We start from the raw sequence: 59,761 nt of genomic DNA on the forward strand, positions 1-59,761 counted from the left end.
CTTCTCAGTATGGTCAGGCCTGGGGAGAAAAAGAGCTTAACTCTGGGTTGCTGGGACTGCCTTAGATAAAATCCTCTTTCCCACTCACAGAAAAGCAGCTAAATTATGCCTGGCATTTGGGAAGGTACACTATGCGGAGCAAAGTGTTACCTGGTGACCTGGGGAAGAATGGAATCTAGACCGATTGTCCACTTTACTAGCTACAACTGCGTAGGCTGAAGGCAGCTCAACTTCAATCTTGGCGGATTAGGGAGATTAAATCGAGAGAAGAGAGATGTCCCAGAGACCAAGAGGTGAAAAAAAAAAACCAACCCGGGTCTTTGAGGGGGTGATCTGGATCTGGGATGGGGGCCCAGGGGCTCCTTCTCTTCCTGAATCTATCCATGGTGTCTGGAAAAAGAAGACAAAGGCTGGGAAACCTTAGATGACTAAGTGGGTAAGTGGCTTGGTCTCGATCCTTTGTCACTTGCTTTTTTACCAGCTCCCAGGTCAGCCCTCTGGCTACTGGCCCCCCCACTACTGCGGTGGGCACCTCCCCTCCTCACAGTGCTGCACAGTGATCTCTTCCAGGCCTTGCTGGGTGAGTAAGGCTGGTGTTCTGAGGGGCCACAGTGGACAGGGCTGGCCTGTGGTATGGGGTCAAGCATTACAGGTTCTAGGCTGGTTGGAAATACTCAGAGCATCTAGTCCAGGCTCTCGCTTGTATAGAGCCATCACACTGTACCTCCTAGCAGCATCCATCCTAGCCGGAGGAGCCTCTCTTGACACACAGAAGCCAGGGGTAGCAGGGGTGGCCAGAGGGCCCCGGGATTTGGGAGGGTGACTTAATTCTGTTCCTGTGACAGACATCCTGGACTATTATGAGGCTTGTATCTCAGAGAGTCAGGTAAGGTGATGACGGTGGGTGCCTGGCTTCCTGACTGCCTGAGCTGGCAGGACTGGAGGGACAAGAGTACATTCTTCTAATTCTAAACTGAGACTTAGGGGCCCAGGCAACATGATCCCTAGTACTGACTGAGGAGTTGGGGCACCAGCAGTGCTGTCTGTGGGCAGCCAGCCCTATGCCCTTTCTCCTTTCTTCTCCCCTTTCTTGCATTGCCCCAATTTCAATACCAGGAAGTCCAGGTCATACTTAATTACTTTTCAGACTTCTTCCTGTGACTCCTAGGGGAGAACTAGGTCCCCAAGATTCTCTACTGCCAGCCCCTCCCTCAACCCCTTACCCCACGCTATGGCCTCCCTCCTGCACTCAACCAAGGAGGGATGCTCCCCTCCCAGCTGTGGGCTTTTTTCCTCTAAGGAGGAATTCCATCCTCCTCATCTTTGCTGTCATCACCGAGGTTAGCCAGGTCTCCATGTTTGCCGTAGGGCCTCTCTGCTTGTGCTTCTAGCTCCTTTCCCATTATCCGGGTTCCTGCCAGCAGTGAAGGAGTTAACACTGCCAAGGCACCCCCCCCATTCTGGCTCCTAGCTCCCTCCCTCCCTCCCCCTGCTTCCTCTCTCCTCCTCTCTCCCCTTCCCTCCTCGGCTCCGCGGCTACATCGGCCGCTGCCATCTCCAACCCCCCCCACCCCACTCCCCCGCCACGGCCCCTAGCCCCTGGCCGTTTGGCAAGACCCCCGCATACCCCGGGGCTTCCCGAAATCCAGTTCCCCTCCCCCATCCCAGCTCATGCCCCAGCCCCAGAACTCCGGGGCTGCCAGCCCCCTGTGCCCCTACCCCTCCTGAGAATCGGGGTGTGCTCCTCAAGCCCCCTCCCCTCCACTGGGGAGCCCCTTTTAGGGTCCCCCCTCCCTTCCACGCTCCCCTACCCTTCTCTTCTCCAACCTTCTCCTTCCCCTCTCACCCCTCCCCCCATCCTGGCCCCCCCTGCAAAAGTGGGGTGCGGAGGGGGGAGGGGTGAGAACCCACCGAGGGGAGGAACAAAACTCCAATGAAGTCAGAGCCCCCTACTCGCCGCCGCGGCCAGGCCCCCCAACATGGACTGTCTCTGTATAGTGACAACCAAGGTAAGCATGATGGGGAAGCCGTGGGGAGGGGGAGTAGGTAATGAATTTGTGGAGAAGGGTTAGGTAGGCCTTATCTAGGGCTGCAGGCACTGGAGTGAGAGCCTCAGAAGTAAGATCTATTAGAGGGGGTCACAGTTTAGTTTTGGGGTTCACATCTGAGAAAAGGATGGATTTGGCCACAGGTGCCTCCTGGAGTGATCATTTTGTACCTATAAGGAAATGGAGAATCTGGTGTTTGGGGTGGCTTGGTGAGCTTTAGTGTTCACCAGCAGTGTTTTGAGGGCAATTTATTTAAGGAGAAGCCTGCCTGCCTCACATGGGAGTTCTGCTCATATATGTGGGAAGGTGGGCTATGTGAGTGTGCTGGGGGGGAGGGTTGTCTTCCTTTCTGGGCAAAAAAGCTCATTTTGAGATACTGACCAATTTTTGGGGGGTCTCTTGGCATGAGGGTAAAGGTTACTGGTTGTGAGTGTCTGGCTTGTATGGCGGTGTCAACTAGCAGGTAAGGGTGGGCCTTCAGGTGGTAGAACATCTTGTGCTAGACATGTTTGGGATGCTCCTGCTTTGAGGGAATTGTACATTGAGGGTTTAATTATGTGGAATAGAGTGACCTGGGAGTTGTCAGAGGCCTGAGGCCTGATACAGCCTTACCTGAGAGAATGGACCAGGTGGGATTAGGATGTGGGGTACTCCCCTGGGAGCTAGAAGCTTGCAACAGCTGAGGTTGCCATCTCCTAAGAAGGATGAGGTTTGGGGTAGCAGGAGAGAAAGAAGGTAGTTGAGGACCATGTGGGTGGTACAAAATTTGGGGGTAGCCCAGGCAGGTGCCCAGTATTCCCATCTCCCACATTTTATCTAGCCCTGGTCAAGAGAACAGAAGAACAGATGCGGGGGGGGGGGGGGGGCAGGGGATGTTACCCTTACTCTTGGGAGGACTCCTGGATCTCAGGAGGCTTGTGAGGTCAAGAGGCCACTGGGGTAAAAAGGTGTAGGAAGAGGGCAGGGCTGGGGGGGCTGGAACCCATACACGGGTACAAGGGTGTCCCTGTGATCAGAGCCTGGAAAGAGTGGGATGGAAGCCCAAGGAGCTGAGGCCGTTTGCTCCCAGACTCTGGGACTGGCAAGCTGGATGCCTGGTGTGTGGAGGGAGGCTTGGGCGGGTGGCAGGCAGCTGGGGGTTGGGGGGTGGGACAGGAAGTGGGGGCCGGGGGAGGCGGGGTCCGTGTGAGTCACAGGCTGGGGAGGGGGTTATATTTAGTGGGAACTGCAGCTTCTTATGGGAGGAAGCTGAGGACACACATGTTCCTTGCCACAAACTCACACATGTGTATACACATGCATTGTGCACGTGTGGACATGATTAGAGACTGGGGACTGAAGACTTTAGTTCTGTATCCCTCACCCCATCTACAGGGCTGCTTGTTTTTCTCCTGGTCTGTGGGTTTTGGGCGTTCTTCCAGGTTGCTGGCTCTCTCATCCCCTGTAGTTTTCAGTACATTTTTGTGCCTCAGTTCTTCTGGCCCTCTTTCAGTCAGTGTCTGCCTGTGCTCTTTGTGTCTCTTGTCCTTAGGCCTAATCCTTGGCCTTGGCAACCTAACTTGTCATCACCTTTGTGCAGATAGGAAACCCATTGGAATATGTGGGTTCTCCTAACGCATGAGCACATGAAATCCAGTAAGGGTGAGGGGCTCCGCAGCACTGGTTAACTATTCTGGGTGGATGCATTTATTCATTTTTCTGCCCCAAATTCCTGTGTGTTCGATGGAGCACATGATTGAGCAGCCCTGAAGGTAGGAGGCTTGTAGAGAGGATCATATGCATTCGGGTCTTACTGGTTTGGAGACCCAGGTTTGCCACATTCATTGGCCAGAAAACTTGTCAGCCTCAGGATGGAGGGACTCCAACTCCCATAAGGCCTTGAGGTACTAGATCCTTCAATGGTAGCGTGTGGTTGTCCACTGGACTGTTGGGAGTTGTGGTTCCTCTCTATCCAGGCCAGTGGAGGGTGGCCCAGGAGAAACCAGCAGGGGGCACATGGCTTCTGCCCTCCGCAAATGCTGGGGAGTGGGATTAGGAGTGCTCAGCCTTTGTAGTCACCGAGCTCTCCTGGTCTGTTTGATAGCCCTCCCATCTTTCGTTGCCTATATTTATAAATTGCTGCAGTAATTTAAGGAACATTTTTGAATACTTAATATATGCTCAGCTCTGTGCTCTGTGGAAACTCTGCTTTACAGCTATCACTGAGTCTTATTCGGTACCTAGATCTCTGCCAGTATCTCTATCTCTGAGCAGCTTTCTCCCACTCCGCCCCCGTCCCTCCCCCTTCTCCCCGCGCTGCTGCCGCAGTTGCCATAGTAACCAGCGACGACTGAAGTTGCGTGGCGGACTGGAGGGCAGGGCGAGGGTGGCGGAGGGCGGAGCAGAACAAATGGAGGCTGGGGGGAAAAGTAGGGGAAAAATAGGGGGCATTTGGCCAGGGCCCTGGAGGCGAAGTGGTTAAGCCCTCTGGGTGGTCCTCATTGGGCAAAACTGAGGTACTGGGGGCGGGGCAATGTATCCAATAGCTTCATTCATTGGTCGGCAGGGGCGTGGCAGAAGGATAGTGTGGGCGAGGCCGGGGGAGCAAATGGGCGGGAAGCGGAGGGAGGCGTGGTTTCATGGAGCAAGTGGGCGGAGTCGGCTTACTCTATCGGAGGAGGCGGGCAACAACCCTCAGAAAGGGGAGGGCCTAGGTTGACAGACCATGTCGAGGGCGGGGCTGACCCGGGAGGGGCGGGGTGTGGTTCCTGTATGGATAGGAGACCCGGTTCGTGTGGCCGTAGTCCCAGTAACTGCGGGGTGCGGGGGTCTTTGGAAAGGAGAATCCGTGGGTTGGAGATATGACGTCTCAATTTTCCTAAGATGGAGGGCTGTTCAGATTTCATCAGAGTTACCCTCCTACCTCAGCTCTCTGTTCCAGGGAGACAGTTGCTAGGCGACGGCAAAGTCCTTGATTGCTGCGTTGCCAGGCAACGGGGAAACGGAAAATGGAGGGAAAAAGGAAATGAGGGATGAAAGAGGGTCTTGATAGTCCATAGTGCCTACTGGTGGAGAAGCAGGGCCTATGTATTTTCTAGACTAAAAAAAAAAAAAAAAAAAAAAAAATGAGTTCAAGTCCGTTCTGCATTGGTTCTTTCTGAGGATCCATGCATTTTATTTAGGTAGGAAACTAGGACATTGACGGGGTTTTATCTTGGGGGCTTACCTAACAGAGGCCGATAAGTGCAGGGTTGATATGCTATAGAGGCCATTAACGCCTTTTGCCCTGGGTGGGAATTTTATGTTCTGTAGACAGCTGATTTGGGGAGAACCCTCATGAGAGGGGTGAACATTCTCTGGGAGAGAGGTTTGCAAGTTCAGGAGTTAGGGAAAGGATAGAAGACTGAAGTGATATGGAGCAATTTAGGGTATTCTGAAAGATTTGTGGGTTACTGTAAATTGCAGTCCAGATCATTGGTGAAATTATTATTTTGAGACAGGTTCTCACTCTGTAGGCCTGGCTTGCCTGGAACTCACAGAGACCAGCCTGTCTCTGCCTCCCTAGTGCTAATGACATGCAACACCACGGCTAGCCTGAAGCTTTGCTTTACACCTTTGGATGAAAGAAGATATATTGGGAGCAAATCTTCCAACAAAAATGTAGCTCAGAATCAGAGAAAGGATGTTAAAGGATGGGGTAGAGGGACTAGCCAGAAAATAAGTAATTTAAGAATTTGAGGGGTAAAGAATAGTAAATTCATGCCAGTAATCCCAGAACTTGGAGGGTGGAGGTTGGGAAGTGGAGGCAGGAGAATTAGGAGTTTCTCAAAGTCACCCTCAGCTACATAAAGAGTTTGGGACCAGTCTATGTTACATTGAGACTCCAGCCTCCGAGAGAGAGAGAGAGAGAGAGAGAGAGAGAGAGAGAGAGAGAGACACACACAGAGAGAGAGAGAGAGAGAGAGAGAGAGAGAGAGAGAGAGAGAGAGAGAGAGAGACTGGAGCTGTCAAGATGTGAGTAAAGGCATTTCCTGTCAAGTCCGAGAGCCTTAGTTTCATCCTTGTAACTCATGTGATAGAAGGAGAACCAGCCCCCTAAAATTGTTCTCTGACCTCCCCATGAGTACCATAGCACACACAATTGTGTGCTCACACGCACAAATAAAGGTGATAAAAATTTAAGCAAAAGAAAAAATATTTCTTAATATAGGGCAAGGGTTTGGAAAAATTTGAAGAAACTGCGATGGGATTTGGAAGGTTTGCTTTAAGGCAGATTAAATAATACTCAGAATTGGGTTCTGGTGAGGTTTTGGGGGTTGGTATCTTAGAAGGTCCAGTGTATCATTCAGTTTAGTGATTTGGATGAGGAAACTCCAGACAAATTTGAAGAGGCTTTGTTTGGACGTTCGTGTTAGCCAAGGGTAATACATTAATGATAAGGTCATTAGTGGTGGACTGGGGGGACAGATAAAACTTCTAAAGGAATGATTTAAAGGGCATATCGAAATCCGTGGTTCTTTAAACTTGAAGAAGCAGTGTCTAGTTATGGGATGGGCTGCAGGGACACTATCAGAGATGCTTCGGAACCTTATGGGATGTTTACAGTAAAAAGGCTTAGGGTGGGGGCTTGTGAGATCCCTAGTGATTCTCGGAAGTGATACAGAGAAATGCTGCTGCCTCCCCTGTACCCTAGGAGTACAGTACTAATGAGATACCCAGTGGGTTTTGTAATAGAAGGCCAGTGTTTCCGGGATGGTGGCGAATTAGGTGAAATAAGGGGTCCCTGAGAACCAGAGAGAAGATGCTAATTTTCCCAGTGTCATTATCTGTAGAGGGGTCGAAACAGGAGTATACCCTGGGAAGTAGAAGACGGTAGGGAAATAGAATCGAAAGAAGTTGGTAGCCAAGAGGGTCTCCCCTCACCCTTCTCTCCCATCATGACGCTCTCCCGTACTGCGCAGGCGCCGCCCCCCCTTTCCCTGGCCGCAGCCTCCTGTCGCCGCGGCCGCCGCAGCCCCCGCCCCCTCGGCCCCTCCCCCTCCCCAACCCAGCACCCTTGCTATCCCACCCATACCCTCCCCTTAGTCCCCCTCCCCTTCTTCATGTCGACTCGGAACAGATTCGCCTCCATGTGTCTCTGCGTGGTACGTGCCGCGGTACGGGATCTGGCCCGCTTCCCCATCCCAGACCGCCCCCCCACCCCAACCCCTCAATCTCAAGAGCTTCAAGTGCTGTTGCTCTTCCCTCAGCTTGGCGTGGGGTCTCTGGGTCGCAACTTCTTGAAAACAGACGCAGTGGGTTGTACCTCTTGTTATCCACTTTAACCCACACCCCTGTATTTTTGGGGTGCAAGCCCCGGTTCCAGGTCATTCTGTGCAGCTGGGGCTTTGAAGGTACGGGGAGGAACCACAGGGCCATCATCTGTGACCCACCCTCAGGTCTTGTCCTTGTTTCAAATCCTAATATATGGGGGGTTCAGACTTGCCCCAGTAGCATAGAGTGCCTGCTAGTCAGGGCCCTGCATACCAGTGGGTTAGAGATGTGTCCTCCTTCCTGTTTGGTTTCAGCTGCTTTGTAATCCAGGACTGAGAGGGGTCGACCTCCCAGCCCGGTGTTTGCAGCGTCAGAGTTGTTCTACCCTGCAGAGTCCTGAGGGCTGTAACGTTCCGAGGACTGACCATAGGCCTTAACTCTTCCATTACATTGTGAGAACTCTGGTTCTCCATTCTGTGGTCCTCAGTCCCCACACGTCATCCCCCAGTCTCCAAAGCCTTTTTCTTTAGTGTCAGATGTAAGTCCCTCCCCACCATAAGGATGGAACAGGGAGATATGGGGATCACCATAAGAAAAGATCTTCTTTGGTTCTTGTCTAGAATAAATGCTTGTCTCCCTTCGCGTCTCCATTTTCTTTAGTGCGCCTGGCCGTTCCTCGGATTTAGAAGTTTCCTGTTAAGTGGGGTGACCATGAAGGGACACTGGGCTCTGGTTCTCCCCAGTCTCCAAAACTTGGGAGGTGCAAGTTTTGCTCCTGTTTAATTTATCTTGCAGGGAATTCAGGGCAACTCCTATTGGCGTTTATCGTCTGGGGCATTTATCCCTCGGCTTGTGTGGTGGTCAGAATGGACCTGCTCATTCAGAACTGCTAGTCCTCCACAGCTCAGCCTTCGAGAAGGGCTATTATGCCTGTTCTCTCCTTACCTTCCTTCCTCTTTTTCTTTTGGGGCAGAAGAGGGTTAAAATAGGGTTCTGGCTGGTCCTGAACTCAATATGTAGCCGTGGGTGACCTTGAACTTCTCAGCCCTCTGCCTCTGCTTCCAGAGCACAGAGAAATTTATGCATATACTACCAAGCCGGATTCTCTCCTCTCTATTCTCCTTCCCCATGCTACTGACACTGAGTTTAGCGTTCTCTAAATCTGTGATCCATATTTGGTGAGTCCTGTTTCCCTTCTTTAAAGCTCTTCAAACACGAAGAGTGTTTTTATTTGCTTATTTTATTTATTGAGACAGCGTCTTGATATGTAACCCTACTTGGTCTGGAACTTTCTATACGATCAGGCTGGCCTGGAATTCTCAGAGATCTGCTTGCCTCTGCCTCCCAAGCACTGGGATTAAAGGCGTGCACCATCATGCTCAGGGTGCTGTTTAACTCTGGGCGTCTCTGGGTCTGAGTCTTTTGTTGACAGGACCATATGCCTCCCCTAATTCTCTTACTATATGCCTACCCTACAGTCAGCCTGATTCCTGATTCCCAGAGTTATCAGAATCATCAGACATCAGTGGTCCTCGATACACTTCCTTTTCGGTTTTGCTGTCACCCCCTAAATGCCGGTACCCTCACTTTCTCAGAGACTCTGGGAGGGAAATTCTGCCCGTGTGTACTAGCGGCTGGGAGACCTGCATCTGGTACTCTTTCCCTTCTTCTCTGGAGTCTGGAGTTGGGATAGTTCAGCTTCTGTCCAGGTCAACTCTGAAGGGGAGGGGCCTAGAAGGGCATAGTAGAGGCAGATGTGGAAGGGGCAAAGCTGCCGCCTCTCTCTGACCCCCAGTTAATCTTATTTACTGATGTTGCTATTAAGCCGGTGTGGGAGGTTCTTGTTCTGGGGGCTGGCTAATTGGGAGTCATGTTGAGCCCTTTACCTCCAGAAGTCAGGGGAGACCAGAAATTCAGTTTGAGCATTGTATTGTTGTCCTCCATCAGGGGGCCTGACGCTCATTTCTGCAACCCGCTTCCCACCTGAGCTTCCTGCCTCCGTTCCCGATTCCTCCCCCATTCCATCCCTGTCTAGTATATCCGGATTAGCTGGCTAGCTTCTGGGGCCCCTTTGCTGAGTAATTGGGAGTGAGCGAGGCCAAGGAAGAAAGAGTGGGATAGGTTTAGCCTTGTCCTGCTTAAGGGCTGCTGGGGGATGAGAACTTTCTAGCTGAAGTACCTGACTTTGGTTCCTGTTTCAGGCATGCAAGGTGCTGGAGAGCCAGTTGCTTATCCGGGAGAGGCTGCAGTGGGGAGGCTGGGTGCTAAGGGTAGGGTGGAGTGTGGGAGTAGGGGATGATGTTGGAACAAAGAACTTGGGGATACATGAGGGTACAAGGGTCAGCTGCTAGAACTCTTAAAAAAGGATGGAGTGGAAGATCAAAGCTTGCTTGGGAAAGGTATGAAGACAACGATGTGGGTGTGAGGTAGACAGCCAGAGCCATAGGATATGAGTCGGAAGTTGGAGGATGGAGCCTGGACTTGGGTAGAGATGAGAGGTGCTGAGGCCTTGGCTGGAGAGGGGGCTGTCGGGAGGGTGGAGAGAGGGGGAGCCAATGGGCTGGAGGAGAGGGAGGGGGAGGAGTTGGTCAGGCCCTAGGGCCTTCCGCACTGCACTGCTCTGGGAAAAAGAGGCGGTCCGGGCGGGCGCCTGGAGCTAGAGGCTCTCTGGGCTGGCCCAGTGACGCTGTCCCCATCCCCAGAAATACCGCTACCAAGATGAAGACACGCCCCCTCTGGAACACAGCCCGGCCCACCTCCCCAACCAGGTAAACGCCCCCGAGCTGGTGCACGTGGCGGAGAGGAACTTGTCCCACCTCGAGGCCGTCCACGGGGTCGTGGGCCACGCCCACCTCTCCTCCCTCAAGGTAGGAGACCCTGGCGGCCCCCTCCCCAGTGCGGCCCTCGGAGCCTCGGAGCTGCAGCAATCCCCCAAGGGCCGGTAGGGCAAGAGATATGGGGGAAAAGATGGGGTGGCCTGGCATCAGGGCCTTGGACTCCTGGGGTTGGGATGGGGGTGGGGGTGTATACTTCTGGATTGGGGATGGGGCTAGACTCTGGAAACACTTTGGTCTCGCAGAAGAGAAATAGGCCAGGCAAGTGGGAGTGGGCTCGGAACCTAAAGCCAGACAGAACGTATGCTTTTGCGTATGTTTGGTGTGTTAAAAGGATGGATGGATCCCCCAAGAAGTGCCCCCAATGCCAGGGCGCCGCTCGTCATTCCTCCACACCCCCAGCGCCCGCTTCAGTTTTCTGTGTCCAGAGCTCTGTTCCAAGCTTCTGGTGCCCTCATTTGCTCCTGTCCCTTTCCCCATCTCCTCCCCCAACCTCCGCCTCTGGGCCTGGCTCTGCCTGTTCCCGAGTCTCCAGCTCTTTCCATCTGGCTGGACTGAGACTTCAAGTCTTGGTCCTTTCTGCCTCTTCCTGTGCCCCAGTCTTTGCTCCCCTCCTGTGCACCCCCCCCCCTCGCTGGCTGGCTGGGGCTGGCTGGCTGGTTCTTGATGCTGTCTCTCTCTTCCTCCCACGCATGCATCTCCTTCCCCCTCTCACTGATCCTCAGCTCAGGCCTCTGTGGCCTGATCAATCCTCTTCTGGTTTTTGTCAGTCAGTCCTCCCTGTCTGTCCTCCCTGTCTGTCCTCCAGCTCCCTGTTTCTTTCCCAGTTTCCCGTTTGTCTCTTGTCCTTTTGCTTCCTGCGGGCCTCACCTCCATCCACACCTTTTCCTGGCATCCCGGCATCATTATTATATATGCCCACCTGTTTGTTCCCTTTCCCCTCCTCCTTTGTGCTTGCACTGTGGTCCTCTCCCCGCCCCCCCCCCCCTACTCCGGAGAGGCCTTTTATCTCCTAGCCCAACTTCTCACAGTCTCTTCTTTCAGTGACACAAGCTGTGAGACTGAGGAGGATACTGGGGGGTGGGGGGGGCAGAAGCATAGGATGCTCTAGGAAGGGGGACCCCAGTTGCTGATATTTCACTAAGAAGATGGGGGGCAGTGCTTGTGAGCCAGGGGATGAGGCAGGACATTGGCTAAGGGAGGGGTTGGAGGAAAGTGGGAAGGGCAAGGGTCTTGTAGCATGGAGGGCCAGATTGTGGAATTGGGGCTGCTTGAGACCAAGGAAAATGAAGTGCAGGGGCTGGGAGCCATGGAGAATATTTGCGTGCAAACTCCCGGCCTCAGGAAGTTAAAGAAGATTCCAGATGTCTTTGCAAGATGGGGCCATTATGTCTTGGGTCGGGAGGGGAACGAGGCTCTTGAGGGGTAGTGGTACTACAGTGCTGGGGAGTGTGGTATCAGAGTTCAAGGAGTGTCTGGAAGAGTGCCAGAGGAAGCCTCAGGTCAGGGCTTCCGCCAAGGGATGGGAGATGCCCCAATATCCACAGAAAACGGGGAGTGGGTTGAAGGTGGAGGACTGAGACTGGGGGATAGACCTTTAAGGGGTCCAGGATGAGGTAAAGAAGAACGAGGCTCTTTCTTTAGAGAGGTGGCAGGTGAGGATAGGAGATGCTGGGGGTGGGAGGGACAGAGCTGAAGGCTGGTACGGAGACAGGGAAGGGGTGGAGAATGGCGTCGGGGTTGGGAGATTTTGGAAAACTGAAGGCTGAGGACAAGGATCCAGGGAGGGTGTGGGGTGAGAGGAGAGACAAAGACTAGTTAGGGAGGGACTGGCGGGGTGTGGAGAGAGGTTGTAGGATAAGGAGGGTCGGAGGCTGTGTGCCACGGAGGGTGAGATTGTGGATGACTTCAGCAGCCAGTGACTATTGGCTAGACAACAGCGCTTCCTTGGAGGAGAAAATGACAGTTGATTCATGGGTATGGAATCTATTATGGGGCCTGAAATGGCTGGGAGTTTCTGGGCTTGAGAAATAGCAGTAAGAGAGAAGAGAGACCTTGGTAGGAGAGGGAGAACCTAGGAAGGGACTGGGAATCCTCACGCTTGGTCGGTTTCAAATATTTGTCTAAGGAGGAAATAGATTGGGGACCCCCGGAAGGAGTCTCTTGGCAGCCTCACCTCATTGCCATAGAGACGTGGCTTCGGTTGCCCTGGCAATTGGGGAAGCCCCTAGGACAATTCTAAAGCTGGCCCCGCCCTGCAGTTTAGCTAGAGACCAGGCTGGGCTGCGTTGAGGCCACTGACGTCAGGGACCAGGGCACGCCTCGCTTTAACCCTTTCCTTAATGACATGGGGGCAGGGAGGAGGGGAGGCAGTAGAGGAGCAGGCTAGGTTCTGGATGCTTTTTACATTCCTCCTTCCTGATGTTCTTTGCACTGCATAGGGTGAGGGGCTCCAAGCAGAGAGGAAGGCAGGTTTATTCAGGATGCACTGCGCCCACGCCCACGAATAGAATCCTCCTGGCCTCATGGGCTGGCTAGCGGTAGGCGGGTCTAGAGCCTGAGAGATGGGACTCATCGAGTCCTTTGCTCTAGGGAGTCTGTCGAACCCTAGGCCACGCCCCCACCCGTTGTCCTGACTACCAGGCCTCCTGGAGGTGGGTCTCCCCAGGTCTTGGCTGGTCTTAGATACTGTTGCTAGGCAACCTGGTCCCTGGAGGAAGGGGTGGATTGGATGGCGGGTGGGTGAGAGAGAGGGAGGGACCAGAAGCTGGGGAAACCCCGGATTCTCATGGCGCAAGATTTAGAGCAAATGTATGCCAAGGTGAGGGACAAATTTGGGGAAGGGTTATCAAGATATTTGGATGATTGTGAAGATATAGAGACAGGAAAAGGGCCACAAAGGGGAGAGCAGGGCTAGTGGGCCTGAACTCTGGGGTGTAATGCGTAGCACGTAATGCATGTAACACCCTGTAGTGTTACATCCGGTGAGAAGCATCCCCCCCCAGCATGCCCCCCCCTTTCCCACTCTTTACCATCTGCTGTTCCCCTCTCCGTCTGGCTGTCTCTCTCTTCCCTTTTCTTATACCTCCTTAAACATACAGGGGCCTGGGGTGGGCAAAGTTGTCTCTGTGTGTGTGTGTGTGTGTGTGTGTGTGTGTGTACTCGAGCATGCATGTTTGTGTGATGTAGACTGAGGTTGGGCCCTTGAGTTGCTCTGCAGGTGGCAGAGTGGGTTTGACTACGTAGCTAAAAAGGGGATCCAGATTGGTAGGACCCACCTTTGGTACAGACTCCCTTTGGAGTCCAGACTGAGGCAGCCTTTTGTCTTCTGTCTCCTCTCACAGGCCAATTCTCCCCCTGTGATTGTCAACACGGACACCCTAGAAGCCCCAGGATATGTGAGTTGTTTAGATTTTGGCACTGGGGCCATAGCAGTAGGGTCTGAGAGGCGGAGGGAGTGAATCCCTATGTGGGGAGGGAGGGGCACGGTCTCTGGTCAGAATGCTTGTCTTACTGTTCTTGTGTTTCTGCCCCGTGCTGGAGTTGCAGGTGAACGGAACAGAGGGGGAGATGGAGTATGAGGAGATCACATTGGAAAGGGTGAGTGCCAGCCCCCCTCCCCCAAGCCACCCTCAGGTCCCTTGGCCCGGACTGGTGTTTCTCTTTTTGTGCCTGTGTTTCCTAGATGTCCAGACTCTTAACTGTCCGTGTGCGTTCTAGTCGCACTTCTCGAACCTGTCTCATTCCCGTTTCCCTTTGACGGAATTAGGCGGTAAGGGGACCTGACCTTCTTACCCTCTTTTTTTCCCCAGGGTAACTCAGGTCTGGGCTTCAGCATCGCAGGTGGCACCGACAACCCACACATCGGTGACGACCCATCCATCTTTATCACCAAGATCATTCCTGGTGGGGCTGCAGCCCAGGATGGCCGCCTCAGGTGGGGAGAGAAGACGGCATTGAGAGAACTGGTACCCTGGAAAGGGAGGGCTGGGCAGTGGGAAGCTCCCGGCTCAGGCCCACGCTGCTGTTCCCAGGGTCAACGACAGCATCCTGTTTGTCAATGAAGTGGATGTCCGGGAGGTGACCCATTCAGCTGCAGTGGAGGCCCTCAAAGAGGCGGGTTCCATCGTTCGCCTCTACGTCATGCGCCGGAAACCCCCAGCTGAGAAGATCATAGAGATCAAGCTTATCAAAGGGCCTAAAGGTAGTACTCGTTCAATCACCCCACGTCTCGTCTCCCCACCTCCAGGGCCCGCTCCCCAGGCCCGTGACAGCCATCTCTCCTCTCCCTCCCATCCAGGACTTGGCTTCAGCATCGCAGGGGGCGTTGGGAACCAGCACATCCCTGGAGATAATAGCATCTACGTAACCAAGATCATCGAAGGAGGCGCTGCCCACAAGGATGGCAGGTTGCAGATCGGAGACAAGATCCTGGCGGTGAGGACCTCAACCAGGGGTATGGCCCAGACTCAGGGCTCCCTTTGTAGGCCTGGGACCCTCACCGCATGACCGTGACCGTGCCTGTCTGCCAAGGTCCATCTCTGGCTCTGTCTAAGCTTTGCTTCCCTTGACCCCTCCCCTCCCCCCCAGGTCAACAGTGTGGGGCTAGAGGATGTCATGCATGAGGACGCCGTGGCAGCCCTGAAGAACACATATGACGTTGTGTACCTAAAGGTGGCCAAGCCCAGCAATGCCTACCTGAGTGACAGCTATGCTCCCCCAGACATCACAACCTGTGAGAGCCCTCCAAACCTCAAAGCTCCTCCTGACCCACCCTAGTAATTCCTAAGACCTGCAGTCCCATGACAGCACCTCGGGCCTATTTCCATGGAATGACTGTCACTTCTGACCCTTGTGGTGGTTGGGGAGAAGGTGGAAAATCGATCCTGGAGAAGCAGTAGAAAGGATCACTGATCTTCTGTCCCTGGGACACAGGCTCACGTGGCTTTATGGTTCCGATCAAATCCTCAAGTATACGATAATTCTCACATTCTTTAAAAGTGTAGTAATTGAGCCGGGCAGTGGTGGCACATGCCTTTAACTCCAGCACTGGAGAGGCAGAGGCAGGCAGATCTCTTGAGCCTGAGGCTAGCCTGATCTACAAAACCAGTTCCAGGACAGCCAGGGCTACATAGGGAAAAACCTTGTCTCTCTACCTTCCCCCACCCCCAACCCCAGCAATTGTCGGAAAAGAACTGGATGTGATGGGATAAACCTGCTTTTCTAGAACTCGGAAGGTAGAGGCAGGAAGGTCGGGAGTTCAGGTCTATCCTGGGCTACATAGCAAGTTTGAGGCCAGCCTGGGCTACTTGAGACTCTGAGAAAATGGGGGGAAAAGGATGAGAGGACAAAAGCTTCACCTTTATAAGGACAATTGACATGGTTGTGAAAACATTGTATAAGAAGGAGCACAGAGGCCAGCTGTCTCCTGGAACAGACAGGCTTACGTTTAGAACACCCCAGTTAGGTACCCACACACGGCAGCTCAGTACGAGGAAAACACTGTCACAGAATAAGGTTTGTTTGAGGAACACCAAAACTGAAAACCTCTTGAGATGATTCAATATATTAAGAAGTGAGAAGGAAGGTTGTGGTGGCTCACATCTCTAATCCCAGCATTCTGGAGCCAGAGGCAGGAGGATTGGATGTTCCAGGCTAGCCTGAGCTACACAGTGAGAGGAGAACCTGTCAAAAAAAAAAAAAAAAAAAAAAAAAGAGAGAGAGAGAGAGAAGGAAGATCAGGTGTAGATGTGAGAGGCAATTGATACTCAACATCTGTTTTCAAATGACAGCCTTCAGTAAACCCAGGAGCAGAGGTTTCATGACACTAGCCACCAGTAGCAGACCTTCCCCACAAGTAAATCCCAGCAGTGTGTCTGATACTCCAGGAGTTAGGCAAGGAGGCCTCTTCCTGAGGTTACCCCTCATTGCCATCCAGCGCCTTCTCCATGTTAGTGCTGCTCTCTCTTCCCAGAAGAATATTATTCCCGGAATTTCCAATAATCAGAAAAAAAATACGTAGCCAGGCGTGGTGGTGCACACCTTGAATCCCAGCACTCAGGAGGCAGAGACTGATGGACCCCTATGAGTTCGAGGCCAGCCTGGTCTACAGAGTGAGTTCCAGGACATCCAGGGACATATAGAGAAACCCTGTCTTGAAAAACACAAACAGACAAACAAACAAACAAGTTACTTATATATATTTTTTTCTTGAAATGGCGACAGGAGTGGAACCCAGGACCTCGTGCATGTTGAATGAGTGCTCACCACTGAATGACACCCACAGGCCTCACAACCCTGAATACTTTCTCCCCCAGCCTTCCTCTTAGTAGAGGGAACATAGATTTTATTATGGAAAGTGAGAAAGAATCCTCAGAGGGCTTCATTTCCTCCCGCCCCTCCTTTTTTTTTGGACAGGGCTTTTCTGTGTAGCCCCAGCTATTCCCTATGTAGGCCAGGCAGGCTTTGAACTTGTGCTAGTTCACTTGTGTTAGCCTCCTGAGTGCTGGGATTACAGGTGTGTGTCACCATGCTTGGTTTTATTTATAGGTATCTTTTTGTTGTTGTTTCAACCCAGGGTGGCTTCGAACTCAGCTTCCCAAGTGCTGGGATTAAAGATGTTTATCATCATGCCTGGCCCTATTATACCAATTCTTTTTTTTTTTTTTTTAATTAGAACAAAAGGGGGCTTATTTATTTATTTGTATTTGTGTGGATATGGACGGTGCCATGGTGTGTGTGCAGGTCACAGACAACTGGTGAAGGTCTGTTCTCTCGTCTACCATGTGGGTCTTGGGGTTCGCACCAGGTCATTAGACTTGGTAGCAAGCACCTTAACCCACCCCGTTACTTGTCTTGTTTTGTTTTCTTATGTTTTTCCAAGACAAGGTCTTACAAGTCAGCTCTGGCTGTCCTGGAACTATGTAGACCAGGCTGGGCCTTGAACTCAGATTCATCTGTCTCAGCCCCACCCCCTCCCAGTGCCGGATCAAAGGTGTACACCTTTTATTGAGACACAGTTATGCTGGGATTTCAGGCCGTGCTGCCATACCCAGCCAAACTTTTCCCCTTCCTTCCTCTTTTGTAAGGCTTTTTTTTTTTCCTGGTTTTTCTTTTTTTTTTTAAAGATTTATTTATTTGTTTATTGTAAGTACACTGTAGCTGTCTTCACACACTCCAGAAGAGGGAGTCAGATCTTGTTACAGATGGTTGTGAGCCACCATGTGGTTGCTGGGATTTGAACTCTGGACCTTCGGAAGAACAGTCGGGTGCTCTTATCCACTGAGCCATCTCACCAGCCCCTTTCTGGTTTTTCGAGACAGGGTTTCTCTGTATAGCCCTGGCTGTCCTGGATCTCAGAAATCCGCCTGCCTCTGCCTCCTGAGTGCTGGGATTAAAGGCGTGCGCCACCACTCCCTGCCATTTGTAAGGCTTTTTTAAAAAAGACTTCTTTACCTTGTTTTAAATGTGTTTTCTTACTTTGCTGGCATGTCTGTCCATGTACCACTTGTGTGGTCTGTGCCCATGGAAGTCAGAAGTGTGTTGAGGTCTCAGGTCCCCTGGGACTGGAGTTAGAGGTGGCTGTGATCCACCATGTGGGTGCTGGCAACTGAACCAGGGTCTTCCGAGAGCGCAGTAAGTGCTCTAACTGCTGAGCTGGCCTACCATCCCTGGTTTCTCTGTTTTCAAATATAACGTTCACTTACTCTTTTTTTTATTTGACTCAAAAGCAGTGTGATGCTCAACTAGGATAACTTTGCTAGGGTAAATTTGTCAGGCTGTTTTGATTGTTATGGTTAGAATGGGAAACAGGAAAGGGACACCTTTGTCATTTGACAGAGAGATAAATTGGACAAGAAATATAATAAGTTGATGAAGAAAGGGGTTAACATTTTTTTTTTTTTTTTTTTTTTGTGACAGAGTCTCATTATGTAGCTCTGGCTAGCTTGGGACTTGTTATATAGACCAGTCATTCCAGGCTGGCCTGGAACTCACAGAGATCCACCTGCCTCTGCCTCCTTAGTGTTGGGTCTATGGGTGGGCACCACCCTATCCATTGAAAATGATGATATCTCGCAGTCCCCAAGTCAGGGTTACTCTGCATAGTCCTGGCTGTCCTGAAACTCACTCTGTAGACCAGGCTGGCCTTACATTTAAGAGAGCCACCTGCTTTTCCTTATTCCCAAGTGCTGGGATTAAAGGTTTGCACCAACACCACCCAGCAAAAGCAATGAAGTTTTACTGAAGGGTATAAAACAATGTTTCTAGGTGGAAAAAATTTAAAGCTACTTTTAAAACATTTATTTAATTTGTATGTGTGTGTGTGTGTGTGTTCACACGTGTGTGTGCTCACAGGCTCACGTGTCACAGTGAGTGTATAGAGATCGGAGGACCATTTGTGGGAGTCAGCTTTCTCCTTCCACCCTGTGGGTGCTGGGGTTGAGCTCCAGTTGTCAGGCTTGGTTGGCAGGAATCTTTATCCACCGAGCCTGTATAGAAAAATCTTAATATGTAAAAGATCTCAACCTTCCTCACATTATACATCTTATGGAATACTAATCAGAATTTCAGAATTTATGTTGCATCTTAAAGTTCAATTGGAAAATGTGTGGGAGAGTAGCTAAGACATTCTCTTGGGAAAGAATGAGATATTATTTCCTTTATCAAATATGAAACATGCTACACCATATTCAAATTTAATGGTACTATTTGTTTTTTACTTTTTCTTTTTGAAACAAAGTCTCACTCTGTAGCCAAGACTGTCCTTAAGCTGGTAGTGGTCCTCCTGCCTCAGCCTCCTGGGGCTGGAATTATGAGTGTGTATGATCATATCCAGATCTCTGGTACTATTTGGTTGTTGTTTTGGGTTTTTGTTTGTTTTTGAGACAAGGTTTCTCTGTGTAGCCCTGGCTGTCCTGGCACTTGCTCTGTAAACCAGGCTGGCCTTGAACTCAGAGATCTTTCTGTCTCTGTCTCCAGAGTGCTGGGACTAAATGTGTGCACCGTCACCATTCAGCCTCTGGTACTATTTCTGAACTTACCGAAATTAACTTGGGTTTCCTTGGGAAAAGGGATGGTTTCCAGTCTTGGGCAGGAAGCATAAGACAAGAGACAGGAGGGGTAGAGTACACTTGGAAACATAGGTTTGTAGGGTGATTGAGATTTTAAGGGGCGCCTGGGCTTCATAGATCCTGCCTCAAAAAAAAAAAAATGGCTGGGGATGTGTTTAGCGGGTAGAGTGCTTTCCCAGTATACATGAAATCTTAGGTTTTGTCCCCAGTGCTGGGTAAAACTGGGTATTATGGTACATGCTCCTAGTGATCAGGAGGAGGAAGTGAAGGATCAGAAATTCAAGACTACACAGTGAGTTTGAGGGCCTAGGCTATATGAGGCCCTGGGTTTTTTGTTTTTTTGTTTTTTGTTTTTTTGTTGTTGTTATTTTTTGAGACAGGGTTTCTCTGTGTAGCCTTGGCTGCCCTGGAACTCACTCTGTAGACCAGGCTGGCCTCGAACTCAGAAATCCACCTGCCTCTGCCTCCCAAGTGCTGGGATTAAAGGCGTGCACCACCACGCCCGGCGAGGCCCTGTTTTTTTGTTTTTGTTTTTTTTTTAAATATTTATTTATTTAATGTATGTGAGTATGTTGTCACTCTCTTCAGACACTAGAAGAGGGCATTGGATCTCATTACAGATGGCTGTGAGCCACCATGTGGTTGCTGGGAATTGAACTCAGGACCTCTGGAAAAACAGTCAGTGCTCTTAACCGCTGAGCCATTGCTCCAGCCCCAAGGCCCTGTTTTTTGGTTCTGTTTTTAAATCGGGCTAGGGAGGTGGCTCAGGTGGTAAAGTGCTTGCTACACAAGCACAAAGGCCAGAGTTGGGGTCCCCAACACTCCCACACAAAGCTGGGTGCTGTGGTGCACATCTGCCGTCCTGACTCTGAAGGGTGTGCAGAGACAGACGGATTTCTGGAGCTTACTGGCCAGCTAGTCCACTCTGTGAGCTCTAGATTCAGCTAGAGACCATGTCTCAAAAAGTGAGGTGGAGCTGGGTCTTGTGACGCACACATTCAATCCCAGCACTGGGGAGGCAGATGTCAGTGAATCTCTGTGAGTTCAAGGATAGCCTGGTCTACATAGTGAGTTCCAGAACAGTCAGACAGAGCTAGGTAGTGAAATCCTGTATATAAACAAACAAACGAATAAACAAATAAAAAATTAAGCTGGAGAATGATTTTGGGAAGACCCTTGAACCTTTGGCCTCCATTCTTGTGCATTCACACACACACACACACACACACCACCACCACCACCACCACCACCACCACCACCATCACCAAACAACCAACCCAGAAAAAATAAATACATAAATGTAAAAGTCTTAATATTGTCATACTAGAGGGCTCCATGGAAGAGGCCCAGGATTATTAAGGTCACAGCAGCCACAGGAGCCATGTTGAAGAGGATTTCTCTGGCCTTACATAACTTATTTTATTTGCAAACACACGAGGTCATAATAATACCTTTTAAAAAAATGTTGGGAATCAGGCATGGCGGTGGATGTCTGTAGACCTAGGTACTCAAAGGTGTGAAGTGGGAGGATCGATTGAGCTCAGCCAAGGCCCAAGGAACATAGATCTTTGAAAGTAAAACCAAAACCAAACTTGATCAGATGGACACAGGCTGGGGGTCTGTCATGCAGTGAATGTCCAGGCTGAGCAAAGCCTGTGTTCCCATCTTCATGACAAGATAACTTTCCATTGTTACCTTTGGAGGACGCTAGGTTATCTAGAGGCCTACCATTTCTTCCTGGAAACGTAAGCAAGGGAGAGAATCAGTCATCCACTCGCTCTCCTCTGTGTAAGCTTATCACAGAGTAAGCTCAAGGTGCTGGGCAGCAGTTCTTGTGTGCACGCGTGTGTGGGTCTGTATGTCTTCTTACCGTTTTTGTTTTGAGATAAGGTCTCATTATGTAGCCCAGGCTAGCTTCAAAGTCCTCATGTAACCCACGCCGGCCTTCGGTTTACAGCAGTGGGATAGTAGGCTCGAACACAGCACTCAGCAGGTCCTTTCTAAAAAATCTTATTAATGATTGTACAACATTAACACTTGGCAGTCTCTTTGAGCATCAGCCTTAGACACCATCCTGAATGCCTGCAAGGACTACGGAAGGAGCCTGATAGAACACGTTGTATGGGCAGGCCAGCCTGATGACCTCAGAACCTGCCAGTTCAAGAAAGACAGGCAGACAGGCCCCCACTTCCCCTTTCCTTTTGAGACAGGGTCTTACTATGTAACCCGGGCTGGCCTGGAACTCAATGTGCTTCGGCTGCCCCAGTGGATCTGAAGTGTGGGTACCACACCCAGCAGACTTCACTGCATTCTTTGGGAGGCACAGGACTCCACCCTGGGTGAACATTTTCACGTTGAATCTGAGCCTACTGAGCCTCTAGAACAAATCTGGGAAAACAAAAACGGTGCTGAGCTGGGCACAGGCTAAGCAAGACCACAGGGAAACGAGCAGACTGCTAGCCCTCAAAGAATGTGGGAAAATACTTTAGACAAATGACCCAATTAAAACAAAACCAAAACCAAAACCAACCAACCAAACAAACAAAAAAACCCCAACCACCCAACCAACAAACAGAAACCAGGAATGACTGGGCAAAGGGAGAGGAATACTGTGGATTGAGAGACCCGAGAGACACTTTAATCAGAAGGCAGTCTGAAAGAGCATGATGCTAATATTCCCCTGTTGTCCCCATTCCTGCCATACTAAAGACATACGACCTTCAGATCCCTTTGATGTCATCTGTAAACTTCTGACCCCTGCTGCTGCGGGTTACCCACAAACCTTTTCGGCAGAATAACTCCTCTTTGGCTGAGCCTGGCTCTGGGCTCCCTCTGGAGAGGGTGGAAGGGTGGGTACCACCGTCAAAGCGTTTTCATCTCACCCTGTCTCCCCTCAGCATATTCTCAGCACCTGGACAATGAGATCAGTCATAGCAGCTACTTGGGCACCGACTACCCCACAGCCATGACCCCCACTTCCCCTCGGCGCTACTCCCCCGTGGCCAAGGACCTGCTAGGGGAGGAAGATATTCCCCGGGAACCAAGGCGGATCGTGATCCATCGGGGCTCCACCGGCCTGGGCTTCAACATTGTGGGCGGCGAGGACGGTGAAGGCATCTTCATCTCCTTCATCCTTGCTGGGGGTCCAGCTGACCTCAGTGGGGAGCTACGGAAGGGGGACCAGATCCTGTCGGTGAGAGAGGCCCGTGCAAGGGTCTGCACTGCCCACCAAAGAGAGTCCTGTGCTCTTGGGGAGGGGCTCAATGGGCTCAAGCCAGGTCCGGTTGGACCACTCCCTGACTCACTGAGTCCCAAATTGTCTTCCCATCCCAGGTGACAGTGTCTTCTCCCTTTCTAGGTCAATGGTGTTGACCTCCGCAATGCCAGTCATGAACAGGCTGCCATTGCCCTGAAGAACGCGGGTCAGACGGTCACGATCATCGCTCAGTATAAACCAGAAGGTACCACGCCTAAGCTTCCCTGTCTTGTTGGCTAAGGTGGTCCTCAGCATTGTCTTTAGCTGATGGACGGACAGGTGGTCTCAGTAGGGGTAGGGTGAGGTTTGGCGGGGTGTGGCATTAGGATGGGGCAGAGTTCCAGAACCTTCTTGTCCTTTCTCAGAGTATAGCCGATTCGAGGCCAAGATCCATGATCTTCGGGAACAGCTTATGAATAGTAGCCTGGGCTCAGGGACTGCATCTCTGCGAAGCAACCCCAAGCGGGGCTTCTATATCAGGTAAGAAGCGTCCTTGGCGTGGCTCTGGAGGCCTCCATGAACTCCTGCCCATCCCCCACACAGCTCCTTCCCTAAATCTTGCCCTTCTCCTCTCCCACCCAGACGTGAGTGACCCTTAGCCATGGGTTCATAGACTTGGCTGCACACACTGGTCTTCTGGAGTATATTATCTGGTTGAAATTTAGTGCCTGCCCCAAGTGTTTGAATTGCCTTCTAGGTCCCGGTCACACAAGCACTAACCAATGGCTCTCAATGGTAGGGCCTAAGGCCAGTGTGTGACACAGCAGGCGTCTCTAGCTCTCTCTCTCTCCCTCCCTCCTCTCCTCCCTCCCTCCCTCCCTCCCTCCCTCCCTCCCTCCCTCCCTCCCTCCCTCCCTCCCTCCCTCCCTTATCCCCTAGGCTGAGTTTGAACCCCTGTGCTTTAATAATCTTCCTGCCATAGATACAGGCACTTGTCACCATGCCCAGCTTTGGGATATTTTGAGTCTTCCTCCAGCTTGGCACCCTTGTGGGAAGCCTCTGCGGAAGGACTGCAGCTCCTCTGTGCCCGCCGCCTGTCTTTCTTACTTCTTGCCCTTCCTTCCATCTCTGTGCTAGGGATTGAATCCAGGGCTCCGTACATGTTAGGCAGGCACCAAAACCACCGTTGAAAATCCACCTCAGCTCACCTCCCGACTGCTCAGTAGCATTTTCTCCCTTCTCGGGGCCTCTTTTCTCATGAGTCCCCTTCCTGTCTCTTCACAAGGCGTTGAGGTCTCGTCCCTCCCCTTCCCTGTCTCTCCCCTCCATCTGCTTTCTTTGTTCAGGTGGCTGGTCTTATCTGCCCTCTGCTATACTGGTGTCCCTGAGAGCTGTGTGGCCTGGTGGGATGCCTTCTTGGAGGTTCCAACCATTCTGGATGTTGCCTTTAGGCCATCTCCATTGGGTTGTCCACAGGCTTGTCACAGCCAACATGTCTTAGACTCAGCTTGCTGTGTTTCTCCTGGATGCCTGTGTTATGTCTTAGGGACCCACACCTAAGCGCTCCCTCTCTGTGGGAGGCTAGCAGGTGCTGGGGGTCATTTAGTTCTCACTGCATGACTCGGGGGCTTTTCTCCCCAGCCCCACTGCTTTTCTCTGCACCTTTGTTCTTTCAGAAACTTCCCAGAGCTTTTTGTCCTTAGACAGGTCTGGGATTGCTTACCGTGTGTGTGTGTGTGTGTGTGTGTGTGTGTGTGTGTGTGTGTGTGTGTGTGTGTGGGTGTGTGGGTGTGTGGGTGTGTGGGTGTGCATGTGTGTGTGTGTGCCACCCGGGAGGTTCATACTTTGCTTGCAGATCCCGTGTGTGTGTGTGTGTGTGTGTGTGTGTGTGCCACCGGGAGGTTCATACTTTGCTTGCAGATCCCTTGTCCAGAATCTGGCTGGCTCTCGGGGTGCCTGGTGAATCTTTCCTGGGGTCTTCAGCCAGGCCCTGACCCATAGTCACTTGTGTTATCCAGGGCCCTGTTTGACTACGACAAGACCAAGGACTGCGGTTTCTTGAGCCAGGCCCTGAGCTTCCACTTTGGGGATGTGCTTCATGTAATTGACGCCAGCGACGAAGAGTGGTGGCAAGCGCGGCGGGTCCACTCTGACAGTGAGACCGATGACATTGGCTTCATTCCCAGCAAACGGCGGTGAGGCTCCTGGGGCCCTGAAGCTTTCCTGATAGAGACGTCCACGTCCACATGGTCCCCCAGGGTGGGCATTCAGTAGGGACTCCTGGGAATCTGCTGGGGACCATGGCTCCCATCAGCCTCTGGGAGAGAACGTCTCCTCCGTGAGGGACATAGGGCCCAGGTGCTGCTGGAAGAAGGGGTTCCCACCTGGACCAGAGGGCCTCACTGAGCATTTCCTGACTGTCCCCCACTCTTCCTCTATGTATCCCATAGGGTCGAGCGACGAGAGTGGTCAAGGTTAAAGGCCAAGGTAGGTGGAAGGTAGATGAGGAACTTGGTGGAGAAGTGGTCGGGGTGGCCTCTAAATCCCAAGCCTACCACGAGAATTGCTTTTTCTTCTAGGACTGGGGCTCCAGCTCTGGATCACAGGGTAGGTAGAGTTAATTGGAAAGCTGTGGGATGAGCTGAACGTGGAGTTCCCCTTGGGCAAAGCAGGCAAGATGGTCTCCAGGTCACCTGCCTTGCAGAGCCCCTTGCCGATGCCCTGTCTCCTACCAGGTCGAGAAGACTCGGTTCTGAGCTATGAGACGGTGACGCAGATGGAAGGTGAGCCTCTGCCCCAGCCTCGGCCCTTCTCCCCGCATGCTTTGCTGGCTGCCTGAGCCAAACCATTTCTCCCCAGTGCACTACGCTCGCCCCATCATCATCCTTGGGCCTACCAAAGACCGTGCCAACGATGATCTTCTCTCCGAGTTCCCCGACAAGTTTGGATCCTGTGTCCCTCGTGAGTACGGGGTCCTTGGATCTCTGTGGAGTTGGAGTTGGGGGACCCAAGGAGTCTCACTTTGTCAGGGCCATGACACTGGAGTAAAGCAGGACACAGATCACCTTAGAGGAGGGCTTTTATGTCTGCAGCCAACAAGGCTGGGCCAGAGCCCGGCGGGCCCCAGGGTGGCAGTTCTGTCCCACCTTCGTCTCAGTCTCTCTGGGTACTCTGGGGGGCTGGCTGATAATAGGCTGGCATCAAGGGGTGGTGGTTAGATCTTTGTGGGGCGGGATGACTTCTTGGCAGATACGACACGTCCTAAGCGGGAATATGAGATAGACGGCCGCGATTACCACTTTGTCTCCTCCCGGGAGAAAATGGAGAAGGACATTCAGGCGCACAAGTTCATTGAGGCTGGCCAGTACAACAGCCACCTCTACGGGACCAGCGTCCAGTCTGTGCGAGAGGTAGCAGAGCAGGTAAGAGCTGGCCGGCACGTCGTCCTCTTCCTCCTGCCCGCTCCCTACCCCATGGCCTCTTCCAGCTCTCTCTAACTCTCTTTCTCTCTGTCTCTTTCCCTGCTGGGTCTGCACTCCGCTCCTCCACCTCCTTCTCCTCTCGGGCAACTCTGACCGCCTGCTCTTCTGTGGCCTGCTCCCCTTGCTTCCTGACCCCATGCCCCCCACTGCCATCTGTCCTTGTCTCTCCTGCTTCTCTCTCCTTGCCCCATTTTCCTCTCATCCCGGGGTTTTGCCTTTGGTGGCTTTGCCTTTCCCAACTTGTTCCTTTCTTTCTTCCTGACTCCCCTCTGCTCCTTCCCTTTTTAAATGGGGGGGGGTCCCCACTACCCTCTCTCCCATCCTCCTTTATCCCCCTTTCCCTAACACTCCCCACACTGCCTGTCCTCCCTCTGTGGCTCTTTTCTCCATCTGCCTCCCCTCCCTCCCATCTGTCTCTCCCATTCCTTCCATCTGTCTGTCCTCTGTCCGTCCTCCCCTCCTCCCCCCTCTATCCTAATTCTGTTATCTTCTCCCTTCACTGTCTTTGCCCGCCTGCCCGGCTCTGCCCGCTGCATCCCACCTCTACCACCCCTCTTGCCTTTGCTCCACTTTCACCTTTCGGGTCCTCTCCCCCATCTCCTACACTCTGTTTTGCCCCCTTCCTGCCCTCCTGTGCTTGGCCTTCCGTCTTTCTGTCCCCCCTCCTCCCTATTGGTCACTCTGCCTACATCCCTCTTTCTCTTCTTTTGCCTACATGTCCCTTGGCATCTGTCACTTTCCCTTTGGCCAACCTCCTGCCCCCACCTTCCTATATTCTCTGTCTCTTCCTGGCACCTCTGTCTGTCCTTCCTGCTACCTGCTGGCCCCCCTCCGCCCACCCTGCCTGCCCCCAGGGGAAGCACTGCATCCTTGATGTCTCAGCCAATGCCGTGCGGCGGCTGCAGGCGGCCCACCTGCACCCTATCGCCATCTTCATCCGTCCCCGCTCCCTGGAGAATGTGCTGTGAGTATGGTCCCAGGGGCTCCCCCTCAGCTCCCTCCACCTGTGACCCTGGGCTCTCAAGGTCCCCTACCTTGATCTGTCCTTTCAGAACCTGGGACAGCAACTCCCACAGTGTTCAAAGAGCTGCATTGAGAGTTGAGAGTCAGGGCTTGAAACAATGGGGGGGGGGCTTTCCCCCTTCTCCTGCCTTGGGTTAGGCAGGCCTACAGTTCTCAGGAGCCCCCCTGGGGCATACACAGGCTGTTGCAAACCAGAACCTCAGAGGCAACTAACTGGGAGTCAGTCTGAATTCTTTCTATGGGGCTAAAGGCTGAAAGGATGAGTTTCAGAGGTCCTGGATGGGGTGGGTTGCCGTGAGCACATCTGTAGCCCCAGAGGGTATCAGAAATGATATCGTTTGCTGTGTGCTCCAACTATGAAAGAAGTTGTAATGCAGCCTGCCAGGAAGGAGGTAAAAATGCAGAGAGGGGCCTAGCCCTCACATCTGTGTCTCTCTCCCTCTTGACAGAGAGATCAATAAGCGGATCACAGAGGAGCAAGCCCGGAAAGCCTTCGACAGGGCCACGAAGCTGGAGCAGGAGTTCACGGAGTGCTTCTCAGGTGAGAGGCCAGGCAGTCCCGTGAGCCCCGAGGACAGGGTGTGCTGAGATTTGATGGAGCTGCTCTACTGGGTGTGGCCGGTGTGGGAAGAGGGGTCTTGTCAGTGGGCTCAGGGACCCATGGCTCCTGGCTGAAGGACTAGGAGGTGCTCCGGGCTTCGGGCTCCCTGGTCACATGTCTTTGTGACCTTGGCCTCACTTGCTGCTCTGCCTGACTTGCAGCCATCGTAGAGGGCGACAGCTTTGAAGAGATCTATCACAAAGTGAAACGTGTCATCGAAGACCTCTCAGGCCCCTACATCTGGGTCCCAGCCCGAGAGAGACTCTGATTCCTGCCCTGGCTTGGCCTGGACTCACCCTGCCTCCACCACCTGGGCCCTTGGTCTGGACTGAATAGCCCAAGCCCTTCGTACCCTAGCCTTTCTTCCCACCCTTCTTATTTATTTCCTTTCTGACTGGATCGAGCCCATTGGAGGGAGGACACTCCTCTCTGCATGTATCCCTGCACCCCAGATCAGGGCCCCTAGACCCCAGGAACCTGGGGTCTGGGGGGGAGCTGGGCTCCTGGTTCCGAGCCCTTGCTCCTTAAGACTCCTACCCCTGCCCGCCCCCATGCACACACAGACCCACTGGGGGCCTCTGCCCTCCCCATTTTCTCCCACACACATTCCAGAAGTCAGGGCCCCTCTCAAGGAGTACCCGCTGTAGGGATGCAGGGCCACAGGCTTCCGCGCTCTCCCGAGGCAGGGGCTGGGGTCACCCCTGCCCCATCATAACTCCCCACGCCGTTTGAGTTCTCCTTTATTTTCTCCATTCTTTTCTTCTCAAAGGTGGTTTTTGGGGGGAGAAGCAGGGGGGCTCTCCTGAGGGTCCCCCCGTCTTTCACACACCTCCCACCTTTTTTCTTTGCCGGTTTGCATGAGTGGAAGGTCTAACTGTGGCTTTTTTTTTTTCTGGGATTTTATTTCATTTTATTTGATTTTATTTTTTTGGGAAAAGGGGAGGGATGGGTCTGGGGAGTGGGGAATGTGGGAGGGGGGTGGGGGGGCAAAGGGTCAGGGGTTGGGTGTCCGGGAGCCAGGGGAGGACAGGAAATGCTGCCGCCTTCTGCAATTTATTTATTTTTTTCTTTTGAGAGAGTGAAAGGAAGAGACAGACACTTGAAACCCCGTGTGTGGCCTGGTTCTTTGGGGTGAGGGAGGGAAGTGGCCTGGGATGGGTGGCTCTGAGAACTTCAGATCCTTCCTTACCTCACAGAGTATAGGGTGCCTAAAGGGGTCATGGGAAGGACTTACCAGACCGAGGCAGACAGAGCTGCCACCGCCGGGCCTGGGAAGAGCCGGAGCTGGGTTAGCCCCTGGCAGACTCGCCATTGATCCCTGCAAGCTCAGTCGAGCCCTGACCACTCCCCCTAGCTGGCCTCATCCCTGGTGACAGCACATTCATCCCTAAAGAGAAATACAGAGGCTCCTCGGCTTACAGTGGAGTGAAGAGGACCTATGTATAAAACTACCCAGGATGTACAAATTCAATACACCTAACCGGCCAAACATCAGGGCTCGGCTCCACCCATCCTTAAAGGCTCAGCACACAGGCCCGCGGTTGGGCAAAGCCTGTTGTGTCACAAAGCACTGAACAGCTCGTGTGACGGCCTGGGAGCTGACGCTACTGCTGCTCAGCATCAAGTGCCACCCAATACATGACTAGCCCATAAAAAGATAAAAAAATAATGGAGACTCAGTTATGGAGGCATATGCCTGTAATCCCAGCATTTGGGAAGCTGAAACGAGAGCATTGGGAGTTCAGGGTTAGCCCAGGCTATCTAGTCTGAGCTTCAGAACGAAGCTACTTTAAAAGGTCAAACAAAATGCAACAAAAACAAAAGAATAGTTTCTACCGAATGTATATTTCTTGGTATTGTTTTAAAGCTGAAAAACTCTAGGTTGACCCATTAAAGGTGGGGCTGCATAGAGGAAGCATTCTTTGTTATATTTATGGGGTTGTGGACAGAATATTTTGTCTATTTGTTTGTTTTATTTTTTTCCAGACATTGTTTCTCTGTGTAGCCCTGGCTGTCCTGGATCTCGCTCTGTAGGACAAGCTGGCCTCAAACTCAGAGATCTGCCCACCTCTGCCTCCCAAGTGCTGGGACTAAAGGTGTGCACCACCACCGCTCTGTGTGGACAGAATCTTTTCAAGAGTTTGCTGGATGAGGGATGCCATATGAATAGTCACTGTTAGATTTCTTTGTGTGCCACTTTGCAGGACTTGAGGGAGACTTGGTAAATATTGTGGCTAAGAAAACAGAAATGTGACCCCAGATAGAAAAGCTGGAGAAATGAAGATGAGCACTTAATTTCAGAACTTGACAGATAAGCCACTTGCTGGCACCAGCTGTGATGCCATCCCCACGTCTGTCTGATTGTCAGGGAAATACACACACACACACACACACACACACACACACATACACACACACACTTTCACGAGCTCGTGCACTAGAAGGCTGAGGTGGGGAGCCTAAGAGTTCTTAAATCCTCAATAGTTGCAAAAGGGCAGTTTCTGTGGCCATCCCTGAGCCAAGATAAGAGATGGCTGCAAAAGACCAACCTAGAGGAAGTGATTCTGGGGAGGACATGCCATCCAACAGTCAAAGCAGAGTCACTGGACTGCTGGTCGTCACATAAACTTGTGACTCTGCATTGCCCAGTGCAATTATCCTTACGGCATCCTGACCCAAGAGGCTCACCCTTGAAAGCCTGGGGGTGGGGGTTAGAACCCGGGGTCTGAATGCCAGGAAAGCTCCCCATGGTTCTGACATCTTGTTGCTTTAGATGGGGACTTTCAGATAATTCTCTTAGCTTGATGCTGAGTAGGATGAGGCTATGCTGATGGTCTCTGTCAGGAGCGAAAAAGAGAAATGGAGGAACCGAGGCAGGTATCTTAAGGAGTCTGGGTCCAAGGAGCTGAGGAGCCTTTACCTGGAAGGGGTACATCTCTCAGGTTTGTTTCTTTGTTATTAAGTTTCCCGGGCTGGCCTTGAACTTGTCATCCTGCTACAGCATCCTGAGCGCCGGGATTACAAATGTGCACCACCATACCAGGCTCAAAGTCTGCATTATTATTACTGCTTTTAATTAAAAAAAATTAAATTCACTCGAGTGTGTGTCTATGCGAGTGTATACCAGGTGCTTGTGGGTGCCCCCAGGAGATCAGAAGAGAGTGCTGGGCTCCCTGGAGCAGGATTACAGATGCTTGTGAGCTGGGTGCTTGTGAGTGTGGGTGCTGGGGCCCACACTTGGGACCTCTAGCTCGGTGCCCTTAACCACTGATCCATCTCTTCAGCCCCTGTTGTTTTATTGTTGGTTTTTCCCCTCCTTTTTCAGTTGCTTCTTAGATTTCGTGTGTGTGTGTGGTGCAGACTAGCATGCATGTGTGCATACACCAAGGTACATGTGTGTGTGTGTGGGGGGGGGCGGGGTCAGAGGTCAACTTGGAGGAGAAGATTTTCTGTTTTCACCAGGTGGGTCCAAGGATCCAACTCAGGTTTCCGGGCTTGGTGGCTAGTATCAGTGAGAGATGGCTTGCCACCTCATTGTTTTGTTTTAATTTTTGGGGTGAAGGTGGGGGTGGGAGTGGGGGTGGGGGAGGGTCTCAGGTTCCCAGCCTGGTCTCGAACTTGTTATGTAGGCAAGGATGACCTTTAACTCCTGATCCTTGTGCCTCCACCTCCCGAGTGTTGGGATCCCAGGCATCCACCATCGTCCCTGCCTCTTGTTATTTTTAAGTGATGCGAACGATCTGTGTACCTGACAAATTTGCACATCGAGAAATTCACGTGGTTTTAAAAGTTGCCTCCTCATCTGAGGGAGCATGTTTAGCAGTGTGAAGTTTGTTATTTCAAGTCTACAGAGAGTGTTTTCCTGTGTAGGGCCACAGGATGGGCAGATGCTCTGCTACTGAACTGCATCCCCAATTCCTTTGGTCCCTTGAGGCAAATTAGAAAAAAAAAAAGTTTTTTTTTTTTTTTTTTTTTTTTTTTTTGAGACAGGGTCTTTGTGTAGCTCTCTGGCTTTCCTGGAACCCATTATATAAACCAAACTGGCTTCAAATTCAGAAATCCACCTCTTATTGGCTGGGATTAAAGGCATGCATCTCTGTTCTTGGCACCAGATTGAAAATGTTTTAATCTAAAAATTCTAAAAAAGATTTATATTTATTTCATGTGAATACACTGTCGCTGTCTTCAGACACACCAGAAGAGGGCATCAGATCCCATTACAGATGGTTGTGAGGCACCATGTGGTTGCTGGGAATTGAACTTAGGACCTCTGGAAGAGCAGTCAGTGCTCTTAACTGCTGAGCCATCTCTCCAACTCCTAATTTGAGATTTTTATGTGTGGGGCTGGAGAGATTGTTCAGAGGTCAAGAGCATGTGTTGGTCTTGCAGAGGACCCAGGTTCAATTCCCAGTACCCACATGGTTGCCTCATAGCTGTCTATAATCCTAGATCCAGGAGATCCAACAGGCACACACACAGTAAACGTACATGCAGGCAGGCAAAATATTCATATGCCATGGTGGAATAAAAAAAATAAAAAGTTTATGTGTATGAGTGTTTTGCCTGTATGTGCTTCTGGGCACCGTGTGTGTGCCTGGTTCTCTCAGAGGCCAGGAGAGGGTATCAGATCACTGGCACTGGAATTATAGATGGTTGTGAGCCACCACGTGAGTGCCATGAGTCAAACCCAGGTCCTCAGTAAGAGCAGCTGGTGTTTCTAACCATTGAGCCACCTCCCCAGCCCTAGAAGGCAGAAAAGAGACCCAGACTCCTGAGCTGGCCTGGATTCAAACCCTGGCTTCTCTTTCCTTAACCCCTTTCTGTTTTTCACCAAATCTTCATCGGATCTTCTTTTGGTGCCAATGTATGTTTTACACCCCCAGTTTCAGGGAACTTGAGTCCATCAGTGGGGATGGAAAAAAAAATCCCAGAATGAAAACAGATGCAGATAATTAGAATCGATGAGTGCTATTAGGCAAACAAAGTGACGGTTGGACATCTGTCCAGGGCTAGTTTAGGCATGTGGCTTCCCTCGGAGCAATGCTGTATTGAAAAATAAACAAAGACAGGTGGCAGAGTATGCCTAGAAGAACATCAACAAGTAGGGTTTAGGTGTGGAAGCCCGGAGGGCAGAGGAAGGCACGGGGGCAGAGCAGACTGGAGGGAAGCAAGCAGGATCAGGCTCATAGGCCTTTACAGACATTCTAGACCAAGTGCCATGGGAAGCTGTCAAAGGGGGTGGAGAGATGGCTCAGTGAGAAAAGGTGTGTGTTGACAAGCCTGGTGACACGAGTTCAAGTCCTCATAGGGACCTGTATGATGGAAGGAAAGAAGAAGTTGTCCTCTGACCTCTGTGTGCTCACATCCGTTCAATAATAAATGTTACAAAAACAAAAACACCAAAACAAAAACAAAACAACAATCAGAAAGAGAGAAGCTATCAGAGTGGCAGGATTCTATTTTGGCAAGAGGGCTCCAGGTGCCAGGAGAGAATGTACAGTAGGGGGCGCTAGAGAACCCAGAGGTAGTTGCCTGCATTGATAAGAGAGTGTCTTTGACCCTTTGGGCAAGAAGCCTAAGCCATTGGCCCGTTTTCCTACTTGTAAAGCGGCAGCAATAACTGCCTACCTAGCTGTGTCCTTAAGAGGAATACACAGCACGGTGCCTGTAAAGCCCTTAGCCCTGGATGCGGTGTTCAGTAGGTAGTGGTCACGTGGTACACGATCGGCTCCGAGTCTCTTCACTTATTGGATAAACCTGAATGTTACATAAACCCCAAAGTATTCGGTATTTTAAAACCTTCTCTTAAATCGTCACCCTCTGAAAGGAAAGAGACAGAAAGATTGGGGCCAGAGAACTCCAATTGCTTTAAAGCAGCAAACTTGGGGTGAGGGGCAAGGTGGGATAGAGAGGGACCCCGATGGACTTGGGTAGCTCGGGCTTCTCTTGTCTCCAGAGGAGGGCCCCCCTGAGGAGGTGTCAGTTCCAACTGCAGTTGGTGCAGGGGCCCATCTTCTTCTCGCCCTGGCTGTCCCTCTCTTCCCTCAGCTTTCCCTCAGCCTTTTAGCCAGCATTTATCACATAAGCTCGCTGGCTTCAGCTCTGCCCTGGCTCTACCTGACTGTTCCCAGCTATGGGGCTCACAGGAATTCAATGCTGGGTCATCTCATCTCGAGATCTTCTGGAGGCCAAGGGTGCTGAGGGGGTTGACAAAGAGTTCCTATTCTCCAAGCCTGGGGCAAGATCAAGGTAGTATTATCGTATCAGACATGACCTTGGACGTGCCGTGACTTGGAAGGCGTCTCCAGATGGAGGTCTCCTTTATGAAACAGGAGGGGCTATCTGAGCTCGGACATTGTGTTTCCAGGGCCCCGACTTTGCTCTCTGTGGTGTGCAGAGCCCCTGGATCTGTTCTGTGTATCCCCATGCCCATTCTGGAGCTGAGAGTTCTAACCTGTGGGGGTTTGAATGAGAGCGGCCTTCCGTAGACTCATAGGTTTGAATGTTTCATCCCTCGTTGGTGGAACAGTTTGGGGAAGAATTAAGAGGTGTGTTATTGTTAGGGGAGGTGTGTCACTCGGGGACAGGCTTTGAGGTCTAAAAAAATCCCACCCAGTCTTGCTCTCTCTGTCTCCTGTTTGTGGATCAGATATGCGCTCCCTCCCAGTTGCTGCTCCAGCATCGCATCTGCCTGCCACCGCCATACTCCCTGCCATGTTGGCCACAGGCTCATCCTCTGAAACTATAAGCAAGCCCCTAACCAAATGCCTTATTTATTTACTTATTTCAACAACTTGCCTTGGCCATAGTGTCTCTTCACTGTACGAGAAAAGTAACCAAGACACAGTCTAACTCTTGCTGGGCTGCTGGTGAGAAGAAACCATTACAGCGCTCAGTACACAGCGCTCGGCATGGGCTCTTGCGGAACTAAGTACAACCGACTCATTGTCTTTAACTTCAACAAACCCTTGAGATGGGCATTAACCCAGCTTCTCAGATGAGCCCAGAATAGTCTAATAACAGGCTTCAGGCTTCTCCCCCACCCCCTTCTGGGCCCCCCATCCTTGGCACCCCTTGTTCATCCTTAGCGTCACACACTCACTCACCTTGGCTCACTCCTCCTCAGCTTTGTAGCTGTCTGGGCCTTTCACAACCTGAAAAATCTTCCTTGTTTCTACTTTCCCCCAAAAGAGACTCATTTCTCTCTTTCTTCTTGGTCTCCTGCAGCTCCAGCTGGCAGCACTGGAGCCCATTCTCTGCCCTCCTCTGGTCAGGGATCTCATCTACGTTTGCTGCTGCTACGAAAAGATACCTGGGAAGACAGAGGAGGAAAGGTTTGCCCTGGCCTAGGGTTTCAGCGGGCTCCACCCATGGTTGCCTGGCTTGGTTGCCTTGAGCCTGTGGCGAGAATGAACATCATGGCACTGTGGGGGGTGGGGGGTGGTAGAGAAGGTTGCTGACTTCAGAGCGGCTAGAGTGCAGAGAGAGAGAGAGAGAGAGAGAGAGAGAGAGAGAGAGAGAGATTTTGAGATTGACAGAGATTGAGACAGACAGACAGTCCCAGGATGAGATATACCCTTCCAAGGCATACTCCTGACCAATCTCATTGCCTCTGGGCCACTTAGCCCCTCCGACCAACCCAATTTCCACACCAAGGCCAGGCCACTATGTCCCTTAGATATCTGGCCTCATCACTGTCTGGCCTGCACCTTCCCCTTCCCTTTGTTGAAATCCTGGGGATTGGGCCCAAGGTTTTGGGCATGCCAGGGAAACTCTCTACCGCCAAGTCATGGCACCTCCAGCCCAACTTGCAACTCTTCATGGCCCTGGAATATAGCCACACAGTCTCTAAATATGTTGATTATGTAGTTCTATCCGTAAGAGATCTCTGAGCCCGTGATATGGGATTACTTGCCCCTCGAAGGTCCCAGGGCTTCTCGCCTCCTGGGACTTACATTGTGTGTGGTTCTTTTCCATGATAAGGAGGGCTGACCTGGGAGACCAGAGGACGGCATGGAAATGATGGGCTGTGTGGTGCTAAGCCCACTGCCGTCATGTCAGGAGGACATTCAAGCAGCCTCGTGGACAGGCCTGTGTGGTGAGGAACAGAGGAGTCTAAGCAGCAACCCACAGTAACTTGCCTGTCCTATGAGTGAGTCACTTTGGCAGTTGATTTTCCAGCCTTAGTCCAGTCTTTCAACAAACACAGCACTGACTGAGATCATGGTTGTGTCCTCAGGAGAGATTATTCTGAGTCAGAACCAATGGTCGAAGCCGCACTTTAACCTTTACAGTGGAGATGGTCTGTGTTTATTGTTTAAGTTGCTAAGTTGTGGGGTACTTACTTTGTGGTAAATGACTGGTACACATATCCAATGGGATATATATATACATATGTATATATACTATGTTATATGTTATATATTATACTTATACATAGTATATGTATAATATATATTATAAAATGTATCTCTCTAAATAGAAATCTATTGAAAAGGGATGAAAAACTACACACACACTCATTCATACATCCACAATCCACACTTAACATTTATTCAAGCATGTGTGTTAACATTAGTCCAGTACTGCTCTCTGATCCATGAGCTTAGGGCATGGCTCTCAGGTATGAACTGTATTTCAAAATGCCTTCTTCCAGGACAATATGCAAATAGAAAGATGCAAAAATCCTGAGTTTACAGCATTTTCCAGTTTTACAAGCTAGGGCTGAGGTCTCTCTAGCACTGAGAGAGCAAGAGGCTCGGTGCCCCCTGCTAGTCCCTACCTCTATGAGTAGAGCTACTATTCAGACTGGATCTGTATCTGTTTGCTTGCCAGAATAAACTAGATTGTAAGTGGCAAAATCAGAGAGTGTTAAATTAATGGCCCAATTTTCACCAAAATCGCTGGCAGCAAGCCCGGTTCATGTAAACATGCGGATTTTTAGGACACAGACAAGCAAGGACGCACAGAGTAGTTGGATTTATGTAAGCGGCACCTTCCTGAATAGCTCACAGGCTCTAGACGGCCACAGAGGCCACTCCTCACTGTGGAGCCTAACAGGAGGAGGATTATATGTTGAATATTGCTCTTGTCCCAAGCCTGAGTTCTGACAGGCCTCTCTGAAGCTCTCAGGACCATGAGGGGCCATGTTTAAGCCTCTCTGGGGATTTGGGGACCTGGTGCGTGGGACAGCTAAGGATCCCATTCTGAGTGAGGTGCTGGAGGCAGCACACAGGTCACTGAGTTGGGCTGCCCGGGTGTTAGTCTGTGCTCTTCTGTGTAGTATGGCTTTGAGAAGCCCTTGTCTTCCAGAGCCTCAGCTTTCTTGCCTGCAGAATGGGTTGTTCTCTGGGGATGAGAAAGGTTGAAGTCCTGGGGCATATGGTAGAATCAGTGATTTCTTGGCCCTGATCCTAGAGGGGAGCTGCTCCTCCTGTTACCACTGCGCTGCTTGGAGGACTACCATAGAGTGAGTCAGTCAGGTTAGGGCTGAGGAGCCTGGAGCTGAGACCCCAGGAATCTACAGCTTGCAATTATAACACTGAGGTCACAGGGCAGGATTGGGCAAGAGCGGGGAATCAGTTGGTGCCTCTGATCCTGGTCAGGGATATTTGGAGATACGGACAATTCTGGGAAATTCAGGACCGAAAGGGGGAGGGCTCTGAGGGCAAGCAGCAAACTGTTCCCTAGCCTTTTAAGGCCTGTCTCACCCACAAAAAGGTAACAAGTATTGAACATGCGGAAGTGCATGCGTAGATGTGTGTGCCTCTGTGTGTGTGTGTGTGTGTGTGTGTGTAGACTCCCCTTTTCTGAGAAATAGAATAGAGGTCACCCATGCCTTCTTTCCTCCCCTATACCTCCCCAGTTCCAAGTCTACTCCTACCTCTGTTTATGGTTCAAAGTCCCGGTGTTGGTGATGCCAGGTTCAGCGTGCTCGGACACACATGGGCCCTGGATGGACCCTGTCCCCTCCCCTCCCATTGCCCAGGGCTCTTCACCTGGTTCTTCAGGCTTCAGCCCCCTCCTTAGCCTGGGCTCTTCGTGGTGCTGAGGGACCTTCAGTAAGTACAGCAGGAGGAGAAGGGATGGGTGACAGCCAAGAGAGAGTGGCTGTATGGGTTCACATGCGCAGTGTGTGTGAATGGGAGAGGAGAGATTTTTCTTAGACAGAATGTAGCCTTGGTTAGTCTGGAATGCACTCTGTAGACCAGGCTGGCCTCGAACCTACAGAGATCCACCAGACTCTGCTTCCTGAATACTGGGATTAAAAGCATGTGTCATCATGTCCAGCTAGAGGATAGATTTTTGGATGTCAGGCTTGGGAGCAGATAGGGTTAGGGGAGACAGAAAGTATGTCCACCTAGTCAGATGTAAAAGGGAACTGGACTTCATCCAGCTCTGAGTCTGTTAGCCTCGGCCTCAGCTCTAAAGGCTCTAAATTTGGCTGTCCTAGGTCCGGATCCAGTGCCATCATGACAAAGGATTATCAAGATTTCCAGCACCTGGACAATGATAATGACCATCATCAACTCCGGAGAGGTGAGAGGTGCTCCCTTTCAGAGAGGCGAGGGGTTCTCCCCTCTGGAGGAGAACATCAGTGGCTCTGTCCCTCCGACTCAGCTCCTGTGTCCTGTGGAGATCCCTAGCTCTGTTCCATACACTCAGAAAACAGTGGCTGCATCACTCTTGCTGGGACATAGGGTACAGGGCATAGTGTTGGCATCCTCAGTGACAGATGTCCAAGCTTCCTCCCAATGTTACCCATTTCTCAAGACCCCAGGCAGAGGGTGGCTCCAAGGTGTGGGGCCTACTGAAGGTCGGGGGCATGAGCTTATTGTCAGCCCCGTCTGAAGTTAGGTCCCTTTCTTCTTCAGTTTCAACAGTGTGTATGTGGAGGTGGAGGTGGGGATGGGAGGTGATCAGGATCAGTTTGACTTAAGGGACCCTTGGAGAGGGGGCTGAGGGTCTCAGCACGGATGAAAGATGAAGCATCTGCTCTCCCTACTTTGTCCTCTGAGCAGGGACTGTCGTGTGCCTGTACAAACAAATACAGAGCTCTTGAGGTATCCCAGGTGGGCAGTGTGCTTTTATGCAGGAAGGAGCACAGGAGGGGAAACGGGGCGGGGGGGGGGGGGCAGGAGGGAAAGCCCGCAGGCCAACCGACAGGACTGAGTGTCATTTTCTCCCTTGGTGGGAGAGGCTCACCTTTTCTCCTTGCATGCAACCAAAGACGCACAGGATTCACGGAAAGAGGAGGAAACCCACCCTTCCCACACTTTGGTGGAGCAATGACTCCCCAGGCGTGGTTCATCGTCTGTAATGACAATATTATGCCACAGGGTGGCAGCAGAGGTCCAGGGCTTCGGGAATGCTAGGGCAGGTCAAAGCTTTGCACTTCTGATAACCCCCTTTCTTCCCTATCTTTAGGTCCTGCAGGGTTGTCCACGGCCCACATTTCTTAATCTATACGGCCCCTCTTAGTCTACTGGAGAGCTTAGTTTGCGCTCTTCCTAATACCTCGGGATTTAGGTTGGCCCAGGTAGTGAACTCTTGATACGCTCTCTTGCAGGGCCGCCTCCCACTCCACGGCTCTTGCAGCGACTCTGCTCTGGATCCCGCCTCCTCCTGCTCTCCTCGAGCCTCAGCATTCTGTTGCTGGTGGTTGTCTGTGTGATCACATCCCAAAGTGGGTGGCCAGGGCTGGGCAGAGAAAGGGGGCAACTTCGGGTGTGTGTGAGCAAGCGGTGGGTGCGGTGGTTGGTGGACACAGACAACTTATTTTTCTCTACCCACATCCTCTCTTGCTTAGATTCCCAACTCCGGGAAGATCTGCTGGCTCTAAGGCAGAATTTCAGCAACCTCACTGTGAGCACTGAGGACCAGGTCAAGGCCCTGAGCACCCAGGGTGAGGGGGACTGGGTCTGGGGCCTGGGTCTGGGTGAGGGGTGGTGGGGTTGTCAGGACTTTGAACAAGTTTATCCTCTAGGAAGTAGTGTGGGAAGAAAGATGAAGTTAGTGGAGTCGAAGCTGGAAAAACAGCAGAAGGATCTGACTGAAGGTGAGGATGGGGCGGGGGGGGGGGAGGGAAGGGGGAGGGGAGGGGAAGGGGAGGGTGAGGGGGGAAGGGAAGGAGGGGAGAGGGGGGAGGAAGAGGGAATGAGGGGCAAAGGGTAAGAGGTTAGGGGGAGAAAGAGGGAAGGGAGAGGGTGAGGGTGAGAGAGAGAGAGGAGGGGGAGGTCAGGTGGGGGGAGGGGTCTGACATGGGGCCAAATCTCGCAGCCTAGATCAAAGTTTTGGCTAGGGAGCCTGTGATGATTGGTTGTTCTCCAGTGTTCACACTCACCTCATTTCTTCCTTCTTCCTCCCCTCTTCTCTCTGCCTCCTCCTGTCCTCTGCCACTCCCCCCCATCCCCATCCCCCCGGCCCCCAGATCACTCCAGTTTGCTACTGCACGTGAAGCAGTTAGTGTCTGACGTGCGAAGCTTGAGCTGCCAGATGGCTGCATTTCGGGGCAATGGTGAGGGATGGGGGTACTAGTCCCACTTTCTTGAGCACCCCACCCTGGCAGCAGCTCAGCCCTTCACCCTGCATTCCCTCACCTCAGGCTCTGAAAGGACCTGCTGCCCCATCAACTGGGTGGAGTATGAAGGCAGCTGCTACTGGTTCTCCAGCTCTGTGAGGCCTTGGACTGAAGCTGACAAGTACTGCCAGCTGGAAAATGCCCATCTGGTGGTGGTGACCTCCAGGGATGAGCAGGTGAGGCCACGCTGAGCTGGGTTCTTCTGGGATGCTAGATGGTGGAAAGGAGAGGTCACTAAGTCTGCTTCTTTCCTCAGAACTTCCTCCAGCGCCACATGGGCCCCTTAAACACTTGGATTGGCCTAACTGACCAGAACGGGCCCTGGAAATGGGTGGATGGAACAGACTACGAGACAGGCTTCCAGTGAGTGTGGGTCTGCGGGCAGGGTAGCTGGTGTCATCCTGGGCCGGGGGTCTCAAGGCTGGCGACATGACTGAGAGTCTGATCTCCCGGGGCTCACAGCCATCTTCTGTCTCTAGGAATTGGAGACCAGAGCAGCCAGATAACTGGTACGGACATGGGCTTGGAGGAGGCGAGGACTGTGCCCACTTCACGACGGATGGCCGCTGGAATGACGACGTCTGCAGGAGGCCCTACCGCTGGGTCTGTGAGACAAAGTTGGATAAGGCTAATTAGGAACCTTCCTTCCCCTCATTTATATCCTTAATTCCTTGAGCTGCTGAGGTTTAGAACTGGTAGAGCCTACCTAAGGGTCTCCCCATCTCCAGGAACTCTCATGTAGGATTTTTAAAGGACCGGTAAAGAATGGTGTTTGAGAAATGGTGTATGATGCCTGGTGGTGGTAGGGGTGCGTATTGAAACCCAGCGCGCAGTTCTCTTCTGTCAGCTTGTTTTTTTTAGAGTAAAAGGAAGAGAAATAAAAGTTCATGAGCTGTCTGGTCATTGGGATTAGGAAGCAGGTGTGGGTTGGCTCATGTTAGGAAGGCTTCGGGTCAGCAGCCGAGCTGTGAAAACAGAATGAACTTTGGGTAGCACAGCCTGCTGGCAGCCTGGCTTCGCCGTGGACAGATACAGCAACGTGAGCTAGTTATTCTGTCCTAAAGTCTCAGTTGGAAGATGGGAGGATTTTTGACCTCTGTCTGCTGGGGGCAGGACCAACCACCAGGGAACTGCAGCCCCCCTGTGCTGAGTGCATCAGAGACTTGGAATGGAACACACTGGCCTGCGACACTCATCACAACGAACAGAAACTGCTTTGTACACTGAATAAACGCAGTGAATACCCAGCTCAGGATCACAGACACATGAATGCAAAGTTATATTAGTATAACCAAGGGTGGGAATGAGGGCAATTACAGATAACTTATAGACATGAATTACTAACAAAACAGGGCAAAATGTTTGCTCATAAATAACATGAAAATACAATATATAGTCATATGTATATATACATGTATATATATAAATGACATAATATGTATATATTTTTACAAATACACTGCAGGAAAATAATATTTTTCCTCTACAGAAGAGATTGGCAAATCTGACATCTAAAATTAGAAACAAGCACTAGGCCAGACTTGGATGAAATAGTTGAAGCATTTATAACAAGTAATTAATATCAGGACTATGAAAAACTATGAAGTCTCAAGAGGAAAACTCAACATGGAAATGTGAAAAGACACGGTCAAAAACATTTGTCACTTCAGGTTGAGGGAACTATTCCCCCTGTCCACAGGCAGCCAGCGGTCTCCAGCGGTCTCCCTTCCTCTTGCCTGCCTGATGGGGCTGCCGTGGGCTTGTGCTGGTGACGCTGCCCATTGGGGCCTCTTGACAAGGAGATTGTCTTCAGTATATGATACAAATCACTTACTTTGAAGTAATAGTTGCTGTATGTGGATCATTTTGATGATATTTAAATGGGCTAGAGAAACAGCTAATCAGTTAAGAAAGTGTATTGCTCTTCCAGAGGTCCCAAGTTGGGTTCCTGGCACCTACAACAGGCAGCCCTCAATAGCTTGTAGCTCCAGATGGGGGGGGGTCTGACACCCCTGAAGGCACCCCTGAATGCATGACCTACACTCGTGCAGACATATCCATGCTCACAGACCAAAAAGAAGAAAATCTTTTTTTTTTCTAAAAAAAAAAAAAACAATTTAAAGAACTTATGTGAAAGATGCAAACTGAAAGATAACCATACAGTCTGAGCCCATCTACATAACCACAGAAGAGAAAGAAAAGAAAAAAGAAAACCCTTAAATAGTAACTAATGGAAAATTCCATGGCGGCAGCGTGCGGATGCTTCATCATTTATCACGGGATGATCTTGTCTGATAAATTCATTGCAAGCTGTAAATGCATGTTGTATGTGTGTGCTTGCATGTTGTCATGTGTGGAGACCATAGGTTGATATTGAGTGTCTTTCTCCATTACTCTCTACCTTATATCTTTTGAGGCAGGGCCCCTCACTGAATCTGGCTAGACTGGCTGGCCGGCAAGTCCCAGGGATCCCCCAGTCTCTGCCTCCCTTTGCTGGGATTATTGTCAGATAATGCTGTGCTCAGGTTATTATTAATATTTTTCATTGGTTCTGACCCTTCTGTGGCAAGCCTTTTGCTGACTCGGCCATCTCTCCGGCTGGCACATGCATTTACGATACATCTAATCTACTGACCATTAGAAGTTACTCTCCGCAGGTGATAGAGGTCATTGTTGTCTCTCTTGATAGTGTGGCTGACTGTGTGCTGTGACTCTGTCACCGTCTGGTGACAACAATAGAGAAGCAAACTGGAGCAGGGATCCTGTGGCATAGTAGTGCTTGCCCAGGAAAAGATCTAAACTCAAAATCCAAAGAATGGATTGGCCTCATGCATGCTGTGTCTCCACCACTGTGATGTAGAAAAAAAAAAAAAAAAGGTAAGTCAAACCTTCTTACATCAGGGGCACTTCTGCAGCTGATGATAACGGCCAGTGTGGCCATTCTGCTCCATAAGGCATTCTCATCAGACAGCCCGTATGGAAGCCCTAATCCTCCCCAGACACTGCCTTAGTCCTGTTTACTATCTGAAATCAACTGTGCTTTGGAATGTAAAGTTGACAGGAGTAAAGAGTAGCTTAGATTTGGGGCGGGGCAGGCTGAGGAGGGCTATAGAGCTGGGGTGGGTGTGTACTTTGAGACTTTCAGCAGTAAGTCACCAGAGGACAGCTATGTAGAGGTCGCTGGGTTATACAGCTGGAGACATGTGAGTGCGTGTGTACATGGAGCCAGTGTCGGGCCAGGAGAGTCAAGGAGAGAATGGCATGTTCATTTGGGCTCTGATTCCCCCACATCTAGTTTTTGGGAGACAACATCCCCCCTTTTTTTGGTGTGTGTGTGCACGAGTGCATTTGGTTTGTTTGTTTGTTTTTGTTTTTTTGTTTTTTGTTTTTTTTTTTCCGAGACAGGGTTTCTCTGTATAGCCCTGGCTGTCCTGGAACTCACTCTGTAGACCAGGCTGGCCTCGAACTCATTGGTTTGGATTTTGAAGCAGGGATTTTCTATGTAGGCTTGACTGTCCTGGAACTAGCTCTATAGACCATCCTGGCCTCTGACTCAGACCAACTCAGAGATCTGCCTCCCGAGTGCAGGGATTAGGCACGTACCACTGCCTGGCAACACAACCACGTCTATCCACCATCTCTGTGGTCCCTTTGTCTAGAACTTTTCCTTACCTGAAGAATCACAGAGCTCCCTGCTCTGGGTCAGACTGAGCCAGCTTTGCATAGCAGCTGCATGCAGGCAGGTGTGCTGGTTCCTCTGCAAGAGGGAAACAGACTGTGGCCTCATTAAGAGTCAGATTTCAGAGAGGTTTGTCTCAGTTTGGGTGTCTCCCAAGATCACAGCCTGAGAGGATCTATCTATCTATCTATCTATCTATCTATCTATCTATCTATTATCTATTTATCTATCTACCTATCTCTATCTATCTATTATCTATCTACTATCTATCTATCTATCTATCTATCTATCTATCTATCTATCTATCTATCTATCTATCATCTATCTATCCATCTATTATCTATCTATCTATCTATCTATCTATCTATATATCTATCTATCATCTATCTTCAAGACAGGGTTTCTCTGTGTGCAAATGGCTGTCCTCGAACCCAGAGATCTGCATGCCTCTGTCTTCCCAGTGTTGGGATTAAAGGTGTGCACCACTGCCGTCTGACTAGGAGGTGGCGTCTTAGCAGCCGAAGGAGGCACACCTGTGGGGTCAAAGGAGGAAAATGAAATAGGAGGGCATTGCAAAGTTGCTGCCTGTGTTTGGCAATTGAGGCAATCCTTGAACATCTGCTGAGCGTACAGAATGGCTGACCTAGGGCAGGAATGACCGGAGGACTTGCCCAGTAGACCCACACCCCACAGCTGTTAGCTATAGCTCTGTACCATAACCTACGCTGGCTGATCTGACTCCAAATGGCCCTGGAGAAAGTTTTGGAGCAGAACATGAAATGGTGCGAAATATCCCCAAATCTGGCAAAGCCTTTCAGATCATAAACGTACTGGGATAGCAGCTGGCTCTCGGGGAAGAAGCCTTAATATTGCACTGAGGTCACTGATGCTGTCAAGATTATCAAAACTCATGAGCAGAGCCAGGCAGTGGTGGTGTATGCCTTTAATCCCAGCACTTGGGAGGCAGAGGCAGGTGGATTTCTGAGTTCAAGGCCAGCCTGGTCTACAGAGTGAGTTCCAGGACAGCCAGGGCTACACAGAGAAACCCTGTCTCGAAAAACCAAAAAAAAAAAAAAAAAAACCCAAACTCATGAGCAGTGGCCAGGCGGCATGGTGACAAATTCCTTTAATCCCAGTGCTAGGGAGGCAGAGGCAGGCAGATCTTTGTGAGTTCAAGGCCAGCCTGGTCTACAGAGGGAGTTCCAGGACAGCCAAAGCTGTTACATAGAGAAATCATGTCTTGAAAAAACCAAACCAACCAATCCAAACCAAACAACACCCTCCTACCCCCAAATCATAAGCAGTGTGTTTTTGCTTAAAATTTTTTTTTTGATAAAATGAATCTAAATTTATCTCGAAGAAGAACATGGGAGAACTAGACAGCAGAAAAGTTTTAAAAAGAACAGTTGGCGGGGGAGGTATGGGGGACTTTTGGGATAGCATTTGAAATGTAAATGAAAAAAATACCTAATAAACAACAAAAAATTTTAAAAAGAAAAAAAATATATAAAAAGAACAGTTAGGACAGTTATCTTCCCAGAACTTAAACTCTATTACCAAGTATTGTAATTAAAACACATCTGAGCCCGGCGGTGGTGGCGCATGCCTTTTTAATCCCAGCACTTGGGAGGCAGAGGCAGGCGGATTTCTTAGTTCAAGGTCAGCCTGGTCTACAGAGTGAGTTCCAGGACAGCCAGGGACCCTGTCTCAAACAAACAACCCTCACCCCCAAACCAAAACCAAACCAAAACAACAACAACAGAAAACCACACCTGGCTTTGGATAGGGACCAAAGAAGAGTTGAGGCTGCAGAAGAAACTTCAGAGCTGGGACCAAGGAGCTCTGTGCGGGTGGTAAAAAGAACTCAGTAGGAACCAGCCCAAGCAAAGAAGGGAGAGACTGGAAGGGGTGGGGGTGGGGGGAGCAGGAATCATCTGTGGGACCTATGGGCAGGGGTGCAGACTGGCCTGGTGCCCGGGTCTGCCAGGCACCCACCCCCACCCCACACACAAATGACTAAGATGAGTCTGTCTGGGTTATCTGATAGTGTAGCAATAAACAGAAGCCAAGGGTCATGACATGTCATGGTTGCTACAGAGACTGTGGGAAGAGGGGCATGAAATGTGTGGGTGCTGACGTGGGTAAATAAAGGCATCCATTAAACCCAAGGCCCTAGACACATATTGTGGGTAGTAGCCAAGAGTGTCACATCAGAGAGCAAGAGACAGGCTGGGAGACAGTTCTCATTTGATCCAATACACTGGTTTTTTGTTTGTTTGTTTGTTTGTTTATTTGTCTGTTTTCGAGACAAGGTTTCTCTGTGTAGCCTTGGTTGTCCTGGAACTCACTCTGTAGACCAGGCACTCAGAAATCTGCCTGCCTCTGCCTCCAAAGTGCTGGGATTAAAGGTGTGTGCCACCACTGCCCGGCTTACACTGATCTTATTACCCTTTCTTTTTAGGATTTATTTGTTATTACATATTTTTATATGGGTGTTTGTCTGCATGTATGGCTGTGCACTACATGTATGCAATGCCTGCAGAAGCCTGAAGGGGGCGCCAGATCCCTTGGAACTGAAGTTACAGACAGTTGTGAGCTGCCGTCTGGGTGCTGGGAATCAAGTCTGAGTCCTCTGGAAGAGCAGCCAGTGCTTGTAACCACTGAGCCATTTCTCCAGACCTGCCAATTATTTTTGGGGGTAGGGTGGGGCAGAGTTTTTCCTTGTGTAGCCCTGGCTGTCCTGGAATTTGTTCTGTAGACCAGGCTGGCCTCAAACCTGCAGAGATCATCCTACCTTTGCCTCCCGGGTGCTGGGATTAAAGGCACATGCCACCACCATCCAGCTACTTTTGTCTCTTACCTAGATAATGGTAATAATTTAATTTTCCTCTTCTCCATCACAAGGTCCCATTATGAGGCCCAGGCTGGCCTTGAACTCACAATCCTCCTGTCTCAGTCTCCTGAGAGCTGAGGTTACAGGTGTGAACCACTTAGCCAGTAACTTATTTGTGATAAGTTATCTTTCTCAATTCCAAACCCTGGGATGATACTTCCTGGGCACTCTCGTTTGAAGGTTATAATTCTTACTGACTGGATTTAAAAACACAGTGGAGCTGGTACAGAGGAGCTCTGGCCCTTTCCTGTGAAGGACCCGAGGACTCCTTCTTCCCCACCCAAAGTTGTGGGTTTTACAATAAAAAATTCTTCAGAACAGCCACTGACTGCATCTCTTGCATGGTGGAAGACATCCGGTGGACACTGTCTTAGTGTCCCCGAGTGATGGGATCAATCTGATGGTTAGTGGTGTATTTGTGTCAATTCATTCCCTAAAAACCTTCCTGCTGAATAAAATTCTGTCTATACACCCATACCTTGAACACACTTCATTCTATATTCAGAATTTTCAATTATATGCGTATGCTGCCATTTTTGACAGGAACATAATAACAGGTATAAATAGCACTTTTCTGTAACAGCACCAATCGAGAAAAAAGTCAATTCCAAGATACCAAAATATTTCATAGCTGAAGGCAAGCACACTTCATCTTTCTCTTACAGCACAGTAAGAAAAGTGTGGGTTTGCAATTTCTTCTCCACATCGGTGGTCTGGGACAGACTTTGAGGGTCTGGCCGTTTTCTATAATGAACAGTGTTCTCAGAAGTGTCCCGTGCAATGAGAAGCTCTTGATAATTTCTGAATTAGTCAAATGAGGAGTCACGGGGAGGAGGCAGAAGGTCTCCTGGTTCCTCAGAAGGTCATCTTGGCTCACCCTAGGGCCTTGCCAGTTCACTCACAGACCTCAGACACCCTTATGTTTGCTGCCCTGTGGAAGAAGGCCAGGGATCTGAGAGTGGCAAGGCCCATGATGGAAGAGACGTGCTGCTGTTTGGGGACAACCCGACTAGACCCTAACTCCTATTCCGACTCCATCGCAGCCCAGTCAGACCTCAAGTGCTGAAGAAAGATGGAGAGAAGGAAAAAGCAAACACTGGCCTGGAGGGATGGCTCAGCGGTTAAGAGCACTGACTGCTTTTCCAGAGGTCCTGAGTTCAAATCCCAGCAACCACATGGTGGTTCACAACCACCCGTAATGAGATCTGATACCCTCTTCTGGTGCTTTTGAAGTCAGCTACAGTGTACTTATGTATAATAATAAATAAATCTTTGGGCCGGAACGAGCAGGGACTGAATGAACGAAGTTGACTGGAGCGAGCAAAGGTCCTCAAAATTCAATTCCCAACAACCACATGAAGGCTCACAACTATCTGTACAGCTACAGTGTACTCACATAAATAAATAAATAAATAAATAAATAAATAAATAAATAAATAAATAAATAAATCTTAAAAAAAAAAAAAAGAAAAGGAGAAAGCAAACACATGTAGCAGAGGCACCCACCAACACGGCACTGAAGCAGAGAGCAAAACAGAGAAACAGCCAGCCTGGTACGTTCCCCTCAGAAGTAATGCCATCCGCTCGGTTTGCTTTTGACCTCAGCAGATAACAGTTGTTCCCAGTGGTTCATAGCTTTTTTTTTTTTTTTTTTTGGTTTTTCGAAACAGGGTTTCTCTGTATAGCCCTGGCTGTCCTGGACCTCACTTTGTAGACCAGGCTGGCCTCGAACTCAGAAATCCACCTGCCTCTGCCTCCCGAGTGCTGGGATTAAAGGTGTGTGCCACCATTCCCGGCAGTTCATAGCTTTCTTCACAGCCCCTTTTGCCCACCATCACTCAACTATGCCATGCTCTGTATGGTTTGTCAACAGAAGAAAAGGCTCCAGCCAACCAACCAACCAACCAACCAAACTACCAACCAACCAACCAACCAACCAACTACCAACTAACCAACTAACCAACTAACTACCACCACCCACCAGGAGATTCCAGAGAAACAAACCTATGGGTGGATGTTGTAACTAACTCTTTCTCCCCTTGAAATCTAAAACAGGTACCCCCTGGAGACTCCCCCAATTAACACTTTGCTAGACATTTTGGCAGAAGGTCCAGATTCAGGTCAGAACCTAGCTTTTGTTCAGATCTGCAAGGCCCAGGAGTCAAAATTTCCCTTGAGGTTTCTTTGCCCGGACACAGCCATTTGAGTGAGTTTGCCTCTGAGTTGGACCAGTTAGGTTTCCCGGGATAAGCATTTCGACCATTGGATTTATGGCTTCTAACTTTGCTAGAACAGAATCCAAACCCAAGTGAGTTTATAGAGTTTAATAGGGGAGAAGCCTTTGATTTCCAGACCTGAAAATTCTGGCTCTGCAGGCAACAGAGCATGGAAAGCGTCCACAGGTTAGCCGCCGCATCTCATGGGGCTGTCGTCTACCAGGCAGTTACAGAGTTGACTGCGTGTTCAAGACTGAGTCTGCCAAGCTGCGTCCGGGTGAAAGGCTGCACGAGATCACTGAATTCCATGTGCTTGAGACCAGATGCTGCCTTTGTTTTGCTATAAAATCAGTTGCCTGCCAGGGAGCATATTATCTAAACTCTGACAGTAGGGCTGGAGAGCCGGCTCATAGATATGATAAACCCACGGCAGGAAAACGCAATAGGAGACAAAATCTGGGACACAGCTGAGCAGACACCAGAGTTCACCTTCCAGCAACCGTGTCAAGTGGCTCATAACTGCCTATAACTACAGCTCCAGAGCGGGGATCGGACACATCTGGCCTCTACAGGCACCTGCACGTGCTCAAACAACCCCCTCCCCCACCCCACATACACTCACACACATTCACAATGATACACATACTCACACATATACATTTACACACACATATACTCACACACACACACACACACACACACACACACACACACACGCGCGCGCGCGCACACACACCCAGACACTTACACACACATATACTCACACATACACATTTACACACACACACACACACACACACACACACACACACACAAATAAATAACAATAAAATCTCTATGACTGCAAACAAGACTTCTGAGAGTTCATCTAAGGTGGAGCTGACAGAGCGTGGCAGGCAAGCAAATGATCGTGGTGACTAAGGAATTGACCTTGGATGATATTGCATCCTTCAGAAAATTCAATGCATTAACCTGCTGCCAGAGTGTGACTGGCTGTTCTTCTTTATCAGGCCTGTCTTTCCTTTTGAATGACTCAAGATAGGCATTGGTCAAGGGGCCAGAAGTGCTGTCGAGGGCAGCCTACTGAGAACATGAAAACAAACCCTTGATTTTGTTCAGACTAGGGGAAGTGTCATGGTCAGAGACTCTTTCGCTGTGGGTTAAGTGGCAGAGTGTCTGACGGTGGCCCAGGGAAGACAGAAGACCTAGGTAGAGCTCCACACTGAGGGAATTTACTGTAGATGTCAAGAGGGGCTTAGTCAGACATGTGTGTTTGGTGCCAGGTTAGTAACTCTCAGCTGGGTGGGAAGGCGCTGTGAGCTACACAGATAGCTCTTCCTGCCCATTCTGCGTGTTTGTGACTGGAGACCTTGGGACAAGCCTTCCCGAGATGCAGAATGCTTCTTTATTCAAAGGCTCAACAGGACAAACGCGAGCATTACAGAATCAGTGAGACAGTGGCCGCCTGTATTGGGGAGTGAAGGACTGGGTACTGAATATAAAAGTCACCGTGTGTGCGCATGTGCGGTATGCCTCTGTGATGTCCGAAGCCTGCAGTGACAAGCTATGAGCGTGGGGGTAAGGAAGCAGTTCCGTTCAGTGCAGTGCAGTAGCTGGTGCTGGTTCAGACTTCTGCAGCTTGGGTCTGGTTTATTTTAGGCATATTTAAGCACAGCACAATTTGGTGAAAGTGATTTGGGGGACAATTAACTCAATCCTGTGTGCACAACAAAGCAGACGTAAGCCTTCTCAAACAACAATAAAAACCTCAAATACAGACCAGATGTGACCGCAACAAAACTCTTTGTAAAGCCCAGAAAGATAGTGTCTATGGATTGATTGAGAAAAACAAATTTATAGTAAGGGTCTGGTGCTGGGAAAGTCTCTGGCCTCAGAGGGAGCAAAGGTCGTCAGGATGTGAGCACGCCCTCTCTGAGCCTTTTGGGGGGATAACAGGCTTTGCCACCTTCTCTTGAAGGGACAACCCTAAATGCTTAACATTCCAGGGTCCCCCAATACTGTGGTTCTCAACCTGTGGGTCTTAACGTTTTTGAGGGGGTCGTATATTATATATCCTGCATATCAGATATTTACATCACATTTCATAACAGTAGCAAAATTGCAGTTATGAAGTAGCAACGAAATAATTTTATGGTTGCGGGGGGGGGGGGCACCACAACATGAGGAACTGTATCGAAGGGCCACAGCGTTGGGAAGGTTGACAGCCACTGCCCTGATGTTTATCTGTGAGCTCAGAGACCCCAGTGCCTCCTACAGATATGCAACAATAGGTTCACAGAGGCTGGTCTGGTGCTCTACCCCAGATGCCAGGCTTTGTCTGTCCAGGAACCAAATTTTTGTGTGGGCTATCAGAATCTATATTAGGAAAATTGCTATTTCTCTCAAGATAGGTACACAGAAAGCACAGGGGCACCTTTCAAGTCTGTATTGTTACAAAATAACCGAATCCATCAATAAAAATTTCTCTTCATCTAAATTAGAATTATCATGCAATAAAATTCCATAAGGGAGGAGTATATTCAGCAGGCCGTGTGCTAGGGAAACCTGCTGGATAGAGGAGTCTGGCAGATGGGCTGTGAGTGGAGCTGGCAGTAATGATCCCTCAGGAATGAGTTTAATTAGGAGAAGGGAGGGTCACAGCTGGACGTGGGGGTGCACACCTTTGATCCTAGTATTCAATAGGGTGGATCTTTGTGAGTTCAGTGCTAGCCTAGTCTCCATGGGGAGTCCTAGGACTGCCAGGGCCACCTAGTGAGACTCTGTTTTGCAACAAAACAAAACAAATTCCAAATAAATAAATAATTAATTAATTTAAATTTTAAAAAAAGAGAAGAGGGTCTCAAGACCGTGAGAGTCCTGATGGGGCCTCTGAGAGGGAGGGCATTGGAAGAGGAATATGCAGTGTATCAGAAACAGCATACATAGCAGGACCTTAAAGGAAGGGAGAGAGGTGAGAGGTTGCCCTTTAAACTCCCATTAGAGATTCATTAGAAGGGACAGCTTGAGACAAGGGAGGGGCCATCAGGACAGGATGACATGAAAACCCCCCCGAGCAAGGTGGGGGTGTGTGTGTCTCTGATTTTTATAGTTTTGGAGGTGCTAGTGAGAAGTTTTACATCACATGATTTAGTCTGGGCTAGCTCACACACCAAAGAGCGTGGAGGAGCCAGGTACTGCTTAGGATTTTTTTTTTTAAAGATTTATTTATTTATTATATGTAAGTACACTGTAGCTGTCTTCAGACACTCCAGAAGAGGGAGTCAGATCTCGTTACAGATGGTTGTGAGCCACCATGTGGTTGCTGGGATTTGAACTCCTGACCTTCGGAAGAGCAGTTGGGTGCTCTTACCCACTGAGCCATCTCACCAGCCCTTAGGATTATATTTAAGCTGCAGGGAGGTGTGTCTTGATTTCTTCAGGTGGTGGGACTTGTCCTCTTAGAGTGACCAGAGTCTTAAAGGGACAGGCCGATGATCTAACAAGTTCCAGTTCCAGAATCCTCATTAGATTAATTAGATTCCTCTTTGCAAGACTGTAGAGTTGGCCAAGAGGCCTAGCACAAGGATGGTCCTTTCTCTCCAAATCAGCACCCATGTGGCGGGAGGGTTGGCAATGAGTCCACGGACTGACTGCTTTGCAGCAACTTTTTAAAAGTTGTTTTAAAACAATGTGCTATTTTAAGCCAGTTGTAGTGAGACAACCTTTAATTCTAGCATCTAGGAGGCTGAGGCAGGAGGATCTCTGTAAGTTTGAGTCTAGCCTGGTCTACATTGCCAGTTCTAGGCCCACCAGGGCTACACGGTGAGACTATGCCTCAGGAAAAAAAAATTATTCTTAGATAAAGTAACTTGGTTCCACTCTCACTAAGGATCATCTGCAGTTTCCAGGTTGTTCTGAGGTGGAAGTTCTTCCTCCTGGAGGGGCTCCATTCCTCCAGGTTAAGCCCCCACGGCCAGGGCAGTCTGCATTCCATCGTTCCGAATGCAAGCAGGCACCTTCCCCAAGCACAAGCTATCGGTGTTTTCCTTCTGTGCAGGGTTTTCTAGGGCAGTGGAGAGGGCAGCCGTACTTTGATTGGGTTTTGTGTTTCTTCTCATCTTCAAGCTCCATCTGCCGTGTCCTGAGTGGAAGGCTTCATTGCCAAAGGGAACCGTTCTGTCCCCAGTTGTCTTCACGGCAGGCTTGCCTTTCCTATTCTTGGGAAGGAAAAGAAAACCAGGCACACACCTGAAAGCCAAGGCGGATTCTTTAAGACTCAGCTCTTTGATCTAAGAAGCAGAGAGCAGTTTTTCTTGGATACTGTTTAGAAACATAATAAAATTTCAATGTCCTTCAGCTAAAGGTCGTTTCCCAGTTGAACAATAAAGCGTGTTGTTCAAGGGCGCCACTAAATCCTTAAGCAAACAAGCACCCTGGCTAATTGTATTTTTATTGCAAACATTTAATGACCTGGAAAAACAGAGCGTCATACTCTCACTGGTGAAATAAAAACAGATTTGTTTCAGGAACAAGTGAACTCTTTGTTAACAGCACTATCTGGGTTTGGAAAGTATAAGGAATATAGAAACACAAAATCTAGTGGGCTCAGTAGTTAAGAGCGCTTATTGCTCTTGCAGAGACCCAAGTTCAATTCCCAGCACCCACATGGCAGCTCACAGTCATCTGTAACTCAGCTCCAGGGCATCTGATGCCCTTTTCTGAACTCTGAGGGTACCAGGCATGCATATGATGCACAGACACATATGCAGGCAAAACCCTAAAAGAATAAATAAATATTTATTTTATAATTTTTTTAAACTTCTCAAAAATGATGGTGATGTAAACACAGGAGCTGAGATGGGAGAGACATGTTGATGAGTCTCACTGAAGACACCCTGTGCTATTACCTTTGTTGGGCCTTACCGAAGCTCTGAAGGACCAAATGATGACATCCATTTTAAAGAAAAGAGGAAATTCACTTACTGAAGGTCTGTTGCCTATGGTTGTACACAAGCTGTTCCCTTAGCTGCAAAGGGAAGCACAGGTTCAACCATAGACGACACAGGTTCCTGGTGTTTCATGTACACTGCTTTAACCCTTACTGTGACCTTTCTGGGTAGACCAGATGGCTAGGATTTTATAGATGAGCAAACTGAACCTTGAAGAGATGGACTTGAACAAGGCTGTACCGTGGCAGGGACCACATGGGAGCGTTTCTTACCCTCTGCTCTGATGACAGCGTCTGAGAGGGGAAGTGAAATATGTTTTCCTGTTGCACACAGGATTGGACTCTCCTGCTTGGACAACTGTACAATTGTACAATTGAGTTTATATTTCTTTTTGATATCAAAGGTAATAGTTTTAGTGATTATTAACTCAGATAAGCAGGAAGCTCATTGCCCCAGTTCTTGGAAGACTGTAGAGATTTACATAGCTTAAAAAGGTCAGACCTGCCTCCAGATGCCCAGGAGAGAGAGATCTGGACGATCAGATCAGGTTGACAGTGGCTCCATTTTCTACTGTAAACAGGACCTGTTGGATGCGCGCGGCTGATCCTGGCATGCTGCTCTGCAGTCTCTGAAGTGTCTCAAGCTTAATGGAAAAAAGAATGGATATCTATCCCTCATTCCCTGTGGAGCTCTGTTCCCCAAGCACCAGATGCCTGGACTGTGGGAATGTCAACACTTAAAAGTTTCATGCAGTGTACATGAAACACCAGGTACCTGTGTCGTCTATGGTTGAACCTGTGCTTCCCTTTGCAGCTAAGGGAACAGCTTGTGTACAACCATAGGCAACAGACCTTCAGTAAGTGAATTTCCTCTTTTCTTTAAAATGGATGTCATCATTTGGTCCTTCAGAGCTTCGGTAAGGCCCAACAAAGGTAATAGCACAGGGTGTGTTCTTTCTCTCTCTCTCTCTCTCTTTCTTTCTTTCTTTCTTTCTTTCTTTCTTTCTTTCTTCCTTTCCCTTCCTTCCTTCCTTCCTTCCTTCCTTCCTTCCTTCCTTCCTTCCTTTCTCTCTCTCTCTCTCCCTTCCTTCCTTCCTCCCTCCCTCCCTCCCTCCCTTTTTTCTTTCTTTCTCTCTCTCTTTCTCTCTCTTTCTTTCTCCCTCTTTCTTTCTTTCTTTCTTTCTTTCTTTCTTTCTTTCTTTCTTTCTTTCTTTCTTTTTCTCTATCTTTTAAATTGACATAAAAGTTGTGCAGGTTTGTGGGGTGCTATGTAAATCAAGATACACGTATACATTGTGACTTTTAGGTGTTTTGATCAATGTGGATTGCTTAGAGTGTCTTATAGTCCTCGTAAATACCCTCGGCCAGTCGTGTCCTGCCATACCTACCCTTGGGCTCCTGAGGTAGAATTCATGTCCCTGATCATCTATGGTTCTCCAGTCCATTTTCTAAGTATCTACTTGGGCAACAGGCACATCCTGCCTGGCCTGTTCATGAGCCAGTCCAGATTTTAGCAAGGCCCAGGAGCCTATAGGCTGAATGTGCTCCTGAAAATCCTACACTGATGCTCTCTCTCCCTTCTTCTATTTTTTTTTTTTGTTGTTGTTTATTTGTTTTTTGAGACAGGGTTTCTCGTATAACCCGGGCTGTTCTGGAACTCACTCTGTAGAGCAGGATGGCCTCAAACTCAGAAATCCACCTCTCTCTGCCTCTGAAGTACTGGGATTAAAGGCGTGTGCCACCACTGCCCGGCTGATGCTCTCCCTTCACTATGATGGAATGGTGGGATTCAATGTTGGTGTCTTTGATTAGATTTAGATGAAGTCATGAGCGACTGGTCCCCATGATGGGATTGGGGCCTATGAGAAACTGTAAGAACACATACATCCACTCTTTCTGACCACCGTTGGATGTGATGTGGCCACCTGCAAGAGGGTTGCTGTTTGCAAACTAGAAAGAGCACCCTCACCAGATGCCGGACCTCCTGCTGAACTTCTTATTTTGACAGCTGACCTTCCCATATTTTGGAATTATAAGAAAGGAACGTTTGTCATTGAAAGCATTCATCTTAGAACTGAGATTAGTGTTACTATTTCAGTCATGATGTATTTCCCTTGAACCACTTAATTTTGAGGAATTCTCTTTTTTTTAAAAAATATTTTTTAAACTTATGTGAATACATGTGTGTCTCTGTGTGGATGTGCGCAGTTAGTGTAGATTTCCCCAAGCCAGAAGAGGATTCGATAGGACTGGACTCACAGCGGTTGTAAGTTCTTACCCCGAACTCCCACCTGGCTACTGGGAGCCTGGTCCTCTCCAAGAGCAGCAAGCACTCCTACCTGTCCTACCTGCTGAGCCTTCTCTCCAGTCCTGGACATGTCCTAATGACAACACATCTCCAAAAGATGGGGCTGGTCATGATGGCACATGCCTATCATTCTAGCCCTGGAGGCTGAGGCTGAGGCTGAGGCTGAGGCTGAGGCTGAGGCTGAGGCTGAGGCTGTGGCTGAGGTAGGACTGAGGAGTTCTAGACAACCTGGGCCATACAGGGATACCTTGCCCAAACAAAGAAACAAATGAACAAAAGCAAAACAAAATAAACCCCACAGGGTTTCTCTGTCCTGACTGGCTTCAAACTCACAACATCTACCTGCCTCTGGCTCACTAGTGCTGGGATTAAAGGCATGCATTACAAAACCTGGCTGGGATTTTGATTTCTTTGTTGAAGTTGTTGCTTGTCTAGAGAAGTGTGTTTAGTCATCAGCTCTGTACACGGGCCTATGAGGCAGGACAGCCTCAGACCAGCTTTTGTCAGAATAAGGACCTTTTGCCAGGTTACCTGCTGACTTCATCTAGGGAGGATATTAAATGTCAGTTTGGCTACACACACACACACACACACACACACACACACACACACACACACACACAAGCTTAATTTCCTGAAACCCAGCACCGCGTTTTATCTTTAAAAGCTAAGAACAAAAGCTATTGCTAGCAGGAGTTACAGGCAGGCTTGGTGGGTGAGATAGACCCCCACCTCCACCCTCTAGGGCGGATGGGATGCTGGAATCCGGTGGAAGCATGGATCACATTTAGCCAGACTCCCAGTCCAGGGACCACTGGGTTTACAGCAGGCTCCTGTAGCCTCCCAGACACCTCACTCCCACTCCCAATCCCCTTCGTGCCTGCCAGGCTGCGGCTGCAGACGAACTTTCACTACACTTTACTGGGCTTTGCAGGCAGGCAAGGAGCAGGATGAAAAGACTGAATGATTTTGGTGCTGGGATCCTTCCTCTCCATCCGCAGCAATGGACCCCATCTCCCCACAAAGGACAGGAGCGCAGTCTCAGCTGGTGGTTCTCAAATATGCTCTTTGGCCAATCAGAGCACCGCAAAGTCTGTTGCAGGCTGCGTCAAAAACATGCATGCCAGAAGCTTCATCTTCTACTAGGTTGAAGAGATGCTTGTAGCAGACTTGAGTGTTGAGGATCCACAGAGGCAGTTGGTTAAAGGAGCTGGCTGAGAAGATACACCTGGGGTGAGACGCTGAGAGAAACTACTGCAGGAGATTCTACTACCCACTCAGTGCGTGGCAGTGATGCCCGGGGAGTGGGATTTTGTTCTGCGTGGGAAGACCCCACCCCGGAGCAGAGCTCTGGGTAGGTGCTCTTGTTTACCTCCAACCCTGCAGTTCTCACTCAACGGCAAGAAAGGATGTGAACTGTTAGAGATAGGTAAGACCCAAGACGGCCGGCCTTTGGCCAGTGAACTTAGAACACAGTCGTCCTGGCTCTGGATCTGGTTCAGCATATCTGGATTGGAACCAGAAAACTGGTATCTTCTGAGGCCACGCCTCCTTGACCTCACCGCAAGCAGTTTTCCCTGGTCACTCTAAGAGTGACCACTATTGAAAGGAGCTGGGGGTGGGGTGTGTGTGTGTGTGTGTAAGTGGTCAACTTAGTCTTAGGAGTTTAATTATGGATTTTTAAAAAGAAGCTGTAAGAACTAACGGTCTAACATTTCACTTTAGTATTTAGGAAAGAGGCATAAATAGTATTGCGAAATGTTGCTTAAGGGCACCTGAAACTGGAGCTGTACCACACGGTGGCGCTGCTATCCTGAGTGTAGGCTGGGCCACTTCCTAATCTCCATGTGGCTAACAGTCTCCCCGCCGCTGGTATTCCTGACTTATTACTTACTAAGACCTATTTTCCATCTTGGCTGTCCCGGACCCAGACCTGCCGTGCTCCTGGGCCACGATCCCCAACTCTTACGTGATGGTTATGCTCTTTCTTCTGCACCTCTTAGGCCTTGTCTTTGCTCCTTTCCCAGAGTGATGGCTCTCTCCCTCCTCCCTCGGTCCCTTGCCTGGGAATTCTAAAGTCCTCCTTCTGTCTCCCTGCCCAGCCAGTGGCCACCGGCAACTTTATTTACCAATCAAAACCAATTGGGGGCAGGGTCCCTCACTATCTTATGTGCAGATTCCCATGTAATTTTGGGCACCCAATAAACACAATACAAGAGTTAGACCAAATCCACAACACTACCCAGCTGCAAACCTGTGACCCACAACAGTTGGCACATGGGTGAGATATATATAAAAATGCAATAAGTGGCATTTGCATGTTGGTGGAGTTGACATTCACTCGACAGAGGGCAACCATGCCTCGTACTGGAACTAGCTTCCCGGAACTAGCAAGGTCATAGAGCTGAGAAGAGAACGTATTACTACCACCATTGTTTTTATTTTTCAGAGACTACTTTTAATATGGGTTCTTAAACACTTTATCCTCCCTTCTAGGCTACCGCCCAGCAGAGGCAGTGGGAAAGAGAGGTTATTAGGATACGGGGAAGTCAACCTGTTTAGAAAATCAACAGTCCAGTTCACAGGTCAACATCGGCAGCTAGATACACTCGAAAACACTTCACAGATATACAGTCAGTCAGTTCAGGAGTGTTGGAATAGCAAACACAAATCAGCAGCTGTGGCATGACCTAGCAGATATAGCCAGGCCTCCGCTGACTCAGCATGAGTCAGCAGGGACACCAGGAGTTCTTTGCTGTGTCTCTCTCAACAAAGTGAAGATCTGTGAAGATACTACAAGCATTGCAAAGCTAGCTGTGCAAGCCCCCATCACTCTCCGTCGAGTCCTATTTATACTCTCTCCAAACATCATGTGTCCTCCATGGATCTTGCCTCATCACATGTCTTGCCTCAGCATGTGAGTCTGTCTTAACAAAACTCCACGTGAGTCTGGACCGGCTGACATCACTCTGCCAATCGACCCGAGTCCGGGGAAGTGGCAAGAAGCCGCCAGCACACCACCAGAGGTTTTTGGTGTGTTTCTCTCTATGGATTCATGGCAAGCAGAGCTCATCATTGCCATGTAAGGTGAACCAATACATGCCTGTCATTAGTGAAGCATCCTTCATCACGCATCCTTTCATGTGCAAAGGATGAAAAACATCCTTTCCCCTGTGTCTGCTTCAGAAAAACAGTCCTTCATGTGTTTGCCTCAGCAAAACAACAACCAACACAACTGACTTTCCAAAGAAACTGTAAGTTTCCACTTCATACCACTTTGCTAGACAAGCATAACTTCTTCCATCATTCTAAATCTTATCCTGTAGGTATCACACCTGTCAAAGGAGCCTCTCCTGGCAGCGAATGGAGACCACCACAGAAGACCACAACTGGACACAATGCAGAGACCAATAGATTGTAGGAGGCCCAGCCATGATGGAATATATCTACATCACAGCTCCTGCACCTATCTATGGCTTAGGGAACATTGTGGAAAAGGGGGCAAAGGGTTGTAAGATGCAGGATACAGAAAGTGAAACAGTCTTTTGTAGGCATGGCTGTGTAAACAAGGCCAGAGCAATGATGATATTGATGGATAGGTTAACATGGAAGGGGGAAGTTTTCATGGAGGCCCACCCCTAGACGACCTA

General features: G+C 49.9%; 2 protein-coding genes across 16 annotated transcripts; both read left to right on the forward strand.

Annotated features, from left to right (window-relative positions):
- Positions 1–262: 262 nt before the first annotated feature.
- On the forward strand, positions 263–28,595 carry Dlg4 (discs large MAGUK scaffold protein 4). Of its 12 annotated transcripts, NM_001370675.1 has the most exons (22): positions 263–293; positions 482–580; positions 846–886; positions 9,983–10,048; positions 13,459–13,512; positions 13,664–13,714; positions 13,927–14,051; positions 14,149–14,318; positions 14,415–14,551; positions 14,705–14,849; positions 22,083–22,378; positions 22,544–22,646; positions 22,807–22,921; positions 24,400–24,576; positions 24,832–24,868; positions 24,961–24,988; positions 25,117–25,164; positions 25,241–25,342; positions 25,631–25,803; positions 26,718–26,827; positions 27,336–27,427; positions 27,649–28,592. In NM_001370675.1, the coding sequence occupies exons 1-22, from the start codon at positions 275–277 to the stop codon at positions 27,753–27,755; spliced, it is 2,295 nt and encodes a 764-aa protein (NP_001357604.1). In that variant the 5' UTR covers positions 263–274; the 3' UTR covers positions 27,756–28,592. The 12 variants fall into 12 exon arrangements, 11 of the variants coding, with proteins under 11 accessions (NP_001357604.1, XP_006532207.1, XP_006532211.1 ...); XM_006532144.2 differs by lacking the exons at positions 263–293; positions 482–580; positions 846–886 and adding an exon at positions 1,515–2,009 and having other exon boundaries at positions 9,983–10,147; positions 27,649–28,595; NM_007864.3 differs by lacking the exons at positions 263–293; positions 482–580; positions 846–886 and adding an exon at positions 1,665–2,009 and having other exon boundaries at positions 13,655–13,714.
- A 3,373-nt stretch (positions 28,596–31,968) lies between these two features.
- Asgr1 (asialoglycoprotein receptor 1) lies at positions 31,969–40,955 on the forward strand. 4 transcript variants are annotated; one of them, XM_017314231.1, is made up of 10 exons: positions 31,969–35,639; positions 37,353–37,548; positions 37,941–38,026; positions 39,057–39,173; positions 39,297–39,392; positions 39,474–39,545; positions 39,918–40,004; positions 40,092–40,243; positions 40,324–40,430; positions 40,547–40,955. In XM_017314231.1, exons 3-10 carry the CDS (start codon positions 37,960–37,962, stop codon positions 40,701–40,703), a joined length of 855 nt encoding a protein of 284 aa, XP_017169720.1. In that variant the 5' UTR covers positions 31,969–35,639; positions 37,353–37,548; positions 37,941–37,959; the 3' UTR covers positions 40,704–40,955. The 4 variants fall into 4 exon arrangements, with proteins under 4 accessions (XP_017169720.1, NP_001278060.1, NP_033844.1 ...); NM_001291131.1 differs by lacking the exons at positions 31,969–35,639; positions 37,353–37,548 and adding an exon at positions 37,184–37,207; NM_009714.3 differs by lacking the exon at positions 31,969–35,639 and having other exon boundaries at positions 37,415–37,548.
- Positions 40,956–59,761: the final 18,806 nt, after the last annotated feature.

This window comes from Mus musculus, chromosome 11, assembly GCF_000001635.26.
Source record: "Mus musculus strain C57BL/6J chromosome 11, GRCm38.p6 C57BL/6J".
NCBI classification, from domain to species: Eukaryota; Metazoa; Chordata; class Mammalia; order Rodentia; family Muridae; genus Mus; species Mus musculus.

Bases quoted from the DNA above. Each gene is read 5' to 3' on its own strand.
- Dlg4 (NM_001370675.1), top strand. The intron at 10,049-13,458 runs GTAAACGCCCCC...CTCCTCTCACAG, and splicing joins CGGCCCACCTCCCCAACCAG to GCCAATTCTCCCCCTGTGAT. The intron at 14,552-14,704 runs GTGAGGACCTCA...CCTCCCCCCCAG, and splicing joins TCGGAGACAAGATCCTGGCG to GTCAACAGTGTGGGGCTAGA.
- Asgr1 (XM_017314231.1), top strand. From the start codon at position 37,960: ATGACAAAGGATTATCAAGATTTCCAGCACCTGGACAATGATAATGAC. The intron at 40,005-40,091 runs GTGAGGGATGGG...CCCTCACCTCAG, and splicing joins GGCTGCATTTCGGGGCAATG to GCTCTGAAAGGACCTGCTGC. The intron at 40,244-40,323 runs GTGAGGCCACGC...TTCTTTCCTCAG, and splicing joins TGACCTCCAGGGATGAGCAG to AACTTCCTCCAGCGCCACAT.